This window comes from Mizuhopecten yessoensis, unplaced genomic scaffold (genome assembly GCF_002113885.1).
Source record: "Mizuhopecten yessoensis strain PY_sf001 unplaced genomic scaffold, ASM211388v2 scaffold4583, whole genome shotgun sequence".
NCBI classification, from domain to species: Eukaryota; Metazoa; Mollusca; class Bivalvia; order Pectinida; family Pectinidae; genus Mizuhopecten; species Mizuhopecten yessoensis.
In genome coordinates, this window is record NW_018405619.1 from 1,030,465 (window position 1) to 1,102,553 (window position 72,089).

General features: G+C 34.8%; 3 protein-coding genes across 5 annotated transcripts in view; 2 read left to right on the top strand and 1 right to left on the bottom strand.

Annotated features, from left to right (window-relative positions):
* Positions 1-6,742, top strand: part of LOC110449352 — a 13,263-nt gene extending 6,521 nt beyond the window's left edge. The window contains exon 3 of the mRNA XM_021496168.1: positions 5,034-6,742. Coding sequence (XP_021351843.1) covers positions 5,034-5,650 — 617 coding nt within the window. The 3' untranslated portion in view covers positions 5,651-6,742. The remainder of the gene's footprint in view (positions 1-5,033) is intronic.
* A 5,707-nt stretch (positions 6,743-12,449) lies between these two features.
* On the bottom strand, positions 12,450-23,319 carry LOC110449353 (proprotein convertase subtilisin/kexin type 5-like). Of its 2 annotated transcripts, XM_021496171.1 has the most exons (4): positions 23,250-23,319; positions 19,563-19,827; positions 17,023-17,498; positions 12,450-16,337 (listed from the first exon to the last, which is right to left on the bottom strand). In XM_021496171.1, exons 1-4 carry the CDS (start codon positions 23,304-23,306, stop codon positions 16,065-16,067), a joined length of 1,071 nt encoding a protein of 356 aa, XP_021351846.1. In that variant the 5' UTR covers positions 23,307-23,319; the 3' UTR covers positions 12,450-16,064. The 2 variants fall into 2 exon arrangements, with proteins under 2 accessions (XP_021351846.1, XP_021351845.1); XM_021496170.1 differs by having other exon boundaries at positions 17,023-19,827.
* A 12-nt stretch (positions 23,320-23,331) lies between these two features.
* On the top strand, positions 23,332-46,227 carry LOC110449354. 2 transcript variants are annotated; one of them, XM_021496173.1, is made up of 12 exons: positions 23,399-23,429; positions 25,440-25,532; positions 27,301-27,537; positions 30,999-31,321; positions 31,940-32,091; positions 32,199-32,349; positions 39,311-39,441; positions 40,474-40,578; positions 41,481-41,516; positions 42,600-42,659; positions 44,780-44,959; positions 45,612-46,227. In XM_021496173.1, exons 3-12 carry the CDS (start codon positions 27,305-27,307, stop codon positions 45,954-45,956), a joined length of 1,716 nt encoding a protein of 571 aa, XP_021351848.1. In that variant the 5' UTR covers positions 23,399-23,429; positions 25,440-25,532; positions 27,301-27,304; the 3' UTR covers positions 45,957-46,227. The 2 variants fall into 2 exon arrangements, with proteins under 2 accessions (XP_021351847.1, XP_021351848.1); XM_021496172.1 differs by lacking the exon at positions 25,440-25,532 and having other exon boundaries at positions 23,332-23,429.
* The last annotated feature ends 25,862 nt before the right edge of the window (positions 46,228-72,089 follow it).

Consider the following 72,089-nt stretch of genomic DNA (forward strand, 5'->3'; position numbering starts at 1 on the left):
AAACTTATGTAGTCTAATTAGAATGCGTAACAATATAATGGTTTGTCTATAGGCTATCAATTTACGAGTTTAATGACACTAGAATAAATATTTCAAAGTCTTGAATGTTGTAATGTTGTTAAGAAATGGCGCGTGCGAGGCCTATCATCGTGTTTTCACCTGAAATAAAAAATCCAGACTATAGAAATTCTTTTCTTCATACCAATTTCAAACATCAATCTAAGATTATGGTGTGCTTACAAAACATGCTCATTTGAAGTGAACAATATTAAAAAATTCAGTCCGTGATCCGTTTTGGGTACTGGCATTTGGAAAAACAGGAAGAGCTAATTGGTGATGTCAGAGCGTTCTAAAAATAGTTCATGTGAGCTTCGAGTGACAATTTTGCTTTATGTAAAACCCTTTGATATTTTTCTTTTGATATAACCATAAATGGATCTACGTCATCTTCTGAATTTTTAACAGGTGAACAAAATGCTTCTTTGGTGATCCGATTTGGGTACTGTCACCTTGGAGGATATTTCGACACAAAACTTGTATTTTCATACAATATGCACTTTCAACTTTTTATACCAAAGTCAAATATTAGGGTTTTGTGCACCCTTTGTATTTGTACTAAGGGACTGATATTTGTTCTTTTTTTTTTGTTTTTTTTTATTTATTTTTAGCTCATGATCACCTGATCCGTTTTCTGTCATCTGTCAACAATTTCTTCAAACGACTTCTTCTTAACCAGTGTTTTGAATTTAACTAAATTTGACTGGAAGCATCCCAAGGTGGGGATTCAAAATTGTACAAATGGTGGGGCTGACCACTCCAGGGAACTGAGGGGCGGGGCCAAAAGAGGGCAATTTGGCTATATTGCTATTGATCAACTAATTCTTCTCTGTAACTAAGCAACGGATATCACTCATATTGAACTGGTAGCATCCCTAGGTGGTAGGGATTCAAAATTGTACAACTGGTGGGGCTGATCCCCCAGGGGGCTTAGGGGTGGGGCCGAAAGAGGACAAATTTGCTATATTGCTATAAATGACTTTTCCTCTGGAACTAAGTGACGGATATCATTCATATTTGACTGGAAGCATCCCAACCCTAGGTGGTAGGGATTCAAAATTGTACAAGTGGTTGGGCTGACCCCCCCTGGGGCCTGAGGGGCAGGGTCAAATTGAGGAAATATAGCAAATTATTTAAAACCCTTTATGTAGGAATGAAAAGATTTGGTTTATTTTGGTCTGAAGCATCCTTTGGTACTGGGGAACCCATTTTATATGAACTTTGAGGCTGGCACCCAGGGGTCTGAGGGGTGGTGCCCAATAGGGGAAATATTTTAAATTCTTCAAAATCCTTTGGTTGAACTGCAGGATTCTGTCCAAATTTGGTCTGAATCACCCTTGGGTTAAGGGAAATTAATTTCATATAAACTGTGGGTCTGGGACCTCTGGGGCCTGAGGGGTGGTGCCCAATAGGGGAAATTTAGCTAATCTCTAAAATCTTTCTGTTGTTAGAATGACAGGAGATATCGGAGATACGGGTGCCCTATAGTAATCTCTGTCCGTCTGACCCTCCATCTGTCCGTCTGTCCATCCACAAATTCAGTTCCTGGCTGTTAACTTGAGTTTTTATTTACCGATTTGCATGTTTTTTTAATTTCATTTTTTTATGATTTTTTTATTACATAAATACATAAACACTACATACATGTACACACACAAACATCAATTCCAGTAGGCATGATTTGTAATCATTAATACACCATTACACCATCATTATCACATCTATGCATCATCATCATCATTCAATTTTGAGTCTGATCGAGGAAACAAAATGGCCGACAGGTGACCATCTTGGATTTTGACAATTGAAGTTTGTTATCGCTATTTCTTGAAAAGTACTGGAGGGATATTTCTCAAACTTCACATGTAGGATCCCCTTCGTCACTTGTTGTGCCAATTTGATATTGATTCTGATCAGGGAAACAAAATGGCTACAAGGCGGCCTTCTTGGATTTTGACAATTGAAGTTTGTTATCACTATTTCTTGAAAAGTACTGGAAGGATATTTCTCAAACTTCATATGAAGTTTCCCCTTGGTCCCTAGTTGTGCTCATTAGGGCCCCTTATAGGAGATAAGGGTGCCCTATAGTAATCACTCTGTCCGTCCGTCCATTTGCCGTCCATCCATCAGTCAACAAATTTTGTTCTTGGCTGATAAGTATTTATTGACAGATTTACTTGAAATTGGGTGAAGATGTTCAGATCACAAAAATACACACTGCCGTAAAAAATAAAGGTCAAAAGTCAAGGTTATTAGGTCCAAAGGTCAAAGTCAAATATTGTATCATTTTACTGATGAACATTTTGCTATGACATGATAAGCAAAATTGGTCAGAATTAAAAAAAGGAGTTAACTGACCAAAGGTCAAGGTCACTGGTTCAGAGGTCAAGGTCACCAGTTCAGAGGTCAAGGTCACTCTGTCAAAGGTCAAGGTCAAATTTTGTAACTTTTCACTGATGAACATTTTGTAAAGACATGATGAAGCAAAATTGGTCAGAATTAAACAAGGAGTCAATTGACAAGGTCACCTGGTCAGAGGCTATGGTCAAATTTTGTATCTTTTCACTGATGGACATTTTGTTGAGATATTATGAAGCAAAGTTGGTCATAATTAAACAAGGAGTCAGTTGACTAAAGGTCAAGGTTGCTGGGACAAAAGTCAACTTCACATTTAGTATCTTTTTACTGATGAATACTTTGTCATGACATGATGAAGCAAAATTGTTCAGAATTAAACAAGGAGTCAACTGACCAAAGATCAATGTCATGGTGTCAGAGGTCAAGGTCACTGGGCAGAGGCCAAGGTCACATTTTGTATGTTATCGCTGATTATCATTTTGTTAAGATATTATGAAGCAAAGTTGGTCAGATTTAACAAGAAGTCAACTTTCCAAAGATCAAGGTCACTGGGTCAAAGGTAAAGGACATTTGGTTCCAAAGGTCAAGGACAAAGTGGATCTCTGATTATGACCCTAGTTCTTAGTGGGGGAGTTATTTAGGATTTAAATAAAACAAATCAAATCTAACAAAAGAGTATTTTCATTTCCGTTAGCCCATCAAATATGGAGGTGGATGTGTATGATGTATATTGTGCTGCCTTGCCACACGACAGGGGCCTTGCTGACCTGCCAGTGTTCTAGTTTGAATTTGAGTCTGGTCCAGAAAACAAAATGGCTGACAGTTTAAGTTTAGTATTATGATTTCTAATTCACAAAAAGTTCTTCTTAGATATCTCTTAGATTTCATATGAAGGTTCCCCTTGTCTCAAACTTCATATGTAGGTTTCTCTTGGTCCCTAGTTGTGCCCATTTGATTTTGAGTCAGATCCCGAAAGCAAAATGGCAGACAGTTGACGTTAAGCTTTGCTATTTCTAATTCACAGAAAATTCTTCTGTAATATCTTTCGATTTCATATGTATGTTCTCCTTGTTATCAGATCAGTAAAGTAGAGAAAAGATCATACATAAAACAAATAAAGATCATTCAATGGTGGGCGCCAAGATCCCTCTTGGATCTCTTGTTACAGGTGAAATTTGTTATCAATATTTCTCAGAAAGTTCTTCTTAGATCGTTCTTGGACTTCATATATATGTAGGTTCCACTTGGTATCAAATGATTAAGAGGAAGAGGGGAAAGAAGGGAATTAGGTAGAGAAAAGATCAGTCTTTCATAGGACCAATAAAGATCATTCAATGGTTGGTGCCAAGATCCCTCTTGGATCTCTGTATTACTGTTGAGGTTTGCTTGGTTGTTATTGGAAAAAATCCATAATTTTAGTGAATTGTGGAGCTTGCTTAAGGTCATGGGAGTGTATTGATAAACGGAAATGGGAAGTACATACCTAGTTGAAAATCCAATGTAAGGAGACAATATCACAATTTCCGCAAATTCTAATGTTTAATATTAAACTGATGAATATTGTATGTTTATTATTGACAGAACAGTGTGTTCTCTCAATATTAAAGTATTTCAAAGCAATCCAGGCATTAATTCAGGTGGTTTTTTTTTATCAATGAGCCACATGTGTCCCTTTTTCTGTACTTCAGGAAAGTGGCTACCTATTTCACTACTGTGAAGTTTTTCAAGAAAGATAACTCTTACCTGCAATTACTATGTGTATATGGTTTTATTATAAAATGTCAATTTTTAATCCTTTATAGATAATTTATTTGACATAATTTCAGCATTTTTTAAATTGATATACATTAATGCAATACTAATATATGGCAGTATGATTTTTATTGACATTATTTTGCAAAAAATTGTCTTTCATTTTTTTTCCAAAAGTCACTCCTTTTTTACATAAATTTCCATTTATAATCCTTAAAATTATGACAACCTATATTTTTTTGGTGGCAGAAAGTTTTCTTTACTTCAAAGCAATATAACTACAAAATTTGAAGAAATTCTACTGAGAAATGGTGACACAATCCTATTACCTTAAAACTTACTCTACTGACAAAGCCGGACAAGCAAGACATATTTCGTCTTTGCGTATTACAGAGTTATCTTCTCTTGTGAGCAGGTATTGATTGTTACGTCATTTGTTTGTGAGAGTAACGTCATCAAATTTTGAGAAAACCACGTAATTTTCTCACACAAACCAATGACGTAACAATCAATACCAGTTGACAAGTGATGATAACTCTGCAATAAGCAAAGACGGAATACTGACAAAGCAGGATAAGTGAGACATACAATAATGTGTGATTCTTATAGAGAAAAATGTTACTCTTGCTATATTTTGTTCATTTTCAATTATAAATAATTGAAACTAAATTGGAATTACTGGTATAACCCTTTGATAACAGTTTCATTCAAGGAAAATGTTGAGCCTGATATACAGTATATGCATGAGAAGATGATACGTTTTGAGATGTTAGACTCAGGTGACTGTTGAGGCCCATGGGCCTCTTGTTTTATTTTATAGTGCATACAGGTAGAATTTATATTCTCGTTTTATATTTTTATTTAAGGAAATCCAGAAGTTTGGCATGGGAAAGTTGATGTTCTCCTGAACTACACAGATACTGTTCTTAAGGTAAACCATGAAGAACAGGAAGATGATCATGATGACAGTCCTGGAAAAACTGCTACAGAGGTCAAAAGACGCACATCAAGTGTCAGTGATAATGAGGAGATTTTTGCTGAGGTTATAGTCTTTTCATTTCTTCAGAAACAGTTACATCCTTACAGGAAACACCATTTGTATCCTTGTATAGCTGTGAACAGTAAAGATTTGTTTGTGTACCTTTATGACTCGGGGCATGATGTATTGCTTGCGAGTTCACCGGTGTCATTGTTTGATCCGGACATGGGCCGCTTTCGGTTGGCTACCATATTTTTATCATGGTTGGTGGTAAATCATAAATGTTTCAGCAATGGCCTTTCCTCTAAGTTAACAAGCAAAAATGCAGGATTTTTTATGTGCAAGAAAATAGATATTTTTGAGGAAGGTCTGCAGTGTGGTCATGTAGTCTCCCCAGTCAAGACAGCCAGGATTTATAGAAGGGTGAGAGATCGTTGCGAAGATGTTGAAGATCTTAATGATAAAAGGATACATCTTATTTCATGTAAAAAATTTAAGAGTTAAAATGTGGACGATTCAAGGAAAAGCAGAATCACAGTTACACCAATTGCAGATTTCGTAATCTTTGTTGTAGCGTTGGTAGATTTGAATCCTAATTATATCAGTGTGATTGTAATCCATTTCCTAGTGACTAATCTGGCACTGTGTATTGGATTGCTGTGGTTGTTTTCATTTTGAATTACCAACATCTATCTAAGGCTTATAAACTTAATAGTTATCAGGCATTTATGATACATAAATTTATACCGTAACAATCATCTTTTGATGGATATTTCAACAGCGCTTTAAATCTTAGTTTGTTAGCTTACATAGAAACCTACCTGAAGAGCAAGTGAGCTAATGTCATCATGCTTAATAGGGCTATCTTGGTATTGATTTCATTTTTAGCCCACCATCATCAGGTGGTTGGCTATTCAAATCGCTCTTTGTCCCTGGTCCTTCGTCTATTGTCACCGTCCATCCTTAAATAATCCTTGTTATCGGTATTTCTCAGGGAGAACTGGAGGGATATTTCTCAAACTTCACTTATATTTTCCCTTTGGTCCCTTGTTGTGCCCATTCAATTTTGAGTCTGATTGGAAAAACAAAATGGCCGACAGGTGGCCATCTTGGATTTTAACAGTTTAAGTTTGTTATCGCTATTTCTTGAAAAGTACTGGAGGGATATTTCTTAAACTTCACATGTAGGTTCCCCTTGATCCGATAGTTGTGCCTACTTAATTTTGATTGGGAAAACAAAAGGACACTGAAGGACCTTTTGACCTTTTAACTGCTTTGATTGAATACATGTACTTAATATGTAATTTGCATAGTGAAATCACCATTTCGACCAAATTTGGTGTAAAGCATCCTTTGGGGAAAGGTATTAGACTGCTGAAACTTCAAGTGTTAACGCAATATATGATGTCATCCCTACCACCCAATCACTTGAAAGAAGTAAGCTCTTTTCCGATTGGCCAATAGAGCTGACGCGTATGACGCGTACAGGCATGTACACTAAGTTTTCAGGAACACGTGTGTTTGTCGTTGTGTAACAGAAGCAGCCCATTCTGAAACGGAGTGAGTTTTACAAATATAAAAAAGCAATAAATCAGAGTGATGTGTGTTTTTATTTCATCCCCTCTTAACTTTTACATATCCACAATGTCTGAAATCATGGGATAAGTAAATATTTGGTATGTCAATAAGTGCATCAACTATGGCAAATTCTGTAAATTGTTCAGTGAGTCCTGGTTTACACTTCAAGCGATGTTGCATAGCATGGAAGACGCATTCGGCTACATTATATAAAGGAGAATATGGAGGTTGATATATAAGAGATAAACCTTGTTGGTCGAGTAGGTTTTGAAGAAGTCTATCCCCGACAGGATGATGGTGCAATGGGCAGTTATCCATTATTACGGATTATTATAAATTATTATAATACAGACATAGGACACACACGCAACAAAAACTTTCCTGGTATTCATTCATCTGTACGAACCTAAGCGTTTCAGATCGCATGGATATGGTACAGATTGTAAAAAATGTTTAATGCCTGTCCTGTATCAAAGCCAATTCAAACGTGTCATAATTCACGACAACAAAATGATAACTGATTATGATACGGACTTGGGGAGACACACGCGTCAATGAACTTTCTTGGTATTCGTTACTCTGTATGATTCTACACGTTTCATTTTATCATGAATATGTACAACAGATATGTCAAAATGCTTACTACATGTCCTGCATCAATGCCGAACCAGATGTTATTAAGAACGTGTCAATAATAACGACAAAAAATGATCACTTATGATAACACGGACTTAGGGAGACACGAGGATCAATAAACTTCAATGTATTTTTTAATAGGAATGAGACTAACATTTCGGTCACATGGATATAGTAAGGTTGTACATGTATTGTAATAAACATATCCAATCAAAATGCCAAATAATGCCAAATAACGTTACTGATGACGAGTCGTTATTATGACAGTGGTCATTATTATATAATACAGACATAGGACACACACGCAACAAAAACTTTCCTGGTATTCATTAATCTGTACGAACCTAAGCGTATCAGATCGCATGGATGTGGTACAGATTGTAAAAAATGTTTAATACCTGTCCTGCATCAATGCCAATTCAAACGTGTCATTATTCACGACAACAAAATGATAACTTATTCTGATACGGACTTAGGGAGACATACGCATCAATGAACTTTCCCGGTATTCGTTACTCTGTACGATGCTGCAAGTTTCATTTTATCATGATCATGTACAACAGATATGTCAAAATGCTTACTACATGTCCTGCATCAATGCCAAACCAAATGTTATTAAGAACGTGTCATTATTCACAACATGATTATTCATGGTTATGAACTTTCATGATTATTCATGTTTATGAATTTTCATGATAATTCATGGTATGAATTTTCATGATTATTCATGGTTATGAATAATCATGATTATTCATGGTATGAATATTCATGATTATTCATGGTTATGAATATTCATGATTATTCATGGTTATGAATATTCATGATTATTCATGGTTGATGCAGGTTTTATATAATCTACCTGGTTATTCATGGTTCTATTGATGAATAACCATAAATAAACAAGGTTATTCAGGTATTACTGATGAATAACGTTGAATAATTCCTGGTCATTTCGGTAGGGCACCTTCAACTTTCGTATACATTTTTCCAGTGCCTTTTCATTTTTAGCTCACCTTGCCATGCCGTGGCGTCCGTCGTCCGTCCGTCGTCTGTACGTCAACCGACTGCTTTAACCGACATCTTCTTAACCACCTATTGGAATTTAACTAAATTTGACTGGAAGCATCCCTAGGTGGTGGGGATTCAAAATTGTACAAATGGTGGGGCTGACCCCCCAGGGGACTGAGGGGCAGGGCCAAAAGGGAGCAATTTGGCTATATTGCTATAAACGACTTCTTCTGTAGAACTATGCCATGGATATCAATCATATTTGGTCGGAAGCATTCATGGGAGGCAAGGATTCAAAATTGTACAACTGGTGTGGCTGACCCCCCGCGCTAAGGAGTGGGGTCAAAAAAAGTTTATTACTTGGTTGAGATCCCCACTGTATATCCATATATACAATTGCTGAGTATAAAGATAAGAATGCACATTTGCTTCCAGGATGGCCCTAGGGTCTAGCCCCACCCTTGGAGACATAGTCCCTGGGCCATAACTTTAAAACGGTTGAGATCCCCACCCCAAAACTATGTATACAAATGCTGGGCATACAGAGACAAATGTAGTCATGATATTATAATTGATCCTGGGGTCTGGTCACAACCCTATAGGGACCTAATTTCTGGGTCACAGCTTGGAAACAGTTGAGATCCCCACCCCATAACCATACATCAAATTGCTAGGCATGAAAAATCTAATACAGATATGCTACATATTCCCTTGGATCTCATTTAGAGAATATTTTGTCATAATTGCTTAAATATCCAGGTGAGCGATACAGGCCTTGTGGGCCTCTTGTTCTCAAAAGCATTCATATCTTAAAAAGGTAAGTAAAAGCATGTCATCTGCTAATTATAATACTTAAATGTTAGTTTTATTTGGTAATATTTTGGTGTTTTTCTTTCTTAAAAACCATCAGTATTAGCCAAAACCAACTCTGTAAACACTTGCTATGGTCGAACCACATTAGTTAGTTGGTAAAGTACTGAATGATGCGATCCGAGAGATATCGAAAGGAAGTCCCAGTAAATAGTGACATTGATCACTATTTAGTTTGACAGTTCAACAGTGCATATATAACTATTTAAGATGGAACATGCGTTTCTTCTAGTATAAAAGGCTTCGGAAGTCAGACGGCCTTGAAAATAAGCCGCACATGCCTTGCAGTCTAAATGACTTTGAAAATATATAAGACAGCCTTGAAAATAAGCCTGCTTCGATTTAGCTAAGTCTGGGATTCCTTACTAAAAAACGCAAGTAAGTCTCGACTTATTTTCCGAGATTTTATGGTAGTACACATGGAATCCCTTAGTCGGAAATATTATTCTGGATCACGACGATTAAATATTTTCAGTTAAACAAAACCAGAATACCAAAACATTAACAAAACCTTCATTCGACCTCTTGTAGAATTTAGGATCGGTTAAGGCGAAGGAAACTTACAGAATATGTGTTGTAACGGTTATGTGCAATATCATTAACCCCTTAGAGGACCTCAATGTAAAGGATTCCAATATTCTCAATAAAGCATTGCACCAATATATATATATTACATATATTTTTGTATTCATATTAGTAGGCAAGCATTTCCTACGTCTTTCCTGTTGATTAGTGCAACTTACTACCATTCATAATATTGTTTGTATTGTATGAATTAATCTTGTGAGATGTATTACTACAACTGAAATCATTGTATGGTTGCGCTGTTTCTTCAAGTTAATTATTATATTGTATGTTGTGTATTTCACACCACTGTATGACTATGTTGTATGACTTCGTGCAACGGGTTCTACTCAATGTATGATTGTATTGTAAGACTTATGTAACAGTAATACTGTCTATAATAATGCTGTATAATTTATAGTGCGATGCTTGTAATACTGTTNTTATACTGTCTATCATCATAATTATCACCGTATAATGACTGTAATAGTACCTATTATATCATTGTGTTGTGTTTATAGTACTTTATGGTATGATGCGTGTACTATTATTATTCTGTTATGTGTGTGTCTGTCCATGTGCATGTGTGAGTCACTATGTCAGGGTGTGACCATGATTGTGAATGCATTTTCTTCTCTTTTCAATAGTGTTTTGTTCGTTATTTCTGTAACTCTTCGGTTTTGGAGGAAATAAAGGAAATAATAATAATAATAATAATAATAATAAGGAGGTTTGGCCGACGGCTTATTAATCATTTCAGATAACGATAACGGTGTATGCGATAACGAAAGATTTAAACGACTTACAGCAGATATTTTGTTTAATAGTATGATTGCATTGTAACAGTGTAACTTATGCAAAGTATAGACACACAAGTCAACAAAGCGTATTTCAACTCATTTTCATTATATATATATATAACATAGGTAATTGAGTTTCCTATTTTGTATTGATATTCAAATGAAATGTTCAATTAATAATACAGTTCAGAGCATTTATAATGTAGATATTCGTCTAGTATAATTAGAATGGTTGATTATTAATTATTGGGTGGGGCCTGATAGTTATAGTTATGCTCAGTGGTGTTTGTATTATTAGTGGTTGGTTGTATCAATAGGGTTTGCCACAACACTTTCACCACCATAGACCATAATGGACTCGTCTAAATCCATGCATGGAAGAGTTTACTGAAGTTACATACAGCTGAAAGGGTCAAAAAAAGAAATACCTGATCATGTAGTAGCTTCTTTGGAAGAAAGAGAATTCGTATTTTTTTTTCCACATAAACACGAAAAATGTATTTTATAAAATATTTGATGCAGATATGTACATAGATACAGGATAATCAGTGAAAGTAATCAATTACAAATGAAAATAAATCAAAAGAGTATACCGTAAATATGAACAAAGTTCAGATTTTAATGATGATTCTTTAAAAGGACAAGCTAAATACGACCAGGTTTTCCGGAAGGGTAAGCGTCTTTTGCCACATTGACGAAATCTGCCACGTATATCTATGACGATTTCAAGTAGTACCACGTCATCATATCGAGAACCGGGGACGTGACAACAACCCAACAGCACAAGTATGAGCATAATAACAAATAACAACCCTCATATAACTCTAAGAAATAGATATACCCACAAATCGGGAGTAAACTTGTCCTTAGTGTTCATCGACCGGCTCTAAGTAAACCCCGTGGTTTGAGTGTGTCCGTCAGCAGTCGATATGTATCACGGAAGTCATGATATTGGGTGCAAACTATTGTATACCGAATCACCGCGACATGTACACATCGTGAGATGCAGGGATGTTACTATCAAGAAAGAGAAATTTCACAGTCGGAAAATCGAAATACGAGGTTATGAGACACAAACTTTAGAAGCATGATGCAGAAAGCCAAACAAAGTTAACATTTTACTGTACCACGTGACCTTTTTCATTTAGATCTAAACAGTGGCACGTAAAATAAATGATGAGTTTACATGTCTAGAGTGTTCTGAAATATCTGTAAAGTTAGAGAAAACGGGACACATGTCTTTACAAACCTTTATAATATGACAAATTAACATGATTTTTGAATACACCAAAACTATTCAGTGATAAGTTTGTAAGAATACATTTCTGCTTCAAGGTTATACACTATGTACTTTAACGTTATCTACGCCCTAATCTATTACTAAAATTCGTAGCACGATAACCATCTTATTTATTGAATATTCCTGTGACATACATTTTACTTATGAAGCTTGTATTATGATATTTGTGACGTTTAATAAGATACAGTAATGAAATGCTTAATAAAAGATTTTACATGAGTGTTCATGTCATATTGAATTTATTAAACTTGTTCAATAATTTGATATGAAAGCAGACACGAGCCTTTGATATGACTCGAGCCTTGAGGCGAGTGCCATAACAAAATTATTGAACGAGTTCAATTAATTCAATATGACATGGACACGAATCTTTTCTTGATTTGAAAAAACCCCTTCAAACACAATTATGTGTTATCAGCTGTCTCAAAACCAAAGTACTCCGATTGTAGTCTTGTCGTTTCGCGCAATGCAAAGTAGTTCCTGAGTTTTGTTTTATTTATATAGTTTGAAATGCAATGAAAATAATAATGAAAAAAACAATATTTTGAATTCATTTAATAGTAAAAACATTCAAATTTATCAGAAAAAAATGCAGTTAAATAAAAGTAGTAACTGTAGTGGCATGGTGATATGTTCCAAAGGGTTTGACCAATCGCAGCACCTTTTGGTTTTATTACACGTGTGTATTATCATATTTATGACATGGACGTATGACATAGTAACATGGGTTAGTTATGCGATAAATAAGACTTTTAAAGGGGCCGCGGTAGCTAGGTGGTTAAGGCGTCTGACATTCTGCTACCACTAGCCCTCCACCACTTGGTCGCGGGTTCGAGACCTACGTGGGGCAGTCGCCAGGTACTGGCCGTAGGTCAGTGGTTTTTCTCCTGGAACTCTTGCTTTCTTTCACCACAAAAACCTGGCACGCCCTTAAATGACCATAGCTGTTAATAGGACGTAAAACACAAACAAACTAAACCAAACCAAAACTAGACTTTTAAACTATATCATGACGTCACAAAAAAAGACAATAGATGTAGAGCCAAGATTATAAAATTTTTGGAGGTGACGTGCCTTTTTCATCCAGATAAATTTTATGTAACATTTTTAAAAACAAATTCAGAAGATCTTTATAGTGATACTTTGGCTAGAAAGAAAGAAAAAAATCTGAAAATTTTCATAAACTCATATATATTAGACACTCATATAAGAACTTTTGTACAAATAAGCAAGTATGACCAGTACCTTCTATAAAATTTTGATCGTCCGACAACATTTCCATTTTATCATGTTTTAAACGTGCAGACATTGGCTATTAGTTAAACGAGCTTGACGACGATATATACCGCATAGCGGGTTATTTACGCGTGCTTAAATCTATGCGATTTTGACCTAAAATTAGAAAAGTAAATTTACACGGATTGTAATTTCGCGATTTAGAAATATGATGGAACTAAATTTTCGTAGTGTTTTAGCAAAGTAAAGTAAAGTAGAGGAGAATACACCATTTTGTCACGATTTGGTGCAAGCAACACGCTAAAAAACGTCATGAGGATATTCTTCTGGTAGTCATTTGTTTTGCGCATAGTCCCGATTCACAAAAGATAGACAAGTAAAATCAAAACTACATATTGTATATTTTTGGGAAAATTCGCAAATATATATCTGAGCAAATATTAACCTACGTATAAATATCCCGATTTGCACTATGTATACACTAGAGAAATATAAACCTACGTATAAATTTCCCGATTTGCAGTATGTATACAGTCTATACACTAGAGAAATATTGGTGTCCAGGAGTTCTGTACCATTGCAAAACACTGGAAGAATGCATAGGAAAGCGATTTTGCCGGCAAAAAGGACCAAAGTGGAAAACTTTTTTTTTTTGAAACTGCTGAGAGAAAATGTATCAGTATGTGTTTTGGTATTTTATTGGATAGGTTAGACATCCTCTTCTCTTATTTTGGGGTAAAACGATATAAAAGAAAATTAAGGTAAAGTAAACAGTTTTAACTACAGTGAAAGCAAAGAACATGTAGCAATCAAAATCATAATATTATACTTTTTACAATACTAATTGTCTATAAACATATGTTCCTATAGGGAACGCAATGATATTAATGAACTTGTAAGTCACTCTTATCCAAGCTTTCGGGCTTAGCCCTTCGTCAGGGATTAAATGTCACTCGACCTCTTTGTCACATCCATCTTGACAAACATGTTGAGTAACTATGACGTTGATGTTGATGACGTCATAACACTGTTATCATGACATCAACACAACACAATGACGTCATCAAACCATGACCTCACAAATTGTGACGTGATCATCATCATTCGGTATTGATACCATTGGGGAAAGCAGTGTTGAGTTTGTTAACCCAAAATCCCTCAATCACAAGCCTTGCTACATTGGATTCCTCCTTAACCCTCTCTAGTACGCACACCCGCAAGCCCGATTGAGGGATTTTGGATTAACAAACTAGTGACATTTAATCCCTGACGAAGGGCTAAGCCCAAAAGCATGGAAAAGAGTGACTTACAAGTTCTTTATACAATAGTTAAGCAAAAACTTGTCAACGCATTGCAGTAATACAATTGATATACATATTACAAGGATTAAAATTGAGTACAGACAAATTATACATGCTGCATATACTATTCCAAGGATATGAATACGAAAACACTTGTTGTGTGTCGTACATTTTCTACATAATTATTCTATGTAAGCCCAACTGGATATTTGTAGCATATTGTCATAATAAAATAGACGCGTTTTCAAGAACATTTCGCCATTTTTCTATAGAAAAAAGATCCATTTGACCAAGCGATGAAGTACTGTTCAGTACGAATTGTCACTGTCACGGGAACGAAATATAATTGTTCTCACAGTTATATGCATATTAAAAAATACGAACTCAAATACTAATATGGCTAGTATGATGACAGTTGAGCTGTTCTGAGTTTAGTAAGTACATGGTATACGGAGAAAATAAGGATGGGTGCTAAGTTGGGCCTTCTGGAGGCTATCACCGATGAGATTCATTTTTTGTATATACATACCTTGGGGTTAGGCAAACATAATATAATATAAAATTTATAAAAGGTGGTTTCGAACCCTGGACGTCGGGTTGTTATACTATCGCTCTAACCAACTGTTCTACAGTTATAGCCAAACGGAAGTTAAGGGGAGGTTACTCAGTTTATGACAGATACAGTACAGTGCAATGGGTCGGACAGAAATCCTTAAGAGCGCTTTTGGAAACAATGTTAAGAAAAAAATGAAGAGTGCACGATACATTCAGACTTATTAATAAGTGAATCTAAGGCGTTGTAAAGAACAAAAATTTAAACTAAAAAATGTGTATAAGGCAATCATGCCCATATCCGATGCAAATTTGTGTCCTTGTTACAAATAGTAACAGTAACATTGGCCTTGACATTGGAACACTAAAAAATTAACCTTTGTATAAAGATAAAAATCAGTTAAAACGAGATGTCTCTGATTCGGTTCGCAACTATATACTATAAATAGTAACCATGAAATTTGCGTTGAGTTTTGTAATCCGTAAAACGATTCTGTCGAGGTACTCGCAAACTTATATTTTTTTGTTAAGTTACATAAAAATGCTGTAAGACATGACGTCGCCAGAGCGATCACACAATGTCTCGGAATATGACGTGGTAATACGATACATGTACTTTATATAAAAGCGGGACACCAAAATGTTTGTTTCCATAACCTTACACGCACATCATTCTTGTGTAGGTAATATATCACTAGATAATATAAGTGTACCCCAATATATCTTACACGGACATCGCTCTTGTGGAAGAAGCAAAACATCATTTGATTACATGTTTCTATGAATACCTTGATATTCTTGTTGCATTGTACATGTAGTAAGTCTGTTTTTGTTTCCTCGCAAATTCTTTGTTTTCTACAGTGTACATCGCTGTGAAATTCAACGCATATTCATTTTGTTAACTGCTTTGTCATTTAGCCACATCTGAACATCGTTTCAAAACAGGGCCTATAACCTCGGAGTGGTTCAGTCATTAATATTGATGCATAAAATTTTAAACTGACGAAAATCTAACCGCAAGTAATTAATGATAGAGAAAATAAAACAATTGCATCATAAAACAAGTATCAGAATTATACAAATTTAACACAGGTTTCGTCGGTATCTGTGCTGTAGGAAGTACTGATTGGTTGTCTTTCCTTGCTACTGTCATCAATTAATTCCTCAGTCTGCATATTACGCAATGGAATAATGACTGAACTATGACTCTGCTGTAATGATAATCTTTGCATATTATCAGCACTTCCGCTCGAGTTATCTTCATTTGACTTGAGGACAGTTTCCTCACTGGAATAACCATCATCAAACTGTGGTGGGTTTTCTTCACTGCGCTCGATATCATTCTTCTAAAATAAGAACAAAACAGCTTCAAAGTACATTTATGAATATAAACAAATATTTTAGAAATATCAAAGGCATCAATATCAATAAAAAATGTAGGTGTAGGAAATAATTATAGAAATCGAATTTACCAATATTCTTAACCTCATTTCATAAACAGACTGTTACAGCCGTATTTGCAAGAACACGAATTTTCTAGGGTAACCATGATCGGAGACCATTCGGGAATTTTCGTAATATTATAAATTTGACGCACCGATATTATTGGTTACCCACGATGGGAACAGAATGACGGAAAGTCCCGATTAGTTTTCAATTAGAAAAAAATGACTTGTACAAATTCTTGTTGTAACTACTTTGAAACATTATTTTATCTGAAGGCTATTTCGATGAAAAAGAAAAAAACACACTTATATCAGTGTGGTGTACATTGTTGGTGATTGCCAATGTACATAAATACACTGTAGCTATATACCTTATGCGGAGTAACTTTTGCAGTAGCGTAATTGTCATTGTCACGTTTTCAGAAAATGAAGAATCTTTAAATACAGTATGTCCGTGTAATGCTCTGATAAAAAGAAGACATACATTCAAAACAGCGCAAAAGGATTAAAAAAAAATGTACGCCACGTATTCAAGAAACGCAATCAACAACATTAGCAATTATACTGTTAAAGATAAAATACTCACGTTCTCGATATGGTGTCGCTGACTTTTCCTACAGCAAAATATACACAAGAACAGCAGGGAACCAGTACCAATAATCAACAAGACTACCACTGGAATCAGGTAATCTTTTGTTATCAAAACACACTCCTTCCCTTGGAAGCTAGGAAAGGAGATACCAGGACAATTACGAACACATTTTTCATTGTTATAGTTGTAGAAAGCCTGTTTGGTATCACATTTTTCACTAGCGATGCACATTTTGTTTTCAGTCCATTCTAATAGCCCTTCCCTGCAGGATTGAACACATTTCGCTTCGGTCGAGTTGTCTCTCAATGGATGAGTATCTGGGCATCTTGTAACACATGTGTGTTCAGACTCTAATTGTAATTTCTTGCCAGAACATGTGTAAGAACACTTCTTCTCATCTCCAAATGTTCCCTTCGGACATCTTTTGTAGCAAACCGTTCCCTGAGGTGAGGTTAGTTCGTACTTATACTCTGTGGGACAATATCGACCATCGATACAAGTATTATTTATAATTATTGTTCCTGCTGGACATTTTTCTACACATGACGTATTAAAACGAATAAACGGATCTAGACAATGATCTGCACAAACTTGTCCTTCATTTTTCTGAGTAGTGAATTTCAAAGATTCAGGACATGATTTTCTGCAATATTTATTCGCAAGAAATGGTACACTCTCTGGACAGCGATAGTAACATGTTGTATTATGAATTACTGAACTATCCGAACACCGATTTAAACAACGCCCCGTATAATTCTCTATGAAACGGTCTGTGTTGGGACATTTGTCACGACAAATCCTTGAGAAAGAGTATGGCCTTGACGATGGACAAGATGAAACACATCGGTCTTCGTCTATGTATTGAAAATCAGTGCATTTGTGCACACAACGGAACGCGATATGTTTCTTATTAGTAGTGAATTGAGCACGATACATACCCTTTTCAGGACAAGTGTTTAAACAAGATCGATTTCTCCAAAAGGATGTCAAATCCTCTGGACATTGATCAAAACAATGTTTTCTCCATATGAATGTATTTCCTGGGCATTCACGTACGCACTCGTAATTAAACGAGCCACTTTGGTCTTCCTTTTTGTAAGTGAAAGGATCAGAGTCAGGGCATTGTGTTAGACATTCAGTCTTAAATCGTGAAGTTCCTTCGGGACAATCTCGCATGCATTTGTATTGATAAGTTACCTGTGTTTTATCACAGTTTGAAACGCATTCATAGTTATATGCGTCGCGATATGCAGAAGCCGATGTATTGTATTGATGGGAAGACGGACACTTCGCTACACAACTCTGAGCGTTTCGGTCAAAGGCAAAATATTTCGGACATTTTTGCACGCAAGTTTGGTCTAAATTATATAAGAACGGGAAAACATGACTACAATGTTTGACACAATTATAATAATCTGAGTAAGGATGTGTGGAAGGACACTTGGTATAACATGTTCCATTTAATTTGTATTTTGCATTTTCTGGACATGTAAGGACACACGTTGCGTTATATATATCATAATATCTTGGACAAAGGTTCACACAGTTGCCATCGGATAGCAAACTGTGCGATGCTGGGCAATGATCGATGCATGTATTGTTGTGTTTAAACAGTCCACTTGGACATTTTCGCAAGCATGAACCATTAACTCCAAAAAGGCCATCAGGACACTTGGATAAACAAAACCCTTCATGCAAGAACATGTACAGAATCGGACACTCGTCGACACAAGTGTTATTGACACCGTAGTGCCCGCGGGGACAGTAGGGAACACATGTTCCATTAAACAGATACATACGCTGGTACGAACTAGAGGATTCATTCCAATTATAACAGCTTTCAACGCAATGAGTTGCGTATGTGACAAATGAGAAATTAAATGGATCGAATTTCATACGGTATGCGTGAAGAGGATGTGAATTAGGACATGACATAACACAGGATCCGTTGAAAATATACATTTGGGGTGCGCATTTTCTTACGCAAGTGTTACCATCGATAAAGGTGTCATCAGGACACGTCGGAAGACAGACTGGTATTTTGTGGGAAGGTAGTCTTTCTGTAAGAACATATATGAATGGATCTGTTTCTGGACATTCCTGAACACACGTTTGGTTCCAAAGAAAATCAAGTCCTCGGGGACATCCGACATCGCAATTATCGCCCCGTACCACTGTAAAAGCTGGACAAGCCTTAAGACAGAAAGTGGTATTCCACACGTGAAAGGAAAACGGTGCAACTAATGGGCATTTATCAAAACACGTGTTATTATAGATGTTTGAGTTGTCTGAACAGTTTTTTACGCACGTGCCATCATGTTTCGAAAGTCTGTTGGAACAAAATGTGACACATCTACCATGTTCATTGTACGGTTTGTCTTTTGGACATTCCATTACACACGAATCGTTTAAAATCAATGGAAACGACATTGAACAGGTATGCACGCAGGAGAACTCTTCATTAAGTGTGTTTGCGGGACATCGAAACAAACATTGATAATCGTAACAAAACGGTCTTTCAGAGGAACACATACCTTTTTTACATTTTAGATTCGGTACTTTATCTCTTTCCACACTTGGTAATTCATAGTAAGAACTAGAACACGTTGAGTAGCTGTTAGCTGTTAATCCGCGAGGACAAACTCCCAGACACAGATTATGAAATCTAAACGGGGCGAATGGCGGACAAACCTTTGTGCAGTTTGGAGAAAATTCAAGTTGAAAATGATCCTGGCATTCAGCCAGTGTTGATCCATTGTAATCAAACAGTAGACTCTCTGTGGAAACCACGGCACCGATCTACAAACAAAATAAGAAAAGATGCACCTCTTAGTGAGTGGATGCATAAAAAATGCAAAAATAGGTCATTGCTCTCAATGTCTACGCTGAGGATCGAACCCGAGACCTCTGGTGAGCGAGAGAGATTCTCCCTCCCGGAACTGGAAGGAAGTACCTAGTCGTCAATAGTTGTCCAGGAGTTATAGCGATTTTTGTTTAGCTGAGCATGATTGTCAATATTTCCGGGTCTCTTCGTGTGCGCCAATGTAACAGAGGTATTTTTTTCAATTTTCGAACGTTGGTAATCATCGTTACTAGGCTTACTCTCTACCTGATAAGCTAAAAAGAAAGTCTCCCTACCCGAGTCGGAAAGAAGCAGCTAGTATTTTGTACCAGGGTACCACTAAGTAGTATTGTTATTAGATTATTTTATAGGTTTTTGAAAATGCGGTCCGTGCTAATACGTGTGATTGGAATGAATTATAGCTTTTGAAACTGATCACTGTAAGATACTAACCTTGTTTGTTGCTTACATTTTGCATGCATCGCAATTTGATTGTTGATATGATTTTTTTCAAATTTACAACAATCATGAAACAAGTAATTTTAATTTACATGTAGCACTCCCATTAGCCCGGGCGTTGGCGTGCAGGGGTCTTAATGTGGAAGAAAGCCTGAGTTCCCATAGATCACTCGGCTGTTGGGCAGCTGACCCGAAACCTTTTCATGACAGATCGGACAATTCAACCCCAACAGCTTTTGTAGAAACCGTGTGCCTTATCTACTGCCTCACCTGACCACCCATTGATTGTTATCCAAAAAACCCAAATATGAATTATTAGCCTTAAGCTACATGTAGGATGCCCCATACAGGCTTATGAAGAACAAAGATATTTCCAATAGGGTCCTTGATTAAAAATGATGGCTTCCAGTATATTAGGGAAAAGTGGTATTGATGTAACATGAAAATGAAATTATTTGAATACTATTATGAGGATTAGCACAGTTAAAGCATTGGACTGAATGTAAAATAGACTTATAGTAATACATCACATTTTTTAATACGAGCTTACATCATATTATTTCGTAAGCTGGAGGTAGATTCTCAAATATCAGTAAATTTTGTTTAGATCTTGGTAAGTGTATGCCCATCGTTAGAAACGTGTTTACCCTAATGCAATAAAATGTCATCAGTTATCTTTTATATCTTGTGGTATCCACTTCAATGATACAATATAATTATGATTTTCTGAAATTATTTGATAGGTTTGTGATGAGTTTGTTTATTTGGGGTCAACATAGTCGATATTACGGCGTTATAACCTTCCTGCTGTCATTGTAATAGCTATTTCTCATTTCTAGAATTATTTGTCTCTTCAGCTTGATGGGATAGCGGTATTCTAGATGTGTTGAACATGGAATTATTCCAAATATCGAAATTTTCTATATCGTTAATGCTGATTTTTTTAAAATCTAGAACAATATATACGATTTAGATACTAAGCAAGTGTTACATTGTATATACAAAACAATAATAATATCATGATATGTTATTTGAGCTATTATGTTCAAAAAAGCTATTACCTTTATCATACACGTTTCCTGTCATAAAAACAAAGACATTTGACCATGAAGGAAGTTTGAACCGTCGGTATAAAATATTGTAAATTAGTCCTTTTTTATTGGATTGGTTGTAGTTTTGGTCCGAAATGTTGAGAAAACTACTTTTAACCACTGTAAACCATTCATTGCAGTGTTAATCACGGTTATTATCCCTTTATTTTCAAAGTTTAAAGCAAGCTTTTATTGACCACACAGATTTCGAAAGGTTTTATAGAATTAACTCATTTTACTAGAAATTTAAATTAATTTTAGTTTTGATATAAACTTGTTAACTTTTCAATTCTTGATTCGATTTTTTTAATAACCATCAAATGTTAATTTAGAAAAAACACTATGAAGGACACATTTGATAATGTTGATCGAAAATCAATTGAAAAAAACCCCCAAAATCAATTTACTGAAAGCACCGTCCGAGTGGCTATAAATACACGAACATATCTTGAAAACTATTGACAAGAATATATATAATTATTATCTTATTTGTGAACAACTTCAATTTATGTAAAAATGATAAAACGGTGAATAAGGATAAATGTTACAAGAAAACGTTAAAATGAGCTTCGAATAATAAGTAAATATTTTTCAAGAAATATACTAATCATACAAGTATGATAATGACTGATACAGAAAATGTATTACCTTACTGAAAATGGAAAATACTAGTTTAGAAAATGACTTAATTAAATATATGATATCGACAATGATATTGAATTATGTTTACTTCATTGCACTCTGAACCTTAAATATAGGGTGAAACTTTGTAAATAACACTTGATGTATCTTTAAAATCATATGCGGAAATTACTAAATCTTATATTTTATTGAAAATCCGACGTTATGAAGATTCATTAACACCTTATGTTATTAGATCCATTGAGTGTATTTACTTAGGTACACATGTTTACGTTTTCATTTTCCTATCATCAGGATATTGGACACTGTGGTTTTATGTAATAGAGATATTAAACTCGCCTTTTAGCAGTGTAGAGATGTCGTCGTTGGAGTGAGTAATAGGTGTTTCTAGATGGAAACTCGAATATCCATGTGCGTGCTAAGTTGCATTGAATATCACTGATGCAGAACATAAACATGTGACGTAACTGCATGTGTTAAATTTCACTATACACATACGGGTATTGAAATGTGTCCCAGATGTACCCATAAACATATATGTGTACACATTATAGCTTAAAAAATAACACGTTTCATGGTGTATGATCAGCTGCAATGATAAAGACATGGTTCATTTTAGTATATTTACATTTACCCCCGCGCCGTCCCATTACAACAGTGTATATAATTACAACTGCCTGTTTCAGGTGTAGGAATATGTAAACAAACAAAATGGCCGCCTGAAATGTATTTTGTGGCAGGGCAAATGGTTTTTGTAGGAATATGTCTTAAAAAAGAAAAATATGTAAATATAGAAAATACCTGGTTGTCTGGATGTAATTATTGTTGATATAATTACATCCAGACAACCAGTTATTGTTTAAGTAATACATAATAAATGACAAATATGTATAATTGATAGCTTGTGATTACATCCTTCTGTCTGAAAAAGGAAACAAAAACAAAATAAAATTTAGTCGGAAAGATAACATCGAATCCCCAAAATACAAAATACTATGTATCTTACCACGGAATTAGATTAGAATCTAAGTCCGTGATCTTACAAAGCAGACGCCAGCCTTACAACTTGAAACAAATATTGATATGTTTTAAGCTTGATAGTTCTTCTGTAACACCAGAAGTATCCAACAGAAAGACACCAAGGTGTGGTACACTCATATGGTTATCGTCGGTGTACATTTGTTTACCTGAATAAATGCATGCACAGACACACAAACAATTAGTATTAGAACCTTCGTCGCCATCTTTGTCCGGTTGTGTGTCCTCAACAAATGACATCATCTACTTTACTTTTAGAAAGCGGTTTTTTCACTTTTAATTTGAAATTTTACTTCCTTTTTCCTGTATAGATGTCAACGTCCCACTGGGTAAATATTTCTGTATCCTTCACTTAAAATTGTTATCATATATAATACATTTTAACTTGGCCATTTGTATCCCACACGGGTCCCGATTTTCAAAAGGTCCAAAAGTATGAAATTCTACCCTCTTCTTCACAACCTTACACCGCACAGAGGCTTTGTCACCTCTAATACCTGAACTCTTAATCCAGAAATAACAAAGATAAACGTCAGTGAAATCCTAAGCAGCAATTAACCCGTCCATTGTGTTCCCACTGATACCGTAATTTGAATTTCCTTGTTTAAGACCACATTTTCTCTTTAATAGGTCTGTACATTGCTATTTTAATCCTGCAGTTGATTATGTGGCACTATTTTTAGACACTGCAATTCACTTACACATGAGTAACAGTTGTTGTATTGTACTGCACTAACATTGACGTTTTGACGGTGCGTTTTTCCAGAATCCATCTTGTCTAACGTATTGAAGACATTGTCATAAAATAATGTTTTGTGTAAGAACAACTTTTCAACATACACAGGAATATCAACGATTCTATAGGATAAGAAACGTTTGTATGGATATTTTAACAGAGAAGCTTATGCATTAGTGTAATACTCCAATGTGTAAACCCTTTGAGTGGCATGTATTATATCACTTATTGATAAAGCAAAAAAAATCCCCACACCTGTGGAATTCATAGGATGCATTCTGTATAATTGTGACTGCTACACGTGTTTTCGCACTTGTTTATTTATTTATCAAATAAGAATTTCAACACAAAGCGTTAGCAGTTGGCATTTACATTGTCTGTGAATGCCAACTTACAGCAATTAAATGCTGATTATAAAAGACAATTATATTTCCATACTCAAGTGATTGGTGTAAAAGTTTAGGTAATTGTTTTCTATAACTTTTCGTTTAATTCTTGTTTCCCTTTTTTAATTTTTACATCAAAGTATCTTATCAATAATTCGTCAACTTATTATTTATATTTCGAAATTGCAGCAGCATTTTTGATAAATTTTACATTACAGAAAAAAGAACACTCTGCAAAATTTCCTTTAAAGTGGGATTTGATTCTGAAAAGCGAGATAACTCGCGGAATCTCTTTTACTTTTTGACGTTGTTTGAGGTGAATTTTATTTATTATGAAAAATGGCTTATTTTTCATCAGAAAAGTTATATTTCTATCAAAAATGGCAAAGACACGCCTTGAGAAGAGGCATGGTCCTTAATCAGACTTCTCGATGAGGGATTAATTCCTTAAAATATCTGTTATTGAAAGTTATTATAGATGCTTGTTGACAATTGCATGTTTCTAATTAAATAACATTATAAATTAACTAGAAGAAAAGAGTTGATTAAGGAAACCTTCTGGTTGTATTGTGAATTAACTATAATTGGATAATTAATTATTGATCCCTGCTGATTGTATTAATAATCAATTATATGAATCTGCATATTGTTGTTATTTTAGGCATTATGGACACCCTTTCATGTGTTGCACTGAACCCAAATATTTGCTAGATAAACGAAAAAATAAAGTGTTTAAAACCAAACAAAGTTAACATATTACTGCATCATGTGGTCATTTCATCAATTTTGATCTAGTCAATGGTACTAAAAGTCAGGAAATACTCTATCATATGTACATTATATATATATATATATATATATTTTAAATAACTCTCTGTCTGTCTGTCTGTCTGTCTCTGTCTGGTGGTCTGTCTGTCTCTCTCTCTCGTATCATCAAATTCGTGTCAGAATGAGTTAAAAGGAAAGATTGTTTACAATCAGAAACAAACATTTCAGAATAGATCGAGCTATGTTAAGAAAAACTGTCTCACAAAAATATATTTGCAGTCACGGATTCTGTCATGATAAGCTACTTAAGAGTTGAATGTAAGTAAAATAGCTAAACAAAAGCCATGAAAAACAGTTATAAAAATTAGCAAAGAATATGTTATTTCAAGTTAATCACTTGTCCTACAGTGTGTGGGTATTGTGGTTGAGACCTGTTCTTTCATTTTCAGTTGTGCTCGCCCTTCCCTAAACTTTGTTCTGTATTGCATTCTTGTCCTCGCCGAAAGATTCCCGTCATCAGCACCATCATCGGGTCTTCTTGGGTAAGGGAGAAGGCATTATACGCCAGAACTGACACCATTTTTTACCCAGAAAATATGTCAATCTGAACGTTAAAGATGATAGTGTAAGAAAAATATGTCAACATTAAAATTGAACTGCAAATCTAACCAGAAGAATTCAGCAAAGCTTCAAAGAAAAATATAATCAACAAATGTATACCAAATATCCCACAATATTACTTACAGGTTGGTTTTGAATATAAAGAATTCACGTATTATACATATGTAGGCGGAACTAGATATAACTTAGTTATGAAGATTCCTCCTTCTCCTATATTCAGAATGAGTATATGTATCAACCTACTTTCAAGACATGGATATTGAACAATCAACATTTAGTTAGCCGTCCAATAATTACAGCGTTATCTGTTTTATCTGCTTTTACACTTTTTAGGTTCAAATTGTTTTTCATTTCCTCAGCATATTTCGGGGAGGAAGCCGTGGTTGGGGAGCCATGGGTTCATCCCTCTTACATCATATAATCTAACGCAGGAGGTTTGGTTTGGTTTGGTTTAGTATTGTTTTACGTCCTATAAACAGCTATGGTCATTTAAGGACGGCCTCCTCTGTATGCAAGATGCATGCGTGTAGTGTATGCGTGTGTGTTTTGGGAGGCTGCGATATGTTCGTGTTTGTCTCCTTGTGATAGTGCGGAACTGATGCCGATTTTATAGTGCTACCTTACTGAAACATACTGCCGAAGACCCAGCAGGACACCCTACCCGGTCACATTATACTTATAACGGGCTAGCCAGTCGTTACACTCCTAAATTGCTGAGCGTACAACGTACAGGATCTTAGCAGTTAAGTTGGCAGGGCATTCACAGAAAAAAATTGGCGAGAAAATATGTAATGTACTAAACAGAAGTAAGTTACTTTTGAGTTGGTAGAAAGACAATCATGATCTCCATTCCTACTAGTTATGCCAACTTTCTGTAAACGGAACTGCTAGTTTTAATGTCCAAACGTGTAACACACTGACAGCTTCAAATGATATACATAAAATCACTTACTATCATATTGCTGTACTGTATAAGAATTTATTGAAATATTAATTTGTGCCCGGACTGGTTCAGCCCATGATACCGGAGCAAGTTCGGTCCATACAACACATAAAAAGTCGTAAAATTGGCGGGAAAATATGACGTTGCCTGCTTTATTCCGTCATAATTAAGCTGAACCTGGGCCGAAAGTGCCCGGAAGTCTGTCCGAACTTACCTCATGGTGGGACTGAACGAGTCCCGCCATGAGGTAAGTTCGGACAGACATCCAACCGTCCGATCTTCCGATAGAAAAAGTTAAATAATTCTTCACAAACGGACGTGCTGCCATACTTCCCAGAACCGATTTTAATACAAATGGGCCGAACTTATCCCGGTTTCCCCTAATTGTTATGTCGGTCGACGGAATTAGATTAGATTGCTATCTAAGTCCGTGGTCGGTCTTAAAATCTCATTATAGCTTGTGTTTTATTGTTATTCCTCGACTTTCCGACTTTAAATAAAACTTATCATATCTCATTCTGAATCAGTATTATCTCATTCTGAATCAGTAAATATCATTCTAAATCAGTATTGTTTCATTCTGAATCAGTAAATATCATTCTGAATCAGTATTATCTCATTCTGGATAACAAATGCTACGCACGTTTTAGGCTTTGCCTTTTCATATTAAGGTGTGCCCAATGCCATAATCCTTGATTTGATGCAATAGCAAAATACAAATACTGTTTTCTGTTTGTTTCTCTTAGAGATATGGCTGAGGAGGATTCGGTCCAACTGTTACATACACAGAAACATAACGAGGGCGTTTTAAAGGAGAACGCGTCTACGGCAGTTATTGATATAGTAGAACCTGACTCCCATAGAGTCTCACGTCGACAACTTCCCTCCGGCAAGAAGTATCACTTCTTTCTCTCGTTTAGTAGCAGTGACAACGATCAAGCTACAGTACTAGCGAAGCATTTGGAAGAAGAAAGGGGATTTAAGTAAGTACACATTGCAATGTACATGTCAATCGCCATTACTGACACTTAATGAGCTGTGTATGTGAAGTTGTATTGCTAAAATTGATTTATTTATCCCTAAGCGTCATACAAAAATGTAGATAAAATAAACTGTATTTCAATTAAGATATTAGTAAAGTCTCTGAATAATTAATCTATCCTTATTTCAAATTTCAACTTTGTCGTAATATTGAAGTTGTGATCGTCCAACGATAAAGTCATACAGGGGTACAGTGCGCTCTTAACTTAAACACACCAACATGCCACCTCATCACACACGCAAATATACATTAAACACAATGAAACACCTCCTTAAGTTAACTTAACTGCTAAATACCCAATAAAACCGAACCAAACTGATCTTTATTGGGAAATGTGTCTTTGTTTAAACATACATATAATCTTGATCTCCATACGTGTCAAGTAGTATACATTGTACATTTGTAATTTGCAATTTAAACTGACAAAAAAACACCATGGAAATTGTATTTGTTCGTCAATGTCCCAACGCTGTAAGCATGAACTTAAACAACGAATTAAATGTGCCAGCATATGTCCAAGGTTTAAGAGGAATACGTATAAAATGCCAGTGTTCATCGTTTCTTAGTATAGGTACCTCTATAACTCTTATGGGGATTTTCGAAGACCTGTGACTTGAATGTCAGTAAAACGTCTTTGCTAGTTATGATAACATGAACACAACTGTACAATTTAGATGATCGGTAAACCATCATACTTGTAATGCCTTTTCTACACTGACAAAATTGAATCACCATGGCCCTAAATGACCACAGCCGTCGATGGGCCGTTAAACATAAACAAACAAACAAACAAACAAAATTGAAGGCACGCGGTTAACTATTTTAATGGTTTTAGGTGAAAAAAATGACCAATCACTGGGCTGACATGTATCTCTCCTTTGAAGATTATGGAGGACCGGACATCGAACTTACATTTTATCGTTATGCTGCTGCATCATTCTTTTGTGTACTTCAAAGATCAAACTAGTCCTTTGTACATCATCCACAAGGAAGCACATACTGAACCTTCGGTTTATCTAGGGGTTAGAGAACGTAAGTGAGCTTACCTGGTAACATATGGAATGTCTAGGATAGTCCTGATGTCTTATCTGGTAATCTCCTCATGTTGACCCGAACAGGCACGTGAGAAAGTTCAAGTAATATCTGTAAACTTAAAATACCTAGATATTGTACTTGCACACGCTGACTAAAATAGCATTTCGTCTTTGTGAAATCATAGTTTGTTATTCTTGAACCCCATATGAGGTCAATATGACCTGAGGAGATATGGGTCGTTGTGGTATCAACTTGAATTTATTTCCAATTTCTGTGTTAAACATCATATTGTTTTATTGTAGCTATAATTCTTGGTGCAGATTTTTTTTTTCATTTTCAATCTGGGAAGCCGGGGTGGCAAAGTGGCTAAGGCGTCTGACATTCTGCTATCACTAGCCCTCCACCACTGGGCAGTCGCCAGGCACTGGTCATAGGTCGTTAGTTTTTCTCCGGGAACTCCGGCTTTCCTTCACCACCAAAACCTAAAATGACCATAGCTGTAACTATGACGTAAAACACAAACAAACCAAACCAAATATTCCCATGTGCATGCGTAGATACCCTACCATAGCAACAAAATTGCGTTGCTTAGCGGAAATAGCCAAATATGTTGTTTTTGAAGTTAGTATGCAGTAATGAAAGTATCCGCATGTGACAAACAGATTCCTTTCAACGAATGAACACTTGTATGACAATGTTAAGCATGTGAAATATTTATTTGTTTGGTTCGTGCGGAGGTGCACAACAGACGACATTCACGCATTTTATTAAAAATGCGGAGTTTATGTCTATATTTGTAATGCCATATCGCCTAAACCAGTTGTCAAATGAATTTGAAATTTCATAGTTGCGTACTTCACTTATTTCAGATAACGAATATACCAAATACATCTAAACCCCCCTGAACCTTCAACGATCGAGTCCTTTACCTTCTGTCCCGATTGCAACATTTGACGTCTCTGTTTCTCTCTCCTTGTTATCCATTTTATTTAAATTGGTGTCTATCTAGCCATTCTCGTTCGGCCGTCGTATGTAATATGCGGTAGCATCAACGCAGTTCGCAACGAATATATTCTAATTTGCGCGTTAGCCCTCCAAACAAATACTGTTCGTTGCCAACTGCGTTCATACGATATACGCCGTCAAAATAAAGTTCAATCCTTAAACTACATCCAAAACGGTTGCTAGGATCATATACTTTTATAGTGAATCTTCACCGATATCATGTATGAGTAAATATTGGAAATATACATTGAACAAAACCATGTTTCTTCTTTTGATAGTTTTTTTTTATTCAAAATTAATTAATCTGAGAAGCCCTTCGAACACCTTTATTTATTTAAAATGATGCACTGATCTGGTAATGACGCTGTCGTACATACATATTTATACTATCAGACTACTAAAACATACACTTCAAGCATTATAAATGATATGAAATTCTTTAAAAACTCTGGAGTGTTGTTTTCTTACTTTACACGTCATTGATGCATATAGAATGCTGTGTATTAAGTTTTGTCGCAATGGTACATTAGCTCCCGTTAAGGAGGCCGAGAAAAGCTATAGTTAAACTGCGTTAAAATTACCCGCATACAGTGTTTAGTAATTATAAGGTATATTCTATGTAATTGCATCTTTTTGAGACTTTGTTATGATGGCCTCTATGAAATAGTTGAACACCATTAACATTCAGCTGTTATCAACGGACTGCTGCAATCCAGACAATGTTCGATTCGTTTCAACTAACAAAAAACATATTATAACTATTTTGTCTTGTCTTTGCAATTACTTCTAGCTAGTTAGTTCTGGTGTATTCCAGTTCACTCTACCTTATGGTCGCATGTTTCTTGTCGGTTATGTTGATAACGTTGTTGAACAAGCAGCCAGTGTGATATGTGCTGAAGACAGTTTCATATTTAAAACATTTTTAAATTCCACTATTTTAAAGATGATATAGTATTTTACAATGTCCATCTCGCTAACTTATTATTGCCCTCGCTTTTTCTGATGATTCAGGATATCACATAGTCTAGTCTGATTAAAGCATTTAAAATGAAAAAAGCTTAATATTTTAACCAAATGGTAAAGGGATCGCGGAGAAATTCAATTACCCATTTAGCGAAAGATAATTTAATATTAAATTAGTCTAAACACTCTACACGACTTCATTCATCCGGAAATATAGATTTACAGTTAAAAGTGCAATCGCGATTTCCACCTCTATTCTTGATTGACGATAGAAGCTCAATCATGTACAGCGATAAAAAAAAATGCAATTAATTTTTATTTAATTTTAAATGATAACTTTGTGTTATTGACATGAAAAAAGTACATAAAATGTATCATTAAAGTTGCTTTTTGTTTCAGGTGTATGCTTGCGGATTACGATTTCCTAGGAAACAGAACAGTTTACGACAACATAGAGAATGCTATCAATCAGTCTGAAAAAATAATATTTCTGGTGTCGGATGCTTTTCTCAATAGTCATTATTGTAACAACGAAGTCAGCTTTGCATACACATATTCGTCAGATAACCGGGTGAAGGATTTTATGATTGTTCTCAAATCTGGTTGTTTTGACGACAGTCTTTTCCCTTTGAAGCTTAAGTCCTTATCTTATATCAAAACGGATGGAAAAGAACTAGATGAAATAGGACAGAGGATCGCAAATGCGTTCGATAATATCGATGGTATGTGAAACTTTTGTTATAATAATTTGTGTAAATGAAAGTTTGATCGTAATCGCAGCGAAATGTAACTTCATGTATTATTTCGTGAAATAACTGTTTAAATCTTTTTAAAAAAAGTATTCCACAAAAACATCATCTAATGTTGCGATGCATTTAACATAGTTAAAGTTGTTCGAAAATTGAATGTTTGAAGGAAAAACACCCCCCCCCCCCCCCCTGCAAAAACAACAACAAACAAACAAAATTGCCGAACTAAGCACCTTTACATTATAAAGTCTACGCGTTATCAGTGCCCACAACTACAAATTAAAATTACATCACATCAACATGAATGTCCTAATTATTGTCCGCACAGCTTATGAAAAACTCCGAGAGGAACTCTTAGTCCCGCTTAGGTTAATGCAATGTTACCCATTACCTTCGGAGCAGTAACAATATTAAAAAAAAACCTCGTCCAAACAATGTTTTCTGTATTATATATTGCATAAATCTAAATTTCATGATGGTAACTTTATAATTTGCTGGACGTTAGTTTCACGAAATATCACACTAACACGTATTTTATGCATTTCATTACTTTTCTTATTGCTATTTTCTTTTATTAATATTTCATTATAGATGCAGCAGTAGAGGACATTGTCAACAATGGCAGTGTGATGTGTGTAAAACAACTAACAGAGATTTCAAAAAGCCTGTGTGGAGGTTTAGCCTGTGAGTTTGAGTCTCTCAACAAAAACGAAAGACATGTGCTGAAACATTTTGAAATAGAGGTATGTCTTATGGTTAATAAAAGTTTACTTTAGAATGTGTTTTCTTTCAAATACTGCTAAACGTCAATTACGTAGACTTTCAATTTCGTTGTCATTTTCAATTATAGGCCGCTGAAGAAGACTATGACAATATAACGAACATGGCTGAAAAACGTGAAGTTTTTAAACGACATTCGTTGGTGGTGTCATCTAAAAAGTGTGCTCTATCCTGGTTCTGCTGGTTGACTGGTAGTGTTGCCATGCTTTGCCCCATTTTAGGTAAGATAAAGCCAACGTCATCTCGAATGCCAATGGGCAATATTTCTGTGATTTCTCATCAGTAGGAGTTAAGTTGGCAAAATAGATAATCCATGGATGTTAGTTTAGTTTAAACCGTATTTGATTCATGCTAATTAACATATAAAATTACAAAAGATATCTTATTGTGATGGTTGGGAAACAAGTACTAACATACATATACATGGTCCTTCCCATCGTTCATAACAAGCTTTGCTGATATTACATGCATACCTTTGCATTGATAGCCTGAAAATAAGAAACTGTTTAGAATGAAAGATAAAACATGAAGGGATTTTGTTAGAAGTAACGGGATGTTGTTTACTGATTTAGAAACTAAGATGTTCAAAAGCACTGAAATAGAAAAATGTTTCAACATTTCGAAACAGTATATTCTTCTGCAGTGTAGTACAAGTTTTTATTAGGGCTTTTCACTTTTTGTGAAAAGACCTGTTGTTTTTTGTTATGTTTTTTGTTATTAGTATTATTATTCTACAGAAATCTTGTCACAGCCTTTTTCTCCTAAATAACAGGAAGTATATTCTTGATATTTAGAAATGTTGTAGGTCATGATCTGGAGATGCCATTGAAATATTTTCAACTTCATCAAAATTCAATATGGCCGCCATGACCTATAGGGTGATTATGTTTTTACCTTTTTTAAAACAGCCATATCTCCTTTAAAATATAAATGGTACTGTGTTTTTGTTATTATATACTGATATAGTGTGAATGGGGCTAAATTTGCCCAATGCCATGTAATGAGGAAAAAGGTCAAGTTCAAATCCTAGCCTTTGGGTCAAAAGTCACATATTTTTAAAACTTTTTCATTTTTCACATGTTTCTTTTCTAAATTCTTTAGTTATCGATAGTAAAAGGCCATTCAATCAATTTGATATATTTATTGTTTCTGAAACATTTCCAGTTAACGCCATATGACGTGTTCGTTTTTGCCTATGATCTTTTTGAAAAGCCGACAATATTTTTACAAACTTCAACGATCTTCTTCTCCGATTCTGGCATTGCAATATTAACCACAATTGGTACATGTATGCCTCTAGGGGCCCTTACGAAATGTTATTAATTTTTGGAGTGATAAGCATTTCAAGATGTCCGCAATATATTTGGGTTTGATTTTTCGATATGATATAGAGATATGCAACGGCAAACGTTTTCTCCCATATTGTTTTAGCAAAAATTGTCAACTTTCGGTTTTCGGTGGGGCTCAAAGTTGAAATGCACAAATTCGAAAAAAACTGTTTCTTAAGTTCCACAAGGTGTCAAGTCTTGATATTTGATATGTAAGATGCTGAGATATTAAGCTATAAGGTTTGAAGAAAATGGTTGACCTTGATTGACTATCAAGGTCACTAAGGTCAAATGTTTAAAAACTAATGGCATCTAATTGGCTGGGACGTTTTCGACTTCCTCTCAAGAACAGTTGCATCAATTGACTCCTTAAACGATAGGACAACATGTTGTTACATTCCATGAAAATTCCAAAATCCAAGATGGCCGCCCCGACATCTGATTGGCTGAGATTTTTTTGACTTCTTCTCAAGAATGGCTGCACAGATAGGCTGCTTTCTTATTACAATTGATCTCTATGAGGTCCCGTATTAGTGTTGTTACATTTTGTGCCGATTTGAACATCCAAGATGGCTGCCCATGTCTCTGATTGACTGGGACATTTTCTACTTCTTCTCCATTACGGCTGTACCAATTGACTCCTTACTTGGTACAATTGATCCTTAAGAAGTTGCGGACAAGTGTTGTTACATTTCATGCCGATCCGAACATTTAAAATGGCCACCCTGGCATCTGATTGCTTGGGACATTTTCGACTTCAAATACATTTTGAGCCAGTCACATGTTGACCAAAATTGGAAGATATGGATTAACCTAAACTGTTGTTAAGTGTCAAAGTGTAGCTAGCAATCATGAAAAGCCCGTCAAATTGTCTATGACAATTTCTAGTTTTTCCTGTTTTATATACCTTCATATTTATAGTTTCTGATTTTGACGATATTTATTGTTTATCACATGAAGAAAATGTCATGACAGTCAAATATGATTGGTATTGAACGAGTTCAATATTTTCAATATGACATGGATGCCCATGTACGGCTTTATTTATCACATAACATTCACAATTATGTGTTATCAGCTGACTCTGTATCGATCAAAACCAAAATACAAATAAATATCATAGTTTCGATATTCTAGTATTTCCAGATTGGGATTGGGATTTTGATAATGAACAGTTTTCAATGCAATGAAAATAATAATGCCCAAATACATATTGTAAATTCATTTAAAACTAGAAATTGATGACTAACAATTTGACGGGCTTTTCACCATTGGGACTGATTTGGGTTTGATCATGGTCTTTTGCTTCTAACAACTAATAGATATTTCTGAAAATTTACTTAGAGCACAGCTGCGACTTTGAGTATAAAAATGTGCAGTGTTTGAAGTCAATGAAAAATCAGTTATACCAAGTAGCAGGCATGAACTTGTGCAAGTCTACAGTATCAGGCATGGACTTGTGCAAGTCTACAGTAGCTGACTGAGTAGTGGGGGATTCCCGGGGTGCGAAATGACGTCAGAGAAAGAATGGATAAATATAGGCAGCCAATGGGTGGTGTTGTATACGAAGGTAATCCATAAAAGTCATATCGTCCTTCAACTATGTACATCAGAATGATGAATTGTAACAAGCATTTTAATTTGTCTATATCGGCTCGGTTTGCCATGCAAAAGAAAGGCTGATGATACCCACTGCAGTAGAGATGAAAACTACCCCCACTTTTAAGATTGAGAGTGCGTAGTAACTACTGTATTATTACCAGCGTGTATTAGACATACTCAAGTTAGGAACGTTTCTCGGTTTTGTTAAAAAAATAATTAAAACAGTTAAAAAATGAAAAAGTTGAAAAATTGATGACCTTTAACCCGATAGGGAGGATTTTAACTTGACATTGTTTCTAACATTTTTTGAGGAAAAGTTAGCTCCAAGCAATACCTGCAAATGATATCAGGCATAAATGCTGTATAAACGGTTTTCAGTTATGGCGGTTTTAAGATTTTTGTCAAAAAGATTTGGACGCCTTATCAAACGAAGCTGATGGTGAAACGCCCTAATAATAAGAACAACACTTTCGACCCCTATGACCTACAACCCATCAGTCCACTATCATTCTGCAACAAAAATATTCCTTTTTGCTTCCTGGTAATATAGAAAATGATTGTTAAATATAATATGCCTTTTTTGTGTGTCTTAATATAAATCAAAGTACTGAGAACACTTCAAAAACGCACGAAAATGAAAACGGTTTTTGATTTTCACTTTTAAATTTATATCTAGAGTAAGTTAAGTTCATTCATTTGCACACACTTTAAAGCCATTCATTCAAGCACACTTCTTTCCAAACATCGTTACCCTGGAATTATTGGTTATTCAGAAAAAGTGATGTCAATATTTTTTCAAATATATGACCTCTGTGACCTTGAAAGTCATTTAAGGTCAATCCTTTTTACAAAGTCGATAGCGCATTACCTGACCATATTATGTATCAAATAGTAGGACTCTAGACCTTGTAGAACTTTAGAAGAAGTTTTTTGAAGTCATTATCTTTAAATAGCACATATGAAATTTGACCCCTGAATAACTCAAAACTTTACTTGGTTTCTGCCAAAAATATGCGCATTGGTGTTGTCCACATCATAACTGAATATAAAGTGAATCTATCGAACAATTTTTGAAATATTTTTGATTAAATAAAATTTATTTTGTTAAACATTTGACCTTTGTGACCTTGATAGTTGATCAAGGTCAACCATTTGTTGTTTAAACCTGATACCCAAACATCTCAGCATCTTAAATATGAAATATCAAGACGCTAGACCTTGTGGAACTTAAACGGACATCACGTGAATTGCCATATTTGTTTTAATGAATGTATGTATTGTATGCACTTCCACTTATGTTACCACGCTATCCCCATATTCATAGTTCGTTCCAAATGTCCAGTTTGACCACTTGAATTGTTCGGGAAAGCCCTGCTAAAAATAGCGCTTATATAACGTCACCTGACTAAGCAGTTAACACAAGTGGTCTGAGCGAGATGAAACGGTTTCCAAAGGGGCACTCAGAGAAGGGCCTTAGGCAACTGCAACTTCTTACCGCACTATGAAACCAAGTAATATGATTTCTTAGTCCGTATTCAAACTTATTGAACAGTAATTATTCATCATCAGAAGTTAATTGCACACTTGTCAATATTCAGAATTTAAATTTATTTAGCTTTAAACATATTTGTTGCCAATAAAATTGAACAAGGGATGGGGCACAAGTTTTTTCAAATTATCACAGCCTTCTCCCGTCAAACATTTACAATTAATTGTCAACAATGATAATAGACATAAACATAAAGTATATATATATAAATATATATTGAATTAAGTACCAGAATGTGACCGGCACATATGTTACGGGGCTTTACACATTCCCTCAATCATGGGACAAACCTTTCTGTGAAAAGGAATATTGACGAGACGAATATCCCTTTTCAAATGTTCACATGAAGGGCATATATGCCATGACAAACTACACGCGCATAAAAAAGAGAAACGTTTGTGATTTTTTTATTACATTGTACAACTCAATGTCTTTGGCCAATTCTGTTTTCTAGACCATGCGTATACATTTATGTATACCCTCTTTCCCACATGTAGAATATGTGTCAGATATGGAACGTGTTGAGATACTTTATAATTATATTTTTTCGATATTTTACATAGATTAAATGATTATTGTAAATGGACCCTTTTTATGCGGAGACAACTTTTCCTTAATCATTTCATTTTTGTCCGAAACAGAAGCCGTAGTAATCGGCAGCACGCGTCATTTTTACAACGTAAACACATGCTTTTCCCCCCTGTTTTTACTACGTATTCCGATTGTATATGAAGGCTAAAATTAATTCTTTATAGAGAAAAGGTTGTTACATGATCATACAAGTCAACATCATATTAAAAAAAATGAACTGTTGAAAAATTACGATAAAAAGATGTTATGCGATCCTATTTACTAGAAGTAGGTTCTCCTTTCTCAGTTATTCATCGTGGTCCGTCATTTTGACATTTTTAATGTAACCGCGATAACGCCGCTTTCTGACGAAGAGCGATTTTTTTATATTGCGTTGTCGCACCAGAGGAGGCCGGGTATTCATATTAGTACTAATTTAAATCTTGCATGTAAAAGCAAAAGAAAATCGTTTAATTCAGCAATATAATTACATCATACCATTTTACTGAACCCGGTGATACTATAAATTATGTAATTCTAATAGCGCACGTATCTCATTTGACCCCGAGTACTGACAGAGAAGAGAACAGAATACGCCGTGGCCATCACAACAGTTATACCTTGGAGGGCCTCATGGCAAAATCAACCTAACCAGTCACTTATCCCTCCCTTTCGCATAATCACTGTATAATTTTGAAACACAAAGTGAACTCTCTCTGATACATGCCAATTAACATATTAAACTAAGTTCATCTGTGTTCAAACTCAGACAAAGATACTAGCGAGGTTAATAGTTTTAGATATTTATTCATAACATAAACAGCGCTAGCATTCTGTCGATTCCACCGGCTAACCGGAAGAATACCATGCACCGTACTAACTGCTAGGACAGTTATTTTCTCCTTTGAATACTTCGCACCTGCATAAATGAAGATAATGTACACATTGCGCTATCTTTTGACCATTTTGCAACTTTTCGCTTCATAGCTGCCACGGTTTTACACTTTTCTTTCGCTTTCGCCGTGATGCTCCTTTAAGAGGAAGATTTTAAAAGTTTTTTACCCAAAAAGTGCATTTCAACATTGACCCCTACCGAAAACCGAACGTTAACAATTTTTACTAAACTAATATGAGAGAAAAGGTTTGCCCTTGCTTATCTCTATATCATATCGAAAAATCAGCTTTGTGCTTGATAGTGTTAACGAAACCTATTGGTATAGGCTATGAACAAATCGGAGCCCGTGGTGGCCATCTTGCAATTCTAATCGCTCCAAAAACTAACAACACTTCGTAAGGGCCCCAGAGGAATACATTTACCAATTGTGGTTAATACTGCAAGGGCAGAATTGAACAAGAAGTTTGTAAAAATATTGTCGGCTTTTCAAAAAGATCAAAGGCAAATAATGAACACGTCATATGACGTTAACGGGAAATGTTTCAGAAACAATTTGTATGTCAATTGATCTGATAGCCATTGTCTATCGATTATCAAAAGAATTTGAAAAAAAAAGAAAAAGTTTTAAAAATAGGTGACCTTTGACCAAATGGCGAGGATTTAGACTTGACCTTTTTCCTCATTACTTGGCATAGGTCAAATTTAGCCATGACCACACTCTATCAGTATATCATAACAAACAAACAGTGCCTTTTATATTTAAGGAGATATGGCTGTTTTAAAAAAGATTAAAAAAATCACTTTATAGGTCATGGTGGCCATTTTGAATTTTTGATGAAATTGACAATACTTCAATGGCATCTCCAAACCATGACCTACACCATGTCAAATTATTAAGGATATACCTGCTGTCATTTAGGAGAAAAGTCTGTGACAAGATTTGTGTAGAATAATAATAATAATAATAATAAAAAACATAACAAAAACAATAGGTCTTTTCACAAAAGGTGAAAAGCCATAATAACAGTTGGTGTGTCATGTGGTATAGTAAATAAAGGTAGCACCTGTGGTGGCGTAGGAATGTGTTCCAAAGGTTTTAACCAATCGCAACACCTCTAGGTTTTATAACACGTGTGTATTACCATATTTGTGACGTGGCCGTATGATATAGACATAAAAAGCGTATTCTAGATTAAATAGCTATAATAAAAGTATTCGGTGTACTTTCTTCTCCACAGTTATCTTGGTGTGGGCTTACAATGGTGTTCACTCACCTGTCGAGTGGGTAGTGGTGATTGCCGCCATCCTTGGAATTCTGATAATATCTTGCACTGCCCACTGCGTGTTTGGTAGGGTAAGGTTCCGTAAGGTAAGTTTTCTCGATATACTATAGTAGAACCTTTGTTTGTGTATGCTAAACTGCTAACACACATATGTTATGTTACGATCAGAAAGATGTATCATATAGACTTCAATATAAAGCATTTGCTTGTTTAAATCACAGGATGAAAGCTTTTTACTTTCCATACGATCGTCAAAGAAGGATGGTGTTGAAGTTTACCATTTTGTGTCCGTCCGTCTGTTTTCTTATGGGCATTTGTTCATTTCTTGATTTCAAAAGCTTATCTGCAGCAAAGGCTATGTATGCATCTTGGGATGGCTGGCTGTTGCATACTAAATTGTCCAGTTCCTCTTTACACAGTATTAATGTTAACAGTTCTTTTCGAAACATACTACAATGATGATTTGAAATAGGGGCAAAGGGAGGCAATCCATTTAAAATATATTTTCAAAAAAGGCAATACCGAATTAAAGCTTTATTCTTTCCCCTCCCTTAAGCAAAGGTAAATTAAAGTTATCCGATTTCAACACATCATGGAAATACTTTAACTTCCAGAATTTCATGTTGTAACTTGTCTAAATATTTTGATTTTTTATTTGCAACACGCTAGGAGGGTTCTAAGGTAGACACTTTGAAAAATAACGCTATAACGGGTTTGAATATATTCTGCATTGTATGTGAAAACGTATATTTTTCTTGCAGTTCTCTAGTTTACTACCAAACTGGTACTTCTTTTTCCATTACCCTTTTTTTGCTGGTGCCACACTACGTTGTGGTTGTATTTACTAATTGCATTACAAAACGCAGCAAAATAGACAGCTTTTCTCTACTGGTGTCGCCATATTACAATAATAATGCCACAGAGAGAATGTCATCCAAAAAGTGCATTTGATAATGCATACATCTAAACGTATCAATGTACAGTTTATTATTAACATAAAAAGTGTAACATTTTCTACACCCTTTTTTAATCATTTGCTAAAATAGCCTGAGAGTGTTGTTTCCCTGTTATAGCCCTTTTCTAACTTTTCATGTTTTCATTAATTTTGGTATATTCAGGCGTATAGGACTCTGCATGATGCTGCAAAAGCCCAATTGGTCTTGACAGGAGAGAAGAAGTTCCTAGTTCTGCCGCTATTCGACGACGGAAAGGGATCCTTGTGGGTATCCTTTCATATGGTTCATTTTCAGTCTTTCCCTTGGAAACTGTGATATAACACGGTAACAGGACTTTTCTACATAGCATCAGTATTGTTTAAAACACAGCATGTGAGAAAGAAAAGAGTTTCTGAGTCGGAATTGGCGAACAATGTAAGACACTAAAGAAAGCCTCTTGCCATTTTTAGTAATCAATTTTTTAAAACACTATCGTTTTAGTTCATGAATTGTTTATATGCTGTTTCTAGCCTTAGCTGTATATATAATTCAAGATACAACAGGTTTTACTGAGGATTAATGATTATAAGTACGGATATTTTTTTAAATACATTTTTTTTTAATTTTCAAATAGCAAACTCGACGACTTGAAAGTAAATTGTATAAAAAGGATATTTGACATAAGTAGATGTCGCATTCCAAGCTACCTTTTTCACTGTATTAACTCTTCAAGTGCATAGTAACAATATTGTGTGACGGCATAGACGGTCCAACTATTGATGACTTCATAATGAGTATTAAGCATAATGCATAATTAGTAAGACAGAGGTATAACGCACCAAACATTTAAATTTGAATCAGACTAGGGGTTTTACGATCCTTTAATCTATCTTCGGGCACGATTTATTTTTGTCAAAAATTCACAGAAGAGAAGAGTTGGAGGAATTCACTGGATTCAGTGATGTGTCATCTAATTGATAAATATCTTTAGCGTTCATGTTCCCGCTGAAAAGTTGTCATCCAGTTCTCAAGTTATTTCAACAAGTGGAAAATATTAATCTTCAGTTTTAAACGAACGTGACTAAAATCTTGAATGATGTCAATCTTTTTTAATATGTTATACATATATAAAAAAAAGAATATCAGAGTCGCTGAAGGATTTATAAGATGGAACTTTAACTTTGTCTAAGATTGTTTTTAGATATTATGATATGAAACCATGCTGGGTAAGTAAACAGTGTGTTGTTGTCTTGTTACTTAGCTTTAATCTTTTAATATTTGTTATGAATTCTATTTATCGAATACTACAGAATTTGCATGTGATTTTGTTAATCAAAGGGCTTTGAGGGACAGGACATACATTTTGATAATATATTTAAGGGAAATAACTTCAGCGTCAAGTATGTGTATAATTTATACTTTATCGTGTATACATTAGTGTTACAGTTTTCATACAGTGCCACTAAATATTGTATATCTTCAGATAAGCCTGGAAGGAGTGTATTTCGTATTACCTACATGTGTTGTCAGTTTTGTCTGTAGTATATCGAAACTTTAATTTCATTAAAAATTTATACAAGTTTATATAACCTATAAAGAACGTCTTTCCTAACAATATTATAATATGATTCATAAAAACAATATAGATCACGATAATATTCCATCGATTGTTGACGTAATCTAAAACAAAAATACCAATTACGTTTCATCTACAACATATGGCTTTATTACTACAATCTTATCAGTGGTGCTGGAGGTCTTAACATATATTTGGTAATGATAAGGGATTTTTGTGTCGCCTGCAACGCGAGGCGACATATAGGTACATTGTATTACTTTGGCGGCGTCGGCGTCGTCCGAAACAAGGTTTCCGTGCGGTAGCTCGAGTTCCCTTGGGTTTATTGAACTCAAACTTGGTTTTTAGTGGAGTAATGTCCCTTTCATTGCAAAATAAGGGCATTGTGTAGTAAATGCAAGAACCTTTTTTTATTCTTTAATCAATTCCTTTCAAATTTCGTACGACAATGCTAGAAGCAATAATGTTCAACATATATTACGGGTTTTTCTGTCGTGTTTCAACTTTCTGCGTTTTGGCATATCTGTTTAGACGATAACTCAAGCCAAATCAACTTTCTTACTAAAAGCACTGAGCAGACAACCATCCACTCCCGTGGAATTCTTGTGATTTATCTTCAACGCTTAAGAGTGACATTCTATTTGAATATCAGCTGGACTTTGTCCTGATAGAATATGTTGTGCTTTGTTTAATGTCGTATCGATGTACTCATTTTGTTCATTGTTTATAAAAGGATTTTCTTATAAGAAGAGCAGAACAGACCCAACCAGGAGCATCCCTGGAACAAATACAAGTAAGGAATCGTATGAACATTCATTTGTACCTGCAGTCCTAGTATATACAACATGTTGTTTAGGTAGCAGTGTACAGTAGAAATGGCCCGACTCTGATAAACAAGGTACATGTCGAGGAAATGTAAACACAGCGGATTTACCCTACACAACACATGTGCACATATATTTGTAAACTGCATTACATTTACAATACATATAAAGTACTGAGAAGTGTATAAACCTCTTTTTTCTATGTATGTCACTTGTGTGAAAACCATGTTTACCACATCAAAAATTATCAAAAAATGCCAAAAATTGCTATTTTTAACCCAAAATTTGACCCCTGCATTTAGTAATTTTTTTCCTAAGGTCTGTCTGAAATTAAAGATTACCTACCTGGTTGCAGAATTATCTGGGTCCCAGTAAAGTTGTAAAACTTGATTTTTTGCAATTTTCCGTCTTGTGCTGTTGTCAAAATTTTACCTCCTGTAAAGCTAGCTTTTCATGTGTACGCACCCTTTCGGATTATGGCCAAAATTTTATTCTCGAACCAAAGAAATCTTCTTTCTTTTTTACAAATGTGAAGCACACATAGCCCACTTCATCATGCTTATACCAATTTTAGTGCAGTTTTATTTTTATATTTTTTTTACATATCATTATACAGGGGTTAGCCATTTAACAAAAATATCACCCATGGCCACAACCCTCTACTGTATACTGCTACCTTACTAATGCTTAGAATTTGTTGCAAAATACAGATGTGATTGAATTGCATTGATTGTTGTAAGCACGGTAGTTTAGTGGTAGGACGCCGGACTCGTGACCCAAGGGTTGCAGGTTCGAGTCACGGCATGGCACTGTGTTGTATCTTTACACAATATACTTTATTTCGCTTGCTCCATCCAGTCTACTCAGCTGTAAATGATTACGTGGTTGGGCAGTGCTAGAATTGTTGAAAGCTAGGTGTAAGCGGCGAAATGGCACAATCGGCGGTATATATGCTACCCAGGGAATTGAGAAAGATATTCGCTGGTTACAAATGCCCTTATAACCATGAATACTTATTTGTGGACCGCATTGAGATGACCTACGAACTAGGTTGTGATAAAGCGGTGTATAAGAACCTCAAATTATTATTTGTATTATCATCATCAATATTGAAAACTCAAATATTAAAACGAGCATTATTCTTGAAAATGTGACAAACTTGAATGATGTAACCTTATGACATTTCTATAAAGAATTAATTGAATAGTTGTTAAAAATATGATATAATATGTATGTTACAATTTTAAAGGTTTAACTATAACATATTCACTACACAAATTTATACAATAATACGTTATATATTTAGTCATTTTTACTCATCAAAATATAGTTTTTTACAGTAACGATGTTTTTTCGAAGCTTTTATAAACCTAATTTGTAATGCAATATCTCGCACATTAGAAAAGATTATGTAAAACATAAAGATACAAGTGATATATTTGTTTACTATCAATTTTGTAAACGATGTATTTTGTAACGTATTTTGTTGATTATGGTTACTAAGCAATAAGTGATGTAATGCTTTATTGACATATAATTATATATTGGTTCCTGAAGTATACAGACCAAAAAGAAAAAAAATACAGTACATGATATAAATATCATTTAACCGGTTACCATAACAATAAAATAATAACAATCGATAACCGAAGCATCAACAAAACAATAATTTGAAACAAAGGAAACATTAAGATGGAGACTCTTGAACAAGTACAACGCGAACAAGACCAGGTGTTCCAGAATGTAAGCGTCTTCTTGTCATCGACGACACCTGCCATGTAGATATAAGTCGAATGAAAATAACGTCAGGTAAAAGCAACAAAACCACAAGACACTTTAAAGAGCAAGATTTAAATACAATCAACCTACATGTCTAGCACATAATTAGTTTATTTCCCTACGAGATCCTGAAAGAGACTATCAAACTTGTCCATAGCATTTCGATAAGACAGCACTACAAAGTTAACACGTTTACACACATGCATGCATAGATTGCACACATGAAGACATGCCCTAAAATGGCCAACCAATATTAAATTCCATCTATTTCATTACAATAACTACAGCACTAGTATATTTTCTTACGAAGGAAATGTGCAAGGAAGCTTTAGAAGACACAATAATGAACAGATATGCTGGAAGATATACCATTACCGGTCTAACCTATCCTAAAGTGAAGCGTCATCCGACCGTTGATGATACAAGCTGTCTTTGTCAAATGGTGCCGGATTCATGTCTAGTAAAAACGAAGAAGACATCGAAACAGTTGGTAAATGATTACACATTTAAAATTGACTGTCTAATAAGCGTTATCATTGGTAAAGTTTCAATTTGGAAACGTCTGCGGAATTGAACATTACAAATTTGTTTGACGAACATAAAGGTGGGGATTTTGTTTACTTTTCTGTGTTTAAAAAACTTTTCTGTGTTTAAAATAAAAGAGTTTCTCCCTGTCTACAGCGATATCAGTAGTATTAGCAAAGTATGGGAAACAAATGGAACTAGCACTGATTTTTACAAGCTAGAAAGTGATTTTGTCACATATATGTTTGGGTAGCGTACTTATATTGGTAGCGTTCCTTTAAGATTGATGCAGAATTTTGGTAAATAGGACAATTTTGTAATGATCTTTATTCCTCTGCATGCGGAACGCTAGATAATGCCTTTGCATGTATCCTTCACTTAGGGTTTTGTAGCTCGACTGAGTCACAGTACTACCATTAGCTCCTTTTGTTAGAATCACAGTAAAAATCAGAACAGTTTTGATACGGTTTTCTTTTTAGAAATGAATGATCAAATTTACAGTAATGGCGTAGTGTTACGGGTATCCTTCCAAAATAAATTATCTTGTTATGCGTTCAAATATGTTGCTTATTTTATTGAAAGTTAGTATGGTGTATTATTCGTTATTTTTGACGTAGGGAAAAATAGAGGACGACCCAGACCAAACACACGTGATGGAAATTGTAGGCGTTGATAATCTAGGTTTAACTTCTGAAAACGCTGACCTCGACGAAACGCACGTGATGGCAGTATTTGGGATGGAAAACAAGAAGAGCGTATCTTTAGAAAATGACCCGGACCAAACATTCGTCGTAAGAGAAGCAATGACTGTTACCAGGTCTGATACATCTTCAGAAACCGACCAAACAAACACATTGACAAGAAAATTGAATAACAGAGAGGAAATCGTTTCACAGGATACCACAGATTCCGTCGAAATAATCTCTGAACCCGACGTATATACTGCCGAAACGAATTTCTAAAGGATTTTACGGTGATGACGTAATGCCAGGCAAGACATTCATGTGCGATTCATTTATATACTATGTACCACATGAACAAAACAAGTGTGTAAGAGAATGATTTGGTACATGTTTATATATAAATGCGTAATGTGATACATATGTATATGTATATATAAAACAAAACACGAAGACTACAATTTACTAGCGCTTTCGCCAATCTTTGGGCTCTTCTGGCAATTTGAATGTATTTGTGATGTCGTAAATTGAGCACACAAACATAAGACGTCAACATTAATGACGTCATAAACAAAGTACACATAATGCGGACGTCTAGAAATTGCGACGCCTTAAAATGATTACATGAATGTACTTACATGTATGTTAAATGCGTCAATGAAATACGTGTAAATCGAAACGGAAAGTATTATAAATGCTGAAATGAAAACATTGTTAAAGAGTAAATGTTAAAGGTTTTTGAGAGTGAATATCAATGTCAAAGCACAATACCTGGTTCATTAGAACATATAAAACGGAATTTGTAAATTTAAACTTATAAGAGATTCTCCAACTTTCCCGTGTTCAGGCCCAGTTTTAGAATCTTAATAAGAATGTTCTCTAATAATTTTCTTTGTAGAAGTATCTGATGGATTCATTTGATCAATTGGTAAAACTAAAAAAGTTATCATTTGAAGATTCATGAAAATGTTTGTTAACTAATAAATTTCGTAAACTCTCAGTTTTGGTTTGTTTGCGATGGACTGCCATTCTTTGACGTAGTTCATTTCCAGTTTGACCTAGGTAAAATTCAGAGCATCTCCTACAAATTTCAGCATATGTTACATTTTTTGATTTGCAATTCATATTACATCTCATTTCAAATGTTTTGCCATTCTATTTTCAATAATGTTTTTGTGTGTATATATATAAGTAAAAAAACTAGTTCTTAGCTGGGTCTCAGATTCAAGCATTTGACTTTTGCGGTTCAGAACAGCAAATAAAACAAATTCATTAAGCGAAAGCAGGTTTCATTGACAACATAAATAAGTTGATGGAATGTTATGTTCTGCCTAAAAAACATTCTATCTTGGGGAGTATGCTTTCCCCCAAATGCTTTGTAAGATTTGTTCAACTGGTATATTTTGTATGTTGAAGACGTATATTGTCGCCAGCAAAACAATCGTTAAACTATTGTGATAATCTTATCTTAATACGTATTTATGAATAAGATTTTAAAAATATGTAATACAAACTATACAATTTCATAATATATTGATATTTTGATTATAGTTTTTGTGTAGAATTAATGATGCATTAAATACGCTGAATCGGCAGTCACATTAAAAATTCTGTTTTCCTCAGAAAAGGTGTTTGGTCAATTTAATATTTGCTAAATGAATATCAATAATAAAAGTACACGTTTTATGTTCCGACTTCCAAAATCACTTGAAGAGTGTCGACTAAATATTGAGTTTAAATACAGTCATCACTTAACAGTGGTCTTTACTTAAAACTTCGAAATTTAGATTTTTTTCATTTCATTATGGAAAGTGGACACACTTGTCTTTTATTTTGCTGACTATAGAGACACCGTAAGGAAAGTAATGTTGAGGTGTAAAGCCTATTTATATTAATTTCATCGTAAAGCACAACATTTTCACCTTTAGACAATAAAAGAGGGAGGAAACTGGGAGGATTGATAGAGAGTAAAGGTGACAATTCAAAGATTTAATGGCGGAGTTGAAAGAATGATTTAGGAATTTCTTATCACGGAATTTGTGGTCGGAAATATGTTTTGTTTAGATTGACGTAACACGGGTTTTCCAGTTACACAATGTAGATAGTAAGCTTCGGACTAATTTTAAAATGTAGTAAATGAGTCTATATTTAGTTATAAAATGTAAAACGTTGTTCTGCTTACATACAATGAAGTTAGTAAGTTGCTTACTAGTTGAAAATTATAGTTAGTGAATTTGTAATAATACATTCAATGAAGTAAATAAGTTTGCTCTTATAATACAATTTAGTTTGAAGTTTGTTACTATTTTGCAACATACATGTAGTATGTAAGTTTGTTACTAGTTATAATATGTAATTATTATTGCTATATTCTCTGAAGGTAATAAGGTGTTCCATGTATTCCATATCGTAGATTTTTCTGTCAGCTATTGTTTTCTGTTTAAAACAGTACCACTGCATCCGTTTTAATTGGACAGAAGTGTTCCACTCATTATTTCCTTTACATTTGGTGCTTTCTCCCCACTGCATAGACGATGAAGCAACCTAAAGGATATTTTTCTAACAAAGAGTAGCTTTCCCTGTCAATTGTTTCAAATGCTTTGTGGTCCATGAATTGGACACAGAGTTTGATGCTGTGCTTGTACAGATTCCATATGACGACAATTTAAAGTGAATGCTTTGTTATGTAAAGGTTTCCAGATCGACACCTGAAAGTTTCCTGTTAAACGAATATTTTATAATAGCAACATAATAATATAGTTTATCTTGATGCTATCCTCTATTATTTTATTTGTTTATTTAATGTAGAAAGAAAAAAAACCTTCTAAACAGTATTGCAAACGGTATAATAATTTGCATATGATGTTCCTCATTCATGAACGTGTTGATATATTTTGGTAGCTCTGAAAAGTTCTGATGTTAATACTTTCATCCATTTCTTCCTGTTGGAAGTCTGAAAGATATTCCCGTTGTTGACTTTCATTTAGAGTTTTAGATAGTCTACCTTTCTCATCTTTTGCCTTATGTTTTGAATTAGTAGTAAATATTGAGTTAAATAACAGTCATTGTTCCTTTAGCTCTTTAATTCCTCAGTGATAAAAAATAGCCAGGTATCAGAGTGAATCTCTGATAATTGTATAAGAACAGTTGAGTTACTACTCTATTACATGCCTACAGTACGATTCGTGCTTATCAACCGTATTCTAATAAAGACGGAAATGGATGGTCGGGCAGTATTATATAACCATATGTTTTAAGTATATTTTGTACTTTTATTAGCGTGTATACAATGTATATATATGATATAAATCATTTTCTTTTAGTTAGTTATCCTATAATTTTGTTTAATCACTACATGTAGTAGTATGAACAAGCTACAATGGCAGCAATACTCCAGATCATTTAGCATATTTTTCTCATTGAAATAATTAAGTCTCTCATTGACCTAATTTCGTGATTTTCGTGATTTTGTTTAATACTATAGACTCTAAGAGGTACACCACGATTCGTCAGCAAAATTAAATAGGAGCTCTTTCAATACCTACTTATTTTTAACCATACTGAACAAAACTCAACAACAAATACGAAGACAAAAGGTGAAAAGGAGTTGCTTTGAGTCCGCCCTCCTTCGTAGATATTGTTTTGATAAAATCTGATGATAGTATATCCGATGTTTTACATAAAAACAGCTGCACAAGCTACGGCGTCAAGGTCGAAGATCTTAACTTATTTCAATGCTTTGTAAGTGAGTACAAACATAACTTTAGTATCACGTGTACCGACCGATACATACTTGCGAGTATTACATTAAGGGCAATTTATGCTTTAGTTTGTTGAATAATTTGTTCAGAATTATCATATATAGAACTTAAATATTAACAAAATCCAGTTGACAGAAATTGTATTTTTATCAACATTTATATTCGTTTATCCATAGATATAACGATCAGCTATTAAATGTTTTATTGTATTTGATGTAGCTTTATGATTTCGTAAACTTAATTGACAGAAACATGTTTTAACTGTATTGTACCTATCTATATGTTGTACGTCTTTGTTTCTTTTGTAGCAATACTGCAATGTTCTGTAATTTCTTTTCGCTAAAGAAACTTTTTTCAGTCTGATCTTTAGTAGTACCAGATTAGAGGTTTTGTTTTGTCATAGAATGTCTGTCTTTGTATAATACTATAATTGAAACAGGATTGGTTTGGTGTTATTTTATTTAAAGTCCTATTACCAGCTAAAATAATTTAAGGACGTGTAGTGTATGCCTGCTGGTGTGTGTGTAAGCAAGAGAAAAGGTTTGTTGGTGTGCTTGCATCCTTGTAATAGCGCGGATCTGATATTTCACTAAAATACACCCTTCACATCATTCCGCCCGGTCACACTATACTGACAACGGGTGCACCAGTAGTTGCAATTCCCCTAAATGCTGAACGTTAAGCAGGGAATAACAACTACCATTTTTTAAGGACTATGGTATGTCCCGGCCTGGGGACAGAACCTATTACAAGAAGACGTGTGATATTACATTAAATGTGTTGTTTATTTAATCGGTAACATACAAAATAAGTATTGAAAACTAAATGATCATACTTTGTTTCATGAAGATCTGAATTTTATTTTGAAAATTATAAGAATTATCCCGGGAGAGCTCTCTGTAAATCCTCGCTTGGTTGCTTGTTAGTTTGCCTGTGTTTTTACATAGGCCTACACCGGTAGTGATGACGCCTTCAGAAACGGTGCTAGATTTCTTCCGCAAGAGAGCTCCTGTCTTGTCTTTCAAACAGAAGGTATCAGAAGAGCAAATATTATTCTATATCAACTTCGAAACACTTTTAGTAATTTAAATTATGATTTACACCCTGCTCTGATGAACATGAAGCAGTATCGTATTACTTTTTGGAATGTCCTATTTTTAATAATCAAAGAACTACTTTTTTCACTTCTCTTAATCACATTGATATACATATTCTTCTCCAGGGCTGTTCTGATTGCAATGGGCTTACAAACAGACGAATACTTGATGATGTGCATTTTTTTATTAGAAAATCCCGTCGTTTTAATTTGTGTATGACTTAAAGCCACGATGCACATGTGAAACAAAAATATACTGATTCTATATTACATCCAGGAGATTCTAGTTGAGCATGACTACTGACTATTACATATACTTATCTTGACATTGTAAATAATTACACTCTATATGTATTAAATTAATTTATTATTTTTAATTTTAACAGTTGTTGGTAGCAGTGACCTGTGCGATATATGCACATGGACTTTTGGTCTAAGTCTGCCAATATCTGTATATGATAATGTATATATAAGCTGAAATTAATGTATTTGTACATGTACTTGTATGTGTGTGTAAGTGTGTATGAGAGGTGTGAGATGTTTCCTTTATGAGTTACTTCCCCTTAGCCTTGTGTAAGTATGAATTATTTTGTGTTATATTTTTCATTTCCAACATGTCTAAAATATTAAGTATCATCGTTTATTCAACTTTGGCCATTTGACGGAGAGAATTTACATAGGCTTTGCCTGTTATTCTATCCAATTGACCATGAAATCTTGTCAATAAAATTTGATGAAATGAAATTTCCTGTCTTGTATGTTTGCCGACTATCCCCTTTGTTCATATTTCACTGTAATACCTCGTGAGACAACGTTCCTTATCAATTTCATTGTTGTTAGTTTTATCGGTAACAATCTAAATAAGTATTAAAAACTAAATGATAATGCCTTAAGTGTTTAATAGTGGAAATTATAGTGTAGATTTGTGTTCGAATACATCATTGAATTCATCGCGCGTAACTCCAGTGTGAAAGAATGTATATGCGAGTTCAGCACGTACTACTCGTCCGCATAGCAGTCACCGTCAACTACCCTCCACACTCTGGTCCAGTAACAGTTGAGTTTATGAAGTAATATAATTCTAAACGTTATAATTCATAATTCATCTTTCATCATCGTCGTATATATTATGTCATTGTGGGCGATGTTTGAGAGATTATTTGTTTGTCCACACCACGGGAACAGTTCATATAAACACATACGCTCAATGCTGGTTTGCGGGAGATCGTATGAGGAAAACACGTTGTATAGAAACCAATTAATTAGAAGACAGGAGAGATATTTCAGAAAGTGCTTTTAAAACTAGGTCCGAACCATTTAGAAATGCATTTCCGGTTTCGGTAGTGTAGTACCTTGTCTTTATGTATGTAAACAAACAAAACTGTTTGTCCTCAACCGATCTCCCTAAAACCAGCATCGAATACCTGTGATATAAAGTTGATATCGTGTGTTCGCATTGATATTGATCCTCCATTACAATAGGAATATTACGGAATACGGGATTATTATCTTGTGAACAGTTTTGTTACTTTAACATCTAATCACATTTTTGAGCACAAGTAATTCATTTCCCAATGGTTGTAGACATTAATAAGAACTCTCAATCAGTGAATTTCGACCTCTGGCCACTAGTTATCTAATTTTTAAATTCTGTTTACATAAAGAAAAACACCGGATTCAATGCAAAGATTTTTTTTCACATGGATTTTGACACATTTCAAGAATAACAGCTACTGTTGTCATGTAACAATGAAATTATGATAGTATTTAGATTGAAAAAAATGTATTATAGCAATAAAATGTATTTGAGAGAGGTAGAGAATATGCAGACATTTACATGTGTTCCGAATCTGTCAGGCATGCTTTTGTTCTTTCCATGTCAGATTCCTGGAAATAAGAAACAAAATATTGTATACAGTGGAAAAGATAAATCAATCCGTCTGAACAAAGTACCTTTGCAAGGATCATTTTTGGTGAATATCAGAAAGCATTACTAAAACGTTGTGATGAATATCTCACTTGATATACTATGATTCAAAAGAGTGTTTTTATTCTTTTTAAAATCTATTTCTTTGTGTCATACGATATTGGCTTCAGCTTTTCATGAAAAATAAAATGATTCTGACCTTTAATCCCCCCCCGCCCCCAAATAAATACCACCACCTAACTTTATGTGAACACTATTGTTATACGAGAATATTTTGCCCTGTCCGATATTCTACCTTTCCCGATAAAATCTTTGTTCGCCTAGTAATAATTACGCCCCTCACATGCACTGAATATGCATCGTACTTTGTGTACTGATGTTTGCCATGGATTTGGAGGGCGAAAAGTGGGGCGGAGGGCGAAAAGCGGGGTGGAGGGCGAAAAGCGAAAGTTATTCTACGACGAAAAATTCTCAGTTTACAGCAACTTATTATATCCATTGATATAACAAAGTCACGGTGAGTGCCTCTCACCGTCACTTTTACACGTTCATACATTCGTACAGTGAACCCCGACTATGTCCCGCTTTTTAGTTACCTTGGTGTACCTTGTATCATGTCAACACCAATCTGTTTGTATACATGTGATAACATGGCTATTAATGTAATCTTCAAAGTAGTGATTTACGTGTTCTTTTGAATTACTATCTACGTAATTATTCTATGGCTATGTACATAATCTTAACCGTGGATATTTATGTTAACATTTACCATTAATACTTACCTCATATTTACCATGGTTTATCACGAAATCTTGACCATGTCTATATATAGTAGCATAACAATTGCTACTTATGTCATATTAATTCTGGCTACTTATGTAATCTAAAGAACGATTTTCATCGTAGTCATCACCCACTATATTCATAAAACCCTCACCTAAGCTACTAGCGTAATCATTTCCATGGCTATTAACGAAATAATCATCATTGATATTTGCGATATACTCATCATGGCGTTTATGAAATTATCACCATAGGGATAATAATTTGAATGTAGTACAGACACATATGTAATCGTACATTTACAATTTTATAATATATACAGTATGCAATAAATAGAATCACACAGCTGTTCCGTCATTATGGGACTTATTAGAGATGCTAGGGGTCAAAAACTTGGAAACCTTAATTGTCTAAAATACTGTACAAACAGAGGATATGTGCGTACAACCAGTTAATTGTGAACTTCAAACTTTAGAAGAGTGCTGATTCATTTAGAACTCAATCATTAGTAATGTGTGTATAGTATGACCCATGCCACCACTCAAAACAGACAACTGCAGCCGTCACGGCTACGGCAAAACTTCGGGGACTAAACAATCTACCAGTTAATCTAGAGTCTATCACCGTGTATCTTGAATATGAACATGACACAAACATATATTGCAACATTAAACTTTGATAATAGAGACAGTATGCCAACATAAATTCCACTGCTATCCAATTTGAGACCAATATGCACTTTTGATCAAGCGTTGACACCGGTTGTTTTGCATTTGACACAACAAAACACTACTACATTAATCAAGAAAGAGACAATCCGGAAATAAAAGGTCAAAACGGCCATATAGGTACATTTGTATACGAAACATGACATTGCTTTATAGAATAAGAGTGCCAGTGGCACTCAGGGACGTTGTGTATGAAGGATTCAAATAATGGAATAAATGAGGTGGTATATCAGTACAGAATGGCAGTAAATAATTAAGAACATTTTGTTGAGTAAGGGTCATAATAACCCAGCCCTAAATCAGAATTTTCAATAAATATATATATATATAACAAGCAGAGTATTGCTAAAACAATATAGGTCCCTTACTGGCCACCATTGGCAGTATCAAAAGTAAGTAACGAAGACCTTGACCCAACAGCTCTGAAATTGAAATTTGTCTGATATTATGGTCCTTAATTAGTGTTTCAAATCGATGGAAATCCTTCAAGGAATGAAGCTGCTACAGTTCAGACAATGATCTTTTTAAAAATAGTAACAGTGACCTTGACCAGACAACCCTGCAAACCAAAAATTGTCCCGTAAGATTCTGGGAAAGTTTTCGATTAAATAAAAAAATAAGTTCAAAATTGTTATATAGATAATATAAATCAAGTATAATGATATTATTATTATTACAATTTGTTATTATCATAATTAGTTATACAAAAAAATAAAACGAGATTGTATTATTTCCAGTGCGTGTAATCACGGACTTCTGCAAATCCCTTGAGTATCTCTCCTTCTCTCGATATTGTAACGAAGGTTAAAGACCTATATAATTATTCAGTTTCTGGTTATTGATGTTCAATATGCTATATTCACGAAGCACTTGTAACATACTAATCAGGCCTTTATCTAGAGTCTGTTTTGGGAAGCTGTCTACAAACTCGTTAGGCACAACTGCTGTCGCATGGGGAAGCTATCTATAAACTCGTTAGGCACAGCTGCTGACGGCTACTTTAGTATAAGTCAACATTCTCGTTCACTTGGAGACTTTCCATTGAGACAAAAAAACACGAAGCCTACTTAATCAAGGACAGTTATCAAACCGTCGTTCAAGTCGCGAGCATGAAACTACGAGATGATGGACAAGGGGAGAAAACTCTCTCACACACACTTTAGAGTTTGGAATACGAGGCGTAGTAATTTGAACCAAATATAGTTCGGAAATTTCACTGATTAGAACGCCACTGTTAAAGATCTTTACATATTTTCTTAAAAAAATTCATTAAATTTAATAAACACATTATCTAAAGATCTTTCGCGAAAGTAATCTGAGATTGATATAGTTCATGATGCTTACTGAAAGAACTCGCCTTTTCGTAAAATTTTAATACTTTTTCTTTGATTTATTGATCGTTTTCATATGTATTATATCATTTTATAGCATTAATCATACCATGACATAATCAACACAGCATTTAGAGATCTTCCGCGGAAGAAGGAAGTCTGTTGTGTGGTTTTGATTTGCCCAGGGTTGGCGAGGACCGCTATCAATGCTGTACACAGCATCAAATAATAATGAAGTACTCACATTCACTCTTAACTGGAGTTTCGGCCTTTAACCTCCTTCTTCCGAGCTACTGCTCTCATCTGAGCTGGAGCTGGAGCTGCTGGAGCTGGAGCTGGAGCTGGAGCTGCTGGAGCTAGTCTTATCTACAAAAAGAAGGAGCTCATGGTAAGGATTTAAAGATTTTACAGCGTTGCATTGGTGCCTTATTTTCCGCTGTAGGAACGATTTGTGATATTATTTATTCAAATAATACGTAAGGATCAACATGTCGACATACATGGTAACGCGTGAAATAAAGGTTGTTATTCATGAGAGTATAATGCCTTTCTTTGAAAACAAACTTAACCTTAGGATTACCAAACAGAGTATTATACTACATGTACTTGTGTCTAAAAGTTTTCCCTAGTTGATGTCATTTACCTTAGGATTACCAAACAGAGTATTATACTACATGTACTTGTGTCTAAAAGTTTTCCCTAGTTGATGTCATTTAAATATATTTAGCATTCATCAAACTGTGTCCAATTGGTTGTCGTCATTTGCAATAACTTAAGTTAGGTTCGGAAAAACTGTTACTGTGTACTTCATTCATTTCAAGGGTATTACGTAATTGTAGATTATTTCTAAATCCACTCTTATAGATATAAATTTACATAAAATCATAGCTTGATACAGACTCTAATAGCGTTTCTAAATTTGTGTAAATCTTAAATCTTGATAATGATAAATCTTCGCGTTCACAACAATATCAATCGTATTGGAAATGGAAATGTTTATTACGTATTTCACATCCGTCATGGCGTCTATACTTAAATAGAAATGTAAGCGACGATCAGACTGTGGCACTTCATTCAGCCTTTAAATTACAGTTGTGGGATTGCACAACATGTTACATGATGTGTTTACGTGGTTGGGCAGTGCTAGAAATGTTGAACAGTAGCTGTGAGCGCCTAAATGACCGCACCACTTGCATCATCTCCAGGAAAATTGGAAATATATTTGCTGGTTGCAAAGGTCCAATAACAACGGAAAATAATTTGTGAACCGCTTTGAGGCGACCTTCGCCCTAGTTTGTGATAAAGCGATATTTGAGAACCTCGTTTTATCATTATTATAAGCTCACCCGCCCGAAGGGAAAGTGAGCTTATGCCGTGGCGCAGCGTCCGTCGTCCGTCGTCGTCGTCGTCCGTCGCCCGTCGTCAACTTTTTCTTTAAAACCTATCTCCTCTTAAACGCCAAAGAGATTTCAACCAAACTAAGTCTGAAGCATCACTAGGGGAGGGCAATCATTTCTTAAATAAGTGAGGTTGGTTCGACCCCTGAGGCCAGGGCCCTAAAGGGGAACTTAGCTAAATTTTCTTTAAAACGCATCTCCTCCTAATCACCAGAGAGGATTTCAACCAAATTTAGTCTGAATCATCACTAGGGGAGGGCAATCATTTCTTAAATAAATGAAATTAGTTCGACCGCTGAGTCCGTGGGGTCGGGGCCCTGAAGGGGAACTTAGCTAAATTTGCTTTAAAAACGCATCTCCTCCTAAACACCAGAGAGGATTTCAATCAAATTTAGTCTGAAGCATCACTAGGGGAGGGCAATCTTTTCTTAAATAAGTGAAATTGGTTCGACCGCTGATGCCGGTTGGTCGGGGGCCCTGAAGGGGAACTTAGCTAAATTTGCTTTAAAACGCATCTCCTCCTAAAGACCAGAGAGGATTTCAACCAAATCTAGTCTGAAGCACCACTAGGGGAGGGCAATCATTTCTGAAATAAATGAGGTTGGTTCGACCCCTGGGGCGAAGGGGGCGAGGCCCTGAATGGGAACTTAGCTAAATTTGCTTTTAAACGCACCCCTCCTGAACGCCAGAAAAGATTTCAACCAGATTTGCTCTGAAACTTCATTGGGGGAGGGCGATAATTCCTAAATAAATGAGACTGGTTCGACACCTGGGGCTAGAAGGACCGGGCCCCAAACAAGAAAATTATCTAATTTTTTGCTTTAAGACGCTAATACCCCCTAATTGCCTGAGTGGATTGTACAAAATGTGGTCAAAACCATTATTGAGGAAGAACAAACATTTCTTAATGGAATGAGGTTGATTAGACCCCTGCGGTCCTCAGCAATGGTACAGCTAGATTATCATGTTCTATCGTGTAGTTTTCAACAATTGTTAAAAATTGGTTTCTAGCTTATAGTTGAATGAAAATTAAAGTATTGTCTAATTACACCCTGTAATATGACATATTACTTATTTCAAAAGCTGTTAACATGGCAACTCAATGGAGGCCCCTGATTAGTTGAAAGTCAGATATTGTGGTCCCAGTCGGGTTAGAACATATATATTGTCTGGTTTTGAGGAAATTTCATATAAGGATGTACTAATGCATTCAGTTGTAATGACCTAAATATAAAACCAGGTGAGCGATACAGGTCCAATGGACCTCTTGTTGCTATTAACGTTGCGGGATTGCAAAAGGTTAACCGATATGTTCTCGTCGTTTGAGAAAGATCAAAAACTGTTTGGGCGATTTAAGCTTCCGTACATCTGTTCGCACGAAGGACAAACGATACACAATAGCGAGTTTTATTGATCTATTTTGAGGAATGACTAAACATATAAAAACGATTCAGTTTTTAAACGTATACTTGACTTTAAAGTATGTTATCCTATTTCAGCTTTTTATTATCTCTTTACCTATATATTTTTTACCTTTAAAATGGTGATTTCATGTTTTTTCTTAAACGACCTTTATCGATACTTATACCATGCATACACTTATGTCCCATATGCGGATACATACATTTTCGCGCCTTAAACTTTCAACTAGACACGGTTTCTGTTCATCCAGGTCATTTACTTAACTTGCCGGGGTGGACAATTGGCATGCGAAAAATTATAGATCGAGACGAACGCAGTTAGCAAACATGGTCCCGATGTGGTCACATAACGGCCTTACGGCATCTAAGCCGGGAAAAATACCCGGTCACTCCGTAAACGGTGTGTTACCTGTTGTTTTACCTGGGATTCCGGTCACATTCTTGACAGTTTTACAGCCTGTGTAATACTGTGCAACACATTTAGTAAAGTAGGAAAAAAGCGAAATAAATTGACTGATTTTTCTATATTTTGTAATATCTATGAAGTAATGGAACATATTCGTCCTTTTTGCGGATATTTTCGTACAACAGGGCGGACGATGTGCAAACTCTTGTATTGGTGCGTAGTGCAATCACACCACTAAATATAGTATAACCCCTATGCATCACTCCAACAAAGTATCAAGAAAATTAGTCGTATAGAACTTAACTTATAACATTGTACCATTATTGTCTCCGCCAATCAGATGGCATGGCGGCCAATTTGAATTTTAAAAAACATTAACGTTGAGCATCTGCTGTAAGCATATCCCTAAGTATCACTCCCAAACTTTATCAATAAAGCGCCCATATAGCCAAATATTATAACCGTTATTGTCTAGTTCAACCAGAGGCCATAACGTTCATTTTGAGTTCCGAAACTTTAAAGTCAGCTTATTTTACTTATATTGCTTAAGTTTCTCTCCCACGAGGTGTCACCGAAGTCGTCGATCAAATACAACTCAATTTACATATATCTGATTTTGTCTTAGCCAAACATGTTTTTTTATCCGCGCTTGAAATGACAGATATAGAGATAGGAAAAAAATGTCGAATTCGAGATAATACTAACAGAGTGCAAGCCATCATAATGTACATATTAAAGTTGTTGAAATCGGCAAATTAGTTACTGAGAAGTAATTCAGACCAGAGTTTATCCTAGATAGACTGTTGAAATGGGCGGTGTTCGGCAGGTATATACACAACTAAAGAATACCGAATTGTTCAAAGAACAATAATTCGACTCAAAATCGATACAACTATGGCATGCTAAGAACAGTTGAAATATATCTACATGGGGACTCTTGAAAAAGCATAAGGAGAATAAGACTAGATGCGTCTTCTTCTTTATCGACAATATCTGACACGTAAATCTAGGTCATAAAAACGTCATCAAAGTAACAACTGAGGTAGAGACAACAAAACAAGGCAAACTTTCATCACACAATGAAATAGCATATAGCGTATGAGATCATGACGGCGACCAAAAAAACTCATCACTTTCATCAGTGGATGCACCGCCCTTAAAAACTAAGACACTGTGAACATTCTTTATTCTAAGTAACCGTAGACGTCATCAATGGAAAACAGGTCGATAGTTACATTTGTGCAAAGGTGATTCCCAGGGTGTAAAAGCAAGCAAGCAGTACATTTTACAACAGAGCAAACATAATTAAGAGAAGTAAATAAAACATTAAAAAAACACCAAATAACTATATAGATACTAGGGACTGCGGTAATACTCTTCTGCATGGCGTATTAGATGGAGTACGTTCATAATGGCGAGATCCCCACTAATAGATCAACGTGTCTGAAAACATAATGTGCGTATGCTTAATGCATCAATTGCGGATGGAAAATATAACCTTATTGCAGTAGCTTATATATTCAAAAAAGGGGGTAACATTCGCCTAAGTGTATCACATGCTGGTGTAAACGGGTCGCTTTATGCATATACTTATATTATCAAAATGTAATCGCTAAAATACCTGGTGCGGAATAAGGTTCAAAAAACACATCCGGAACACAAACTGGTTTTGATGTTTGGTTTCATGATGTTTTCGGTTTTGATTTTTGGATCTCCTCTGTGCCTATTCATGCATTTTATGTTTTGTTTTTCCCATGCCCCTCTGTTCCTGATAACGTTTTTTCTAGTTTGTTTTGGTTTTGCTCTGTGTGTTGTTTTACTTAGTTTAGTATTTATGCTATAATTATTTTATTTGTCTGTTTGTTTGTTTATCTGTTGATGCTTAACGGCCCATCGACGGCTGTGGTCATTTAGGGCCATGGCGATTTTTATTTTAATTTTTTTAACTTACATGTGAGTAGCGAAGATAAAATCAGATAAAAATCTTCATTTTAAAAGCATTCGCATTGTATGTGTAAATGATTAAAATAAAAAGGGAGTTAAAATAATAAAAGAGATAACGAATAGTTAATATGGACTATGTGATATATATAACGTCAAAAAGGGTAAGGTGGGTTAAAAGACATCAGAGTCTATATAATAGACCAATGTCTTTCAAATAGTTAAATAATGCCTTCGAGTCCACGGAACTGAAAAGAGTTTTCATATCCGGGACTCGAAAGTACTTATCGCGAATGTGTTTAAAATCGAAACATTCTATTAAAAAATGTTCGACTGTAAATGGAGTGTCACATGCGTGGCATGAAGGTGGATCTTCTCGTTTTAAAAGGTACGAATGAGCAGGATATGTGTGCCCAGTTCGGAGCCGAGCGAGGACAACTTCATCTCCATGATCTTTCCGACTTGGAATAGATGCTTTAAGTTTCGGTTGTACTTTAAAAAGTTTGTTGCTGGTCTCGAGAGACCAGCGTTGCTGCCATTCAGTTTGAATGGCTGTACGAATAATTGGTTTAAAATCTGTAGATGGTAGTTTGATATTTGTTTGTTGGAGATTTAATGCATTTTTTGCTTCCTTGTCAACAAATTCGTTGGCTTTAATTCCGACATGGCTCGGAATCCATAGCAAAGTTATTTTAGACTTTTGTAAGATACGAGATATTCGAAGAGCAAGCTTTTGTACGAGTGTGTTTTTAGGATCTCGTAACTGTAAACTCTGTAGGACAGATAGAGGGTCTGAAAAAATGATTGCCTTTTAATGCGGTGTTCATCGATATGTTCGAGGGCCAAACCAGCGACGCATGCTTCGGTAGAAAAGATGGAGGCGCCGGTTGGTAGTCGAACTGAAGTGCAAGAATTAGAAGCACAGCAGGCTGCTGCCATTTTCTCACCTTCTTTGGAACCATCGGTGTAAAGTTGTGTATGAGAAGGGTAATTCGAAATGCATTACTGAAAGGAGGATTCGTGTTCTTCGGGCATAACACTTGATTTCCCTCGCTCGTGTAATGTAAAGTTAAATTCAGGGGTTTGAATGGTCCACGGGGGAACATCATATATGTTAAATTCAGCTATGTCAGTCAACTTTATGTTGAGTTTTTGCAGGAAATTTGAAATTCGGATACCAAATGTCAGCAGAAGTTTTGGGTTTTGCATAAAGATGCTTTGGTATTTTGAGTTGAATACTTGGTCAAAGCAGGATATTTAGGGTTTGATTTTAAATGAGCTGCAAATTGTAATGCACGTTTTTTCCTTCTGTCATAAAGGGATGGTTCATTCGCTTCCACGTACAGGCTTTTTACAGGTGTTGTTCGAAAAGCTCCAATGGCTAGACGGTAGCCCTTGGTTCGGGATTGGGTATAGCATCTGCAGGTAAAAACTGCGCGCCGACCCGTATACCATAGAACCATAATCCAGTTTTGTTCGAATAAGTGATCTGTATAGACGCAAAAGCATTTCACGGTCCGCTCCCCAATCAGTATGAGCAAGGACTAGTATAATGTTTAACGCCTTGGAACACTGATCCTTCAGATACGTTATATGTGGTATGAAAGAGAGTTTCGAATAAAAAATGAGGCCGAGAAATTTAGTCTGTTCAACAACAGGAATTCTAGTGCCATCGAGTGTAAGGTTTGGGTCATTGTGTGCTTTTCGTTTTTGACAGAAATGCATGCACACAGTTTAAGATTTAGAGAATTTGAAGCCGTTTACGTCTGCCCAATTTTGTAGTTTGTTTAAACTCTGTTGAAGCTGTCTCTGTAACCGACCAAGAGGTCATCCACATTTAACGACCCATCTGTTGATTGACCAAGACATTTGACTATATCATTGATTTTAACACAAAAAAGGGTGACTGATAGGATTCCACCCTGTGGGACTCCCATTTCCTGTTTAGACGTTTCAGAAAAGGTTGAACCAACACGGACTTTGAAGTGTCTATCTGATAGGTAATTAAATATAAAATTGGGAAGGTTTCCACGTACGCCAAGGTCGTGAAGATCTTTCATGATGCCATACTGCCATGTAGTATCATAGGCCTTCTCAAGATCAAAGAACACGGCAACAAGGTGTTCCTTCTTGGCAATAGCCTTTCGAATGAATGTTTCGAGTCTGATGAGATGGTCATTTGTCCCTCTTCTGTTTCTAAATCCACTTTGAAGAGGGGATAGTATATCGTTGGCCTCAAGAAACCAAACCAGTCTGGTATTTATCATTCGATTTAAAGTTTATAATATAATTATTTGAAATACGAAGTAAGAAAACATGTATTACAAATGTATCCCTTAGAATAGTAAAATACGTAAACAAAAATAAATTTGTTTAAATGTACTGGTTACCATGGATATCATCGTATGGCGCTTTGAGATTATACTGTACCTTGTTCAACACAATTTGCCTCGCCCCGATGAACAAGTTACAATTTTGATCGTCTTATTGAGCTATAAACACCGGTATGTTTATTACTTACCTGGGTCGCCTGCACAGACACTCCCCGGAGAAGATGGATCCGGACCACAGAGTGTATCACAACACATCTGAAGACCACAATCGGCATTTGATGAACAAACATTGTCACACGAGAAAGGGAGCTCTTGAGGAGAGGGACATACCCCGTTTACTAGAAATGAAAAAGGTTTGTATTATAACTAGGAACCATATGTTATTACCATCATGCACATGTGATTAGTGACATTGAAGTGAACCAACTTATTTCTTGCTGCTGGATCAGATAGTAGAAAATGTTTCTTTAGCTCAATCAGAAAGGTACATGACAATCCAGTTGTTGTCCATTGTCTGAATCCTAGCCAATGTTTTACGAAACAAGTAGGCTCGATTACATTTGTATAAGAGTTTTCTACCGTAAATATCTGGGGGTAAATATTATGTATTCGAACAGGAGGTTTTTCTTGTTAGGTAACACTATATTTCGTACAAACTAAATAGAGAATATTAAATGATTTCATGTTCAATATAATATATATTTAAAGAATATGGCTTAAAATCGAAATTGTACACGAGTGAAATACATATGGTATTCACCGAAAAACTATATTTTAAAAGTATTTTTTAAGAAACAGAGACTAATAATGTCATGCTTGACAACAAAACAGTGCACCATTTTTAATGAGTTACCTCAACGCAATTCTGTCGTTAGCTGATATCATCTGGTAAGATTTCCAAACAAAATGATATAAATTGTATAGTTATGTAAATACCATACTGTATATTGCAATGGTAAAGAAGAAGAATTTTCAAGATTTAAACCTCAAATTCCCCTATTGGGCATGGCCCCTCTTCACCCAGAGGGATCCCCACTGTCCGTTTATACACAATGTAGTCCTCTTCGCTTAAGGATGCTCCATGACAAATAAAATCAAGATCCCTAAAGCCGTTCAGGACTAGTAGCGTTTTATAGGAAAAGTTGATGGTCGGTTGGACGGACGATATATAGTAAATATTATAACAAATATAACATATTTCCTTTATAGGCTTAGTAGAAACTGTATATCGTCATGCTACAATTACATCGGATAGTGACATTACAACATTTTATTTTATTTTTTATTTTTATTTTTATTTTTTTGGTAAAAAAGTTTATTATTAAATATTTACATTTCTACGGAACTTTGACTAAATATACCTACTAAGCATTTTGAAATTAGTTTTTTCAGTTGGTCGTATGAATACATCAGCCTGATACATCATATTATCAACCTGATTAATCTGTTATTCCGCGGGGCGCGGGAAGTAGGTTTTTTATTGTTTTTTTTTATATACAGTATCATAATGTACTAGAAATACAATATCATGTTATAATTTAAGTTACATGTATATACAGTATCATAATGCACTAGAAATACAATATCATGTTATAACTCAAGTTATATATCATAATGTACTAGAAATACAATATCATGTTATAATTTAAGTTACATGTATACATCATAATGTACTAGAAATACAATATCAAGTCACAATATAAGTAATATATCATAATGTACTAGAAATACAATATCATGTTATAATTCAAGCAATATATCATAATGTACCAGAAATACAATATTATGTTATAAGTTAAGTTACATATATATATCATAATGCACTAGAAATACATCATTATGTTATAATTTAAGTTATATATCATAATGTACCAGAAATACAACATCATGTTATAATTCAAGTTACATGTATACATCATAATGTACCAGAAATACAACATCATGTTACAATATAAGTAAAACATCATAATGTACTAGAAATACAATATCATGTTATAACTCAAGTAATATATCATAATGTACTAGAAATACAATATCATGTTATAATTTAAGTAATATATCATAATGTACTAGAAATACAATATCATGTTATAATATAAATAATATATCATTTTGTACTAGAAATACAATTCCATGTTATAAGTCAAATTACATGTATATACAGTATCCTAATGTACTAGAAATACAATATCATGTTATAATTTAAGTGATATATCATTTTGTACTAGAAATACAATATCATGTTATAATTTAAGTAATATATCATAATGTACTAGAGATATAATATCATTTTTTGTTTTCATTACGTAGTAAACACATTATATTGTATAAAAACAGCGTTTTCATTATGTAGTAAACAAGCAATATTGTATAATAACGTGTTTTTTTTTTAAATCTTATTTTTTTATTAACCATTAATCGCCATAATTTAAGCATATTATATATAGTGTATTGATTCACATTTAAAACGAAAAGGAAGTTAATAAAAGTAAATAATCAAAATAAAAGATTCAATCCGGAAACTAAAAGGTCCCGTGTTTACGTTTGTTTTTATCCTTATACTGTACAATCATGGCGGTGTCTCCATGTGTTCGGAATTTGGTGCGGTGTCTGGATGTTTATACGCGTTCCCGTTGTATTTTGTGGATATACATTGAAGGGTATAGGTAAGTAATAACAAAGTGTTGTTATATTTGTTTACGTTCTCGCGATATTTTGTTGCATTATTGTGTGGGGTAGGTTCCTTATTGATGCAGCACCCACGTGTTCCACCTTCAGGGTATCATAAAAGGACAATAAGTAGCATGATTTACTATTTTAGTTGTATCAAATCGATTATCTAACTTTGTTATCATTATTTTTTATATACATGATTATCTTATTTATTTAGTATGTAACAATAATAATTGTTCATTACATAAATATGGGGGGGGGGTAGTGTCAGATAACTAAATACAATTAACATATAGTACAGTGTCACGTTAATCAGTCATTTTTCCTTTTTTTTCAGTGTAGTTTCAGTCATGGAGTGTTTTCATTCGATGGAAGTGATTCCCGACTTTTTCTGTGGAGATTGGAAGTGTTTGAAGATGTGTACCTACAAGAGATGCAGAGTGTCTAGGAAAATTTACATTGTTTATTTCTGTATTTGTTAATATCTACTGTTGTTTGTACATATTGTTTAAATATGCTTGTTACATTTACCTGTTTAGTTTTTGCCTCACTTATGTAATAATATGTATAGATTACAAAGCCTATAATTGTTAGGAGGTGATTGAGTTCATTATAATTTGGGTGTTCTATTTTATATCCAATTGCTAAGTTTTTTAAAGTCAACATATCCTTTTTATATCCAAGTTTATCAAAAAGGTGCTTAATTGCATTATTAAAACTTTGTAGATATCTGCATTTGATGAAAAAATGTAACATATTTCCTTTATAGGCTTTGTGGAAACTATATATCGTCATGCTACAATTACATCGGATAGTGACATTACAACATTTTAAATAATCTCATGTAGTAACACTATCTTAAGATCTTGTACTAGATTTACTGAAACTATGAATATGTTTAAATACTCCGGCATAAGTGTAAACAGAACAAGATTCATTTTTAAATAAAAGTAAATCTAGATCACATCGTACTTGAAGATTAAAAGTGTCTAATCTGTGAAAAAATGATATTTTTTTCAATGTTATAATGGCGACATTTGAACAGGAACTTATTGAATATTATCACACATTTGTTGTGCATGTACTCCGTATGACATAATACGTTGTTGATGGCTTGGTCTTGACGACTTTAACGTTGGCGGATTTTTACACTGGCACGAATTCATGTAACTGTTATAACTTTGTAGAAAACAGACAAATCCTTAAAAGCATCATTCGTCTTGTACATGTAAAAGGGAACAATAACATATTAAAAAAATATAACACCTGTTATAACATCACATGTGACGTCATCAAATAAAGACGTCATATCACAAAATGGCAAAGATTTGCATTATATGTTTTATTTCGATAACCACATTCTAATTTAGCCCAAATTTGTACTCGCATCAGTTTTGATTAAACACTACAATTATTTAGAAAAGAAATTCATAAATAACAATTATTATTAAAATCTGATTGCTGTAAGCGTACATATTTTAGCGCTTTCGGATTTTAAATAATGCGCTCTAGAATCAATGCGCCTATTTATTAAGTTTGTGTTTGTTGTCTCTATTACATATTTGTGTGCCCAATTCATCAACGCACTAAACTGTTAAAATCTGTTAATGCGCTAAAATTTCAATACGCTAACATTAGTTCAATGTTCTGATTAAATTACCTTCACTTGTCACAAACAGCAAAGTCATCACCAGCCACACAAGATTTGCCATTGCCGATTTCATCAGACAGTCTGTAATAAGAAAAGAAACATTCATATACGTCAACACGATGGAACTGAATTATATCATGGTGATATTACTTAATTGTTTGATATAACCTTAACATAAGATGTCCTTACTAACCGCACTTCACCCATTTCAACTTTTACTTATGATTTCATCAAATCACCAAGTTATAACGCAACGAAGCACTTAAGGGAAACATGAACAAGCTATATTATACATCTAATAGATTAATTGCAATATGATAAGTAGATATCTTCATTGCTGAATTTGATATGTTATTTCAACCTCGGGACACCTGGACGTTAATATGACATGATATAAGCATGAGTAAATATGAAAATCATCACAATTATGAATCTCCGTGGAAGTAATTTTAATTTAAGTTCCATAAACTGGAAATGACTGTATCTAAAGATATATTTTCTGACTAATTTACGGATACAATAAATCGATAATTGCAATATTTCGCAAAAAAATGGTGTTAAAATTAAGAAAATTCAATAAAATACCACTTTTTTAATTTGAAATGTTTACCGTTCCATTTTGTAATACAAGAAATGATAACGTTTAATAATGATATGATCAACTTACCAACAGTTCGATAGATGATAATTGGTCAGCGAGATCTTCATCCAGTCTCCAGAAAATATGCAAGATGTCATTTGTCTTGACTTTATATAGCTACGTGTTACAAAAAAAATGTGCATACTCTCTCTCTGATTGATTAACGTAAATGAATTATCTGATTCAAATGTGAAAAGACACATTTCGTAAATGTCATGATCTTCTTTTTTAATTGATTTTTAGAAATAGATATTTTTAATTGAAATTCGAACCGAATGGAAATACCTGCCGGACATTTAAGGAAAAAAGCAATACATATAGCTACCGTCATTATGTTTACCTGGCTGGTCGTGAGGAACACGTTGTCTAGTTTTAAAAACATTATACATTTATTTCATAACCTATATCAGACAGGTGTTTTTGCGATATAAGCAAACCATCTGACCGTGTGAGGCACACACGCCTTATATTAATTGTATAATTATATTTGATAATAGGGTTAAGTGACTCAACGGTTTAATATTATTTAATTAAAAAATCAAAAGTAATTATTAACGAAGTAAAATCGTACCTGGCAGATATCAAGGCTGAAGTTTCACAAAGTTCGACATACGGGCCTCCTATCATTTTTAATGTATACAAAAGATATTGTTTATGAACATGGCTGTTAATTTAACGAGTTTGGCAGTGATGACCAAATTGGGGTTGGTTAGTCGCATAGGGGTTAACGTCCTATCACCAGCTTAGGTCATTTAAGGACGTGTATCCATGTGTGTTTTGTATGCGAGCAAGTGTTTATGTGTGCCGGAGACAGTCTATGTTGGTGCACTAGCCTCCTTGTGATAGCGCGGATCTGATGCCGACTTTATTGTGCTTTCTCACTGAAATACCATTCAGAAGGCACACAACACAGCACTCCACTCGGTCATATTATACTGACAACGGTTGAACCAGTTGTAGTGATTTCCCTAAATACTGAATGTTAAGCAGGGAATAACAACTACCATTTTTAAGGACTTTCGTATGTCCCGGCCTTCCTTGTGGTGCTGTCGTTGGGAACAGTCTTGGTGCCGGGCCTGTTTTTTCGGGTTCAGGTCTTGGTGTGACTTCATACTTTCTTTCGAGATTGTCTGTGTCTACCGGGATTAGTAAGCTGCTGGTCAGACTTACCCTCCCGGTCAGTTACCCGGACCCGGTCCTATAATGTCCGCCCCGGAGTGTCATTTGGCCGGGAACCTGGGGAGTGACCTGACAGAGATGTCAATATCAGCAGAGGTGTTCACTTCGGCAATATTTTTCCTGATTGAGCTGATTTTATTCAGAAAGTAATCACTGAACTTGCTTGCTAAGTCTTTTTCAGAATTACAGCTTGGTAGGATAATTTCACCTTTCTGTCCCATTAGGTTTTTGGTGAGTCTAAAAAGCTGTCTATTATCATTGCCGTATTCTTTGATTCTTTCCGAATAATAAGCCTTCTTTGACTGAAAGAGTAGTGAACCAACTAGCCGACATTACTCTCTATACATATCTGTTGGTCAACGGGTAATTTGGTCCGTCGCCACTGTCTCTGCTTTTCTACGGTTCTGTTTTGGTTCCCCTTTACATCACTTAGACATGGATCAATCACTGAAATAGCTCCATGAATGACTGAGTTATCTTCCCTCGTTATGACCACATCTAGTGTGTGGCCATGGCATGGGTGTGTGTGTACATGTAGCTTCTGTCACATGGTTAATCAGACCCCTGGAATCTAGTAGACCAGAGAACTGGCGAGCATCAACATTAGATAGATCGTCTAAGTGGCAATTTAGATCACCCGTGATAATAATCTCTTGTGGTACAACAACTTGGTGGTCTAAAAAGGTAGGCCATTCATCAAAAAACACTGTATTTCGGAAAGCATTCTGTTTCGATTGTGGAGGCCTGTAAATGATATACAATCTAAATTGTTTATCACCAGCAATGACAGAACAAGTCATGTGCTCAAAGTGTGTGTATACATCATCATGGCTGGAAGAGATGTCTCACACTTAGGCCTTTCTTAAACAGAACAGCCACCCACCACCACGTTTGCCGAGCCTAGCATTGTGGTGGAATTCATAGTCTGTTGGTTTTAGCTCAGCTAGGACCTGGTCATCGATATCTGAACCTAACCAGGTTTCTGTCAATGCAAGAATGTCAATGTCCTGAGATGTTACAAAATACCCGATGGACAATGACTTATTCTTCACTGAGCGACAGTTTAAGGACACTAAATTCAGAGGAATAACTGACTTTCAGTGACCAGCTAATGTTGGCCTGATGACATGTAAATTCTCGAACGATACTGATGATGTCGGAATCCGTGTGGAAGTATCGTTACGAGAATGCACAATAGTGTCGATGCCCGATACTTCTGTAAGTGCAGTGTGGCCCTGCAAGAAAGAGTGCGAGGCAGACAGACCATTTGTAGTGACCAAATGGATGAGGTTATTAGTGTTCAGGCCGAGTGGGTAAAACCACTGGTTCCGTTTGATTTAACACCGGAACAGACCCTGGGCCGTTTTTCTTATCCGTTTAAACGCAACAGAAACGGAACGAAAACGCAAAGGAAACGCAACGGAAACGCATCGGAAACTCAACGCGAAACACATTCCTTTATATGAATTCATAAGATTAAAAGTATTTTTGAAGTTGGTGGTTTCTCACTTATCTTTTTTTAATTTTCTATATTTTCCCCAAATATTATTTCAAGATGAAGTTACGGGAAAAGTCTTGAACAATGTTGTTTTCGACATCAACAATACATATACAAATACTGAATTTGTTGCTGAAAAATATTTAATCAACGTACGTGTAATTGTTCGTTTTTATTTAAACTAGGCGATAGCAAATGTTCAAAAGGAGATGAAATATGAAATTTGTGTTTGGAAAATATTGGAAATTGATATCATCATATTTATAAAACAAGTGAATATGATGTGTTTGCATAGAGTATTATTCCATTATTATCTTACAAATCCAGCTGAAATGCTGCAAGCGAATTCCGTGTAATTATTGTTTTTTCTTAAAATCGTCCTTCTCTACTTATATCTCACTTATGATATTCTCTTTAGTGGTATTATTTGATAATCATCATCAGTATTTAAATGAATGATATTGAAGCCGGAGCGTTAGTTAATGTATCTTATCTATACATCTAACAACACAACATACATGTATACATTCTATGCACCCTGTTACGCTTAATCATATTCATTGCTGTATCCACGGATAATCTGATTCCGGGTATATAATAATGAAGAATGAAGATGAGTAACACTTAATGCCCTTTTCATTATGCGTCGGAAACGTATGGTTGTGAGGCATAGATAATAAAGGACTTCAAGGGATTAGGGGGTTAGATTAGTGTTTACTAATTTGAAGTTACGCTATAATTGTATCAATTCAATTTCAATTTCAATTCAACTTTATTCTTTCACTATACCATGTATAGAGAAACATATTTACAATATAATATATAGTAAATGTAGTGTTCGTAGTGTGGTGTAGTGTAGTGTACACAGTACTGTTTCATAATAAATACACATTGGTATCGAGGACCTCAAATACTGTTATTAATTATTCTGATAAAAGTACAAAGTTTCTTCAGCGTTTTTATATTAGTAGTATTCATTGATTCATAGAACTAATTACATTTGGTCTCGTCCAAAAATATTTATCTATTTATAAAATTCGATACCCAGACATTGACGGACACTCAAACAAGTAATGGAATTCGTCACCAATTTGCTGACTGTTACAGTGTGGACATTTTCTTTCATTGTAATATATCATGCCATCTGCCGGTTTCAACAATAAATTTGTGATTGGTAGTTCTAAATTTACAAAATGTTACTCTATCTATATCACTTAAAATATCTAAGTAATTTTCAAAGTGACAATTATTTTTAAAATATGAATGTGCTTTATGTATTTTATATCAATTTAATTCAAATGAGATTACGATCACAAGTACCGTAAAATTTTAAAAGTTTGTGGGGGAGGGGTTGGGCGATCAGTATCTGACGAATGACGGCAACATTTCTTTAAAATATTTTGCTAACATACATAATAGTTTTATTTTTCAGAATTTCCTTCTTAAATCTGCAACAAAAAGATATTTTGATAGGAAATAAAATATATCATTTAATTTTATAATTGGCACAAACATGTCCAATTTATAACACCGTCCTTTGGTATGGTTACTATAATTATGTAACTTCTTTCAGATATACGATTAGCAACTGATTCGTGTGTCAAGAGGTTGAATAAGTTTAGTATTCATTCCCAATTTCAAAAGAACAAA

Coding starts and splice junctions, on each gene's coding strand:
- LOC110449353 (XM_021496170.1), bottom strand. CDS start 23,306: ATGGCGACGAAGGTTCTAATACTAATTGTTTGTGTGTCTGTGCATGCA. Junction 19,828..23,249: donor CTGTGCATGCATTTATTCAG/GTAAACAAATGT, acceptor TTTTGTTTGTAG/ATCGGTGCCGTGGTTTCCAC. Junction 16,338..17,022: donor AGCGACACCATATCGAGAAC/GTGAGTATTTTA, acceptor TTCTTATTTTAG/AAGAATGATATCGAGCGCAG.
- LOC110449354 (XM_021496172.1), top strand. CDS start 27,305: ATGGCTGAGGAGGATTCGGTCCAACTGTTACATACACAGAAACATAAC. Junction 31,322..31,939: donor TGCGTTCGATAATATCGATG/GTATGTGAAACT, acceptor ATTTCATTATAG/ATGCAGCAGTAGAGGACATT. Junction 32,092..32,198: donor TGAAACATTTTGAAATAGAG/GTATGTCTTATG, acceptor TTTCAATTATAG/GCCGCTGAAGAAGACTATGA.